Source organism: Arvicola amphibius, chromosome X, assembly GCF_903992535.2.
Source record: "Arvicola amphibius chromosome X, mArvAmp1.2, whole genome shotgun sequence".
NCBI classification, from domain to species: Eukaryota; Metazoa; Chordata; class Mammalia; order Rodentia; family Cricetidae; genus Arvicola; species Arvicola amphibius.
Window position 1 is genome coordinate 110,386,504 of NC_052065.1, and position 71,038 is coordinate 110,457,541.

A 71,038-nucleotide genomic window follows, 5' to 3' on the forward strand; every position below is an offset into this window, starting at 1 on the left:
TGGATCCCAAGGCCACTAAAATAATTGGAGTGGCAGGAAAGACAGAGGAGTGAAGTGCGTTTTAGGTTGGTTTATTGGTTTGGGAGTGCACAAGGATATGGATGCAGAGCAGACATTGGCAGTGCTAGGCTAGGCAGGACAACTCAACTGACTGAGTGAGAGTTTTGCTTAACCTGCACCATGCAGACACAAACTCATAAGTTCAGAGTCCACGCCCAGTCTCAAAGAACTCAGCAGAGTCTGGATGTCAGGCTTCTCCCCTCCGTGACCTCAAGATAGATAGCAGCAATACAGAAGAACACGATGCAGGAAAATTGGAGGAACATTCCAGTGAGTCTGAGGTGATAGACATGGCTGCTTAGACAGGGCTGTGAGGGAGAACATGGAAGTAGGACACGTCGAGAGAGAGAGGGAGAGAGAGAAAGACAGAGAGAGAGAGAGAGAGAGGAGAGAGAGAGAGAGAGAGAGAGAGAGAGAGAGAGAGAGAGAGAGGAAGCTGAGAATGTTCAGGAGTAGGGTGGAGAAAGGCCTGCACCCTGATGGAGTGAAGGGAAGTATGGAAAGGGGCACGAGGCTGGTGGGAGACAAATATCAAGACTCAAAGTGTGGTGTCAGGAGCTGAAATGAGCCAAGGAGTGGGGATTGAGGTCTGAGCACAGCCCTTGCTCAGGCCATGAGCATGGTGCTAAATGCAAAACATAAGGACTAGGAACATTAGGAATATTAGGGAAATATTCTCCCAGCTGTGCAATCACAAGGTAAAAGCATGAAGCTTCTGGACTGACCGCAGGTTACCTGTGCTCCTGGCGGCTTCCACTTTCCATTATGTTCCATTGCTACAGCTACTATGGCAGGGCTCTCTGTTCCTGACAGTGTTTGCCCTCATGGTCTCTCTGGTCATCCACGAACAGAAAATGAACACATTGCCGGGCAGTGGTGACACATGCATAATCCCAGAACTCAGGAGGCAGAGGCAGGCGGATCTCTGTGAGTTCAAGGCCAGTCTGGTCTACAAGACCTAGTTCCATGACAGGCACTAAAAGCTACATAGAAAGCCTGTCTCAAATATCCAAAAAAAAAAAGAAAAGAAAAAAAAAAGAAAATGACCACAACACATACACACACACACACACACACACACACACACACACACACACACTTGTGGGGAGAGGAATTGGAACCCGGGGTGCCAGAGTGGGTGAAGTTAAAAGCTGCAGATTCAGAACAAGAAAAGAACACTGGGCTATCCCCAGAGAAATGTAATATCCCAGAGTTCATTGGGGCACCTGCCATCATCTTGGCTCTGACCACAAAGCATCTACATGTCCTCGGTCATGCTCAGACTGACATCCAAGTGTCAGCTGTCACCTAACTGTGCTGACTCCATGGCCTGAATGTGGTGAGCAAAGCATTTGTCCCTGCCAAGCATGTCCTTTGGTCCTCAACAATTGTCATGTGGGTCTAGGGATTTTGTCCTTAATAGGATCTGCCCCTCTTGACATGTCTGTTTCTGGTGGCAGCATGTCTGCTACAGGTTCCAAATATATTTACTAGCACTAGATGAAGGGACTGCCTTTCGGGGGCGAGGAGTTGAGGCTTCCATGAGCGGGAAGAAAGCCTCTGTGAGCTAACAATGCTGTTCAGTGAAGACGGAGGGGGATCTGGTCTCTGGTCATTCCAACTGTATCAGTAATTTAATTGTAATTCTAATTTTCATATATAAAGTCAAGCCTAATAATTTATACTTCTATAAGAAATAGTTCAACAATGTGGGGTATGGTGTCACATACCTATAAATCCAGCAATAAGAAAGCAAATACAACAGTATCACCACATATCTGAAGCTCTCCTGGTCGAGGTAGTAAATTCCAGGTCAGAAAGGACTCCATAATGAGATCTTTTCTCAAACAAACAAATGAACAAACAGAATTTAAAAATCCATGTGTAATATAAATGAATACAATACAGATAAGCTAGAGTCTTGACTGCTGTGCTGGCTAGTTTTATGTCAGCTTGACACAAGCTAGAGTCATTTGGAAAAGGAAACTTGAACTAAGAGAGTACCCTCAACAGATTGGCCTATAGTACATTTTCTTTCTTTTTAACGTAATAAAATAAAATATGCTAAAAATTATCACAGTGAAGATGGACAAGGCAAACTAACAGAAGGAATAGAGCCCAAGAATCAGATACCATTTGTTCTCACACTCAGCAGTCCCATAAAAACACTAAACAGAAAGCTACAGTTTATATGTAGAGGACTAGCAGACACAAGTGTAGACCCTGAGCTGGCTGCACAGTCTCTGAAAGTTCCTATGATCTTTGCTCAGGCCACATGGAGGGACTTGTTATCCTGGAGTCCTCCATCCCCTCTGGCTCTTACACCCCTCCTACCTCCTCTTCCACGGGGTTCCCTGGGCTCTGGAGGGAGGGATTTGGTGGAGACATCCCATTTAGTGCTGTGTATAAGGCAAAATGAATTGTTAAAGTCACTTTCATTGGGCTATTTACAGTACTACAGAAGTCAGCAGCTTCCATGCTGACAAAAGCTCTGAAAGTACTATCTTAGTGCTGAGACTATCATTCAGGTAAGGTACTCTGATTCGGAGCAATGTCTCGAACTCTGAAGTGCACGTGTGGAGCCCAGCATGGTGCTGCATGCATCCAACAATACCCACACTGCATGAGATCTGTGTCCAACAGCATATGACCTGAGCTGTGTTCCAATAGGGCACTTCCTGTTGCAGGCTGACTCCCAAAGCTCTGGTGATACCTGAGCAGGGCTCCTGCAATGGAACTGGCTGAGTTTCAACTCTTCCTCTGTCTCGTCCTTCTACCTGGCTGCTCTAGGGGTGAGCACTGCCAGAAACTCTGCCAGGAAATCATCTCTTTGACACACTTGGTACAGTTGCTTTTGTGGCCTACAACATGTTTTATTATATACATGAAAATGATGACACCAAACTCAGTTGCAAATATTAAGTGCCTCTCCCGAGCACAACCAAAGGACATACATCATAAGGTGTAATAAGGTGCACCAACAGGGCTGAATCCATAGGTCCATCCTCCATCACTGTTGAATGGAAGGAGGTTCAAGGAAGAAAAGGTTCAAGCCAGAAGCTGGAAGCTAATATAAAATCTATCCTAGGTGGCGAGTTACTAGGCTTTGTGGGAGAATTCAGGAGGTTTGAGGGTTTTCTTTCCAGGCAAAGGAAACTGCAGTTGCTGGTACACTGGTTTGTGAAGATGAAGAAAAAGGATGCCAAAATTCCTCAAGTAATTAATGAACCCGGATGGTATCCCTGTCCTGCGTCATTGATGATATTCCCATTCATGGTTATGGAAGCTGTGAATGAAGCATTTCATTCAGGGTCCCAAGATATGTAGAGCTCAGGCTTTGGGATTTAGCTTCCTATTAGACAGAGCTGGCACTGCCCATCCCATTTTCTTTTTCTTAGGCTGCTTCTTTCTTTGCCGTCTACTCTATTCTTCCTCTGAAGTTATAATCCAGAGGTCTCCTAGAAAGTGCTTGGTAGTCAGTGAGACGGGGGAAACTGTTCTGAGGCCCAAGTACAAATGTCAAGTATCATCCCATGACTCCATGTCATCAGAAAGACCCCAGCTTCCTGCACTGGCATACTGCAGACTCAGGGTCTCTGTCTCTTCATCTACACTGCCAAATCCACAAAAAGTCAAGTAATCAACTTATATAAACACACAGCATAAGGCGTATGACACCTTTTCAGGAAAATAATCGGTGCCTGAGTTAACCAGCGTGGGAAATGGGAAGGGTCATTACCCCTCTTCCTGACAGATTCCCTAGGGTTTTCATGGTTCTTGAAAGTTTTGCAGCTCAGGTTTAAAGATTCAGTTCAATTTTTACATTTATTTTAGTTTTTATTTATGTATATGTGTGTTCTCATGTAAGTATTTGAACATGTGTGTGGGTGTCTTCAATGTCCAGGCGAGGACACTGGATACCCTGCAGCTGGGAATATAGGTGGCTGTCAGCGAGCTTATGTGGGCTCTGGGAGCCGAACTCTGGTCCTCTGCTAGAGCAGCAAGGGCTCTTGATCACTGAACCATCTCTCTATCCAGTCCCCCATTGTTTGTATTTAGCAAAACTTTTGTGTAAGCAATTTAAAGTGATTTAAAGACTTCCATCTTGGCACTTACTCAAAAGAAACCTCTTTTTAAATCTCATGATTCACAGAGATTCACAAGAGAAACAAAAATCAAATGATTCCAAGACATCTGCAGCCAAGCACTGGGCTGAGCTCTGGGAGTCCTCCTGAGAAAGGGAGAAGGCATTGTAGGAGTTAGGGGGTCAAGGTCATGACGGAGGAACCACAGGCACAGCTGATCTAAGCTCATGGGACCACATGGGCTCTGGACTAACAGTTAGGGAGCTTGCATGGACCCGACCTAGGCCCTCTGCATGTGTGTGACAGTTGTACAGCTAGCTCTGTTTGTAAGGTTCCTAGCTGTGAGATCAGGACCTGTCCCTGGTGCTTAGCTGAATTTTTGGAACCTATTACCCATGCTGGATTATCTTACCCAGCCTTTATACAGGGGGAAGAGCTTGGTCCTCCCTCAACTTCATGTGCCTTGTTATGTTTAAGACCAAGGGAGGCCCACCCCTTTCTGGATGGAGACCAAGGAGCAGTGGGTAGAAGGGAAGGGGGATAGATTGGAGTTGGGGAGGGGAGAGGATAAGAGGAGAGGAAGAAGGGAAAACTGTGATCAGTATGTAAAATAAAGGGAAATGTTCATTTAAAAAGAGATGGAAAGAATCAAATGAGTCCCTATTCAATAAGCAGAAACAGATTTAGCCATTCATTTTACATCTATATTGTATGTATACTGTAAAGGTATATGAATACTGATCCCAAAAATTCTCAGAGCAAGAAAACCCCTAGGGAATCTGTCAGGAAGAATAATACTGAACCTCCCCGACTTCCAACCTTGAATAATACAGACACCTATTATTTGTTGAAAATGTGTCACAAGCTATATGTCATAGGCCAAATATTATTCTAAATATTGCCTGAATATTTATGTATTTACCTTCAGTCCAACAGGAGTAAGGGACCACATGAACACAGTGATAAGAGCTGATGCAAATATTACATGTGAAATTTAACAGAAATTATTAAATATCTGAGGTAATTATTATCATCATTATTATTAGTTTGGCTTTTTGAGACATGATTTCTTTGTGTAATAGTCCTAGATGTCCTGGAACTAGCTCTTTTTTTCTTTTTTTTGTTTTTTTGAGACAGTGTTTTTCCAGAGCTTTGAAACCTGTCCTGGAACTAGCTCTTGTAGCCCAGGCTAGCCTAGAACTCTCAGAGATCTGCTTGCCTCAGCCACTATTGCCCAGCGATGTAATTACTTTCTTAAGCAGATCCTTTTTCTTTTGGGGGATCACATCGTTTGTTTGCTTTTCAACAGTGTCATAAGCTAGAATTCTATTCAAACCCAGTCCTAAAACCTTGATGTTGTACTTGAAAAGCAATGACTGGATAGCATCCAGTGTGCTAACCGGCACTCCTGAACCAGCAGCCACTAAAGCTGACCATGTCCACCCGTTAGTGCTGGGTGGCAGGTGAGGGTCACAGAAATTTTTACATGTTCATTCGAGGATCCTGGAGTCAATATGTGCCTTCCTCCCATGCTGCATTTCAACTTATCTTGTACTTCCACACAATCCACCCGTCATCTCCTCACTACATCCTAGAAGAAACAGGCAGCATGCAGACATGCATTAAAGCTCATTCTGGAAGCATGCCCTAGGAGCAAGATTTAACTCCATGCTTCATTTTCACACCCCTTTCAGTCTCCCTCAGGTCATGCTCGTTTGGGCCACACCCACCCTTGGGCGCTAAAACAGACAGCACCTACCTCAGCAAGTGGGCAGAAAGGCCAGTGCAATCAGCAAGGGCAGTGAGTGGCGGTCACAGAAGTCCTCAGCTCCTTCGTGCAAGCAAGCGCCTGGACGTCCAGCGTAAGAACCCCAGAGAATTGGGGCGCATGCGCGGACCTGCGCATTGACGCATTGACGCAATGACGTCAAGTCACTCTTTGCAACCATTTTGTTTTGTCGGTAGCGGTGCCGAGATTCTAGACCTTGAGGTCAGTCATTCCCGGGATCCTAGTTTTGTTTGTAGTCCACAGTGGTAGTCATGGTCCAGAAGCTTTATTATGAGCATAAATATTATACTCTGCAAGATTGCAAGGAGGAAATAGTTAATGAGAACGGAGTTGTGCCCTCCACCTCAGCCGCGGCCATGGAGGCAGATGGTGGCCATAGTGGAGGCTTCATAGGCCGCCTAAATTTCAAAATCTATGAGAGCAGCCAGGGCCAGGATAGCGAGAGTGTCTCTGAGGAAAGTGATGCCAACGTGAGAGAAAGCAGTAGCCACCCGGATTCTTCTTTGGAGCTTGACCCGGAAGAACTGAACACCTCAGTGGCTGGTGTGGCAAGGATTCCTCGGAGGCACCGGGGTTGTCAAAACCTCTTCCATTTCACACCTCGCCAGATCAAGAAAATGGAACGCGTCTTTAAAAAATCCCAGTATCCAGATTCGGCTGCCAGGTATGTGATTTGGACCAAGAGCACCCCAACCTCCCTGGCCTATGGCTCATTTTGAGGTGTCCTTTCGTTCTTCAAGGCCCTGTATTCCCTAACGCCCTCTTCAAGTCACAGTGGTCTTCTTCTTTAGTGGTGGGTACGGGAGGATGTCCCATGTGGGGGCCGAGCTCAGTACCAACATGTAGTGCGGGCGTGAAGCAAGTGTCCTTGGTCAACACCTCTCATTCCAAGTCACATTTTAATTCCTGTGAAATATAGAGACCAGAGTTTAGTGGCCCAAACAACTCACTAGCATCAAGTTCACGAGTGCTGGGCTTATACTTTGTTGGGTGACCTCCTCTCCAGTAGTCTCCTCTTCTTTTCAGGGACTGTGCACCTAGTCATCAACCCCTTTTGATTTCTCTTTCCCCTCCCCTAGTGTTGTTTTTAAATTAGCACTTTGCTCAGCATAGACTTTGACTTTTTTTAAATTTTTGATAGTTTGTTAAAATTATGTGTCTCTATCATTTAGAAAGTTTTGCAGGAGATGAATTCATTTCAAAAGTGGTACTGCCTCTGAGAATGAAAGTTATTGCCGAGGGTGAGGGAAGATGTTGATATTTTAGAAGGCATAGAATTCATGTAGGACATTGTATTGCATGTAAAACACTGCATGATAAACATCCGTGGTTCTCTTTACACAGGGAAGAACTTGCAAGAGCTCTGAAAGTGCCTGAAGCAAAACTGAAGGTCAGTGAATCCAAACAAAGCAATTGGACAGACAATCTATAGCCTTCTTTAGGTGTTAGCTAGCCTTGTCCTAGGCAGTTTTATTTATTTTTTTTCTCATTTTTTTATTCAAGAATTCCATCTCCTCCTTTCCTCCTCCCCCTTCCCTCCCCTCCCTTCCACCCATACTCCCACTCCACCCCTCTCCAAAGACAAAGAGCCATCAGGGTTCCCTTCACTATGTTAAGTCCAAGGTCCTCCCAGCTCCCCCTAAGTCCAGGAAGGTGAGCAACCAAACTGACAAGGCTCACGGTGAGCCCGTCCATCCTGTAGAGTTCATGTTCATTGCCTAGGCACTTTTAAATGAATGGATTTTATTTCCTTTTTTCCCTGTTTGAATGTTGGTTTTTTGGCACAGGGTTTCTCTGTGTAACCCTTGCTCTCCTAGATCTCAGGGTTCTATTGACTCCACCCCGCCAATTGCTGAGATTAAAGCACTTGACAAACTAAGCTGTCTTTAACTCTATTTAAACCTTAATTGAAACAGCTCTACTTAAAAGGGCCATTATCTCTAGGTGGACAACCTATATAACTTATGTTTTTCATTGGGATGCAATCTTTGACCCTCTGCTGGCCACACGCTTAGCCTCCTATGGAAATACTCCTTGCCCCTTTACCTCTTAAATTGCCCCGATCTTTCTATTTTGTGTCTGGAATATCAGGGTTAAAAGTGCTACACTGCATAAAGAAAAAAATGATCATATCTTGGGACGATGGTAATAGATAGTGGCATCCTTTAATGTTAATTTTTCTGGCATTCTGTGTTGTGTCTAGCCAAACATATTGCCAAATAGTTATGTTAGGGTTGAGATGAGGCAGGGACTGATAGGTATGGAAGAACAACACTTAAAACACAAAGGTTAATATTGTGCAGAGCAAGATTCTGGAAGTCTTGCTGAAACAGAGATAGTTTTCTTCATCCTGATGCTGGAGAAATTTGTATAACATGAAAGAATATGCTGGTCAGATTTACCACGGGTGGAAGTCCCCACTGAAGTGTTTATTCTATGGGAAAAAGACAAAATCATGGCCCTGTTTGCAAAGGTTAACACACAGCCGGGGCTTGCTTTTGTGAGCTGTGTAGGAAGTTCCATGTTAGGTGCCTTAAGTGAGGTCTCTCTCTTGGCTCTGGGGGTGGAATCCAATGCTAAAACAATCTTGTCTGCCTCTGATTTTAGGTGTGGTTCGCCAACCGACGAGCCAAAGAGAGGAAGAAGGCAACACTGGTACATCTAGAAAACACACCTCCTGTTCAAGACATAATTATACTTAGGGACATAAAGGAAGATTCTTCCTAGATGGCATTCATCCTTCGTTCAGGAGCCAAATGGCTAATTGGTGACCCATGTGCCCATTGCCAAGATTAACTAAAATTGAATACTCAAGAATAAAACCATAACCTCCACATGCTTTCTGGTATTTTGTAGGATATGATATAGACTTTCCAGGAAATTCCATTTAAACAGAATGACAAAGTCTAGTTTCATGGGGTAGCGTTTCTAAATCATGAGTGTTTCTTGCATAAATGAATATCCCCAATACATGGTAATTGGGAGACAGTGGGTCACATGAGCCTTCTTGATTCAGGCTCACTTGATCCTTTGAGCAAGAGATTCAGAAGTAATCCTGCAAACAAGAAATCTAAGGAGAATGTGGCACAGACAATATTGATGGTGATGAATACTTTTTATTTGGGGGATAGTAACAATTCTTTTTTTCCTTTCAATGAAAATAGATTTTTAAAAATCATATATTGCTTATGTTTTCCCTTCCCCTTACTCTTCTCAGGTCAACCCCACTTACCCTCCCATCTGGATACATTCCCCTTTCTGCCCCTCTTTGAAAACATCTCAGGTGGGTAGAAGCTGCCCACAGTCAGGCCTGGACCAGCTAAAGACATTCATGTGCAGGAAAGGGTCACTGTGATGAGCAAATGTGAGGAGGAGAAATTGGAGGGAACGAATCAGAACGGTTCATGTTCTGTAGAAAGAGGCAGAACAGAAGGAGCGAAGGTGGTGAGGAGCAGGCTGCTGTGGGCAGCCTGCTAACCACCCAGGGCCTTGGTGGTACCAGACCCTGCTGTGCTGCTACCAAGGGTTTGTGGGTTCATGGTGCTACTGCGGGCGGGAACTGTGTTGACATGCATGGGTTTTGCCATAATCAAAGACCACAGGATGCCCTGTGTCTGAGTTGTCACCTGTTGGAAGACCATGCCACTTCAGGGGCTGTACTGATCTGAATGACCTACACTGCCACCAGTGCCATTGTGACATCATGGAATAGGATGCTGCTGAAGGCCATGTCTGGGTCAGTGACCAGGGTCTCTGTGTTGATGTCCATGGCTCCTGGTACAACTGAAGGCCATGCATATGCCTGGTATCTAGGCTATCACCTGGGGCTGTGTTGGTGTCCCTGGGTCATGCTGCTGCTGGAACCATGCCAATCTGAGTACCTGTGCTACCACCTAGGGTCTTGGTTTCGTTCATGTGCAGCTGCTGCCGAAGACCTTCCTGGGTCCATGTCAGAACTGCAGCCAGGGTCTGTGTTGAAGTCCATGTCCTGTGTTGCCACCTAAGGCCACATGGATGCTCAGGTCCTGGACTGCAATAGGGACCTTGTTGGTTTCCAAGCTTCCAGAGCCATGCTGATCTGAGTAACCTGTGCTGCCACCCAGGGCCTTGGTGTCATACAGGCCCAAGTAGCTGCTGAGGGCCATGTGTGTGTCCGTGTCCCTATGGCAGGCAGGGTCTGAGTTGATGTCCATGGCTCCTGTTACCACCGAGGTCCATGAAGTTGTCTGGGGTCTGGTCTGCCATCTGAGGCCAGGCTGGTTTCCCAGAGTAAAGCCACCTCCAGCGACTGATCTGAGTGAACTGTGCCACCACGTGGGGCTCTGGTGATGTCAGGGCCTAAGCTGCAGCCTAGGGCTATCTCTGGGTCCATGGTCCCACAGCAGCCAGGGTCTGAGTCAATGCTCATGGAATCTGTTGCCACCCAGGGTCATGGAGATGCCTAGGGTCTGGTTAGCTACCTCAAACCATGTTGGTGTCTGAGAGCCATGCTGCTACTGGGACCATACTGATCTGGATGACCTGAGCTGCCACAGGTGCCATGTTGACATCTGAGCCAGAGATGATGCAGAAGGAAGGCCATGTCTGGATCTGTGGTCCTGCTGCAGCTGGGGTCTGTGTTGATGTCTGTGGTCTATGTTACCATACAAGGGCACGCATGATGAAAGCCAAGGGCCATGCTGAGCCATCCCTGCCCTTCACTAGCCCTGGCAAAGTTGTCCCTGAACCTTGCTAGACACCGTAGCAAGAAAGCTGACCCTGACACTCATAGGGGAGCTGGCCCCAGTGGCTCAGGCATGGAGGTCTGGTCCCTGCACTCAGGAGAGATGGCCCCACCCCTGCAACAGCTGACCCAGATGGAATGGGTTTAAGAGAGCTGGTTCCACTGATCACCTGAGGGAGCGGCTCCAGGATCCAGGACTGACCAGGTCCCCCACCACACAGGGCAAAATCAGGGCTTTGAGTTGCCCACCCTAGCATCTGCCCATCTAGGACCTGCTGGCACATGTGAAGGGACTGGTTCTGCAGGATCTCCACAATGTGGGGCAGCTCCAGGATATTGGAGAGGAGTTTCAATAAGGGTCCAGATACCAGAGACCTTTAACCAGACCAATGACTCATCACAATGAACGTTTTCAGGTGGGTCTGAATGGACAAAAAGGTTTACTGCATGTCACACTGTGGATCCCAAGGCCACTAAAATAATTGGAGTGGCAGGAAAGGCAGAGGAGTGAAGTGAGTTTTTAGGTCGGTTTATTGGTTTGGTATTTTTTTTATTCATTTTTTTCCTGGAGGGAAACCACATGCATAAAGGGAGAATATAGGGGGACTGGGAAATGAACAGAATTGAGATGCATGTAGTGAAGTTCCCAAAGAATAAACAATTACATATATATTATATGTATAATGTATACAAACATGCAGTCTTCTAAGGAGTAATAATAAAAGAAAATATAAAAAGTAAAATGGAAGCTACCATGTTAATATTGAAGAAAATATTGTGGGTTTGGGATCATTCAGAGATTCACCGTGACTATGAATAAATTTTAATAAGAAGAGGCTTTATCAAATAAATACTAGTGCTGTATGCTCATGACCCCAGGACTAAAACTGAGAGCACTCCCAAGATGTAGTCCCTGGACAGAGCTTATGGAGTCAAACCACAAGATTACAATGTATTCTACTGCTCATAGGCAGGGTCTCATTGTAACATATATGTCTTGCAGTTGCAGAATCATAGAGACTTAAATTAAGCCAATAGCTCAGTTTCTTGACTGTTCTGCTTTGCCTTCCTTCCCCTGTCATAAAATCAGGTGGATCACCTAATAACTGATGGAGAGGAATGTTTGTTTTTAAATCATGTTTAGATCAAGAGACATAAGCCAACCCCAGAGACAACTCATTAGTAAAGTAGGCCAGCATAAAATAATATTCCAGTATTAATAATGTCTTAACAATATTCAGATCCCTGTACAATTAAATCCAGTAACCAGGGAGGAACCTGGTTATCAAATATCAAAGCAGCCAGGGCAGGCAAGTAGGGCAGCATCAGCTGTGGCAGTAGCCTTAGTGATAGTCCTCCCTTGCTGGATCTGCCCTTCATCTCCCCCATCACCAGGTAGGCCCTGGGTTCCCCCAAAGTGCCTCACTTCTGCAGGTACCTAGAAGTCATCTACCCCTGCTGTGGACCAGTGATTTCCTATTTTGATTTCCCTACAGGCAGACATCCAATATGACAAGCACCATTTGTTGAAGAGGCTATCATTTATTTAGACTGTATTTCTGGCCTCTTTATCAAAAGTAATAGGGACAACCTTCAAAAGAGGATGTCTTGCTTTAAGGTGGAGACAGCAGGTAACAGCTGTCAGTAAGTCGTGGTCTGTCATCAATCAAGACCTGGATCTCTTCTCAGGAGGACATAATCCTACTAGGTGTGCATGATGACTCTGGGGACGAGTATTTGAAGAGAATAATTTGAAGAGATCTGCTGGAGAACTTAATGGGGTCAGACCTTCAGAACCCAAAGCTGCAGGATCTCCACAACACAGGACATTGACAGGATATCCAAAAAGGAGTCCCAGCGAGGTCCCATCATCTATGGTAGAGCAAAAACAAGAGGCCTCAAACCAGATAAATGACCCATTGCAACGAACACTTGCATGTCTACACTTTAATCAATTATAACATCTTTCTTTGTCTCTTACAATATCTGTGACTTCCATACATGCCTGATAAACCACAAAATCTTTTGTTCCACTTCAGGAACTAAATACAAAGGACATTTTATCTTCATTCTATTACAATATACTTCTCCTTTACCATGAGTCCCCTCTCTTAGGCTGAACATTGTTCTGTCCTGTTTTCTAAAATCTATTGGCCAAGTCTCTCCATGTTTAGACATAGCTCACTGCCTGGCAGTGGTAGAAACCTCGGGACCCTCTAGTGTGTTTTCTGTGCACATGTCCTGAACATGCCTATATTATTCCATTTTTCCAAGTCCTCAATTCCCAGGGAACTATCTCCTCACCTTTTTCTTTCCCAGGTTTGGAGTCTGTTTGCTATTTTCCCTATCTACTGAATTCCTGGCCAGTCTCTGGCAGGTATGGGCAACATGCGTCTGTAAAACCTCTCATAAGACGCCTGATCTAGAGAAAGTTAACACCAGCCTGGAGGGAAAGAAACAAAGCTCAGCCCTTGAGCAGATCTCCAGGAAACCATCAAAAGTCAAAATGAAGGATCCTTGATTTAGAAAACATGGCTTCTGGTAGTGGTTCCACACTTTCTCTATTCATTTCTCTGTTGGTGAAGATCTAGTCGGCTCCATTGAGCTGTCACTGGAAAACATGCCTGAGCCACCCTGAAAGATGCCATTGAGTTCCTTAGCGTACCAGTGGTCTTTTAGTCCAAGTATGAAGGAGGCAGACCAGTCTGTATTGAAGTTGTAAACAAGCATCAGATTTAAAGGACTCTTTGTGTAATGCTGCTTCTGTTGTTGATTGCATCTTCTCAAAACACTTAAAATCAGGTCTGTCAGTCCATGATACAATCTGAAACTTAAATTAAAAAATTCCCGAGAGAGAAAATGAGGTCAATGGGAAAACAGGGGAAAAATGACCTTCAAAATAGTATAAAATAATCATCATGCTCCCTCTTCTGGATGGGATGACTTTCTAACAAACAGTACCCCAAAGGAGATTGATGCACTCCTACAGGGGATGCAGATTTAATAGGTGTTCCATTGTGCATCTGCATGGTAATGCTGCCTCTGTATCACCTGGTGAGTTTGGAGATAAATTGGACTTTTATCCAGACCAGTTGGATTGCATAGATAAATGGGACACTGGGAGGAATTTGCATTTCTTGTACCATTTATATGCCACAACACAGGTGACAGATTGCTTAGAAAACACTAGGTCTTGAGTTCAATTCCCATTAAAAAACGGGGTCCTCATGAGGAGGTTAAGAAGGAAGAGGCTTAAAAACAAAAAGAAAACATAAAGAAGAAATTGAGAGGCACCAACCAGTTTCTAGAATAAACACTGCACATATATATGTTGAATTTGACCACACAACAAAACATCCTTCCCATACCCAGCAACTAAACAGTCAAAGACCTCATGTTTGGGGCTCAAAGCAGACAGGGTTCCACAGTGGGAAGAGAACACCTCCAAATGAGATGCTGAAGGATGGGGGGGTCGAACAGCTACTGAAACAAGTCACATACCTTATGATCTCATCGGGGTACATAGTTTTTTCAAAAACGTCTTCCAACTCATTCAGCTGCCTGGGTGTGAGACCAAACTGGATCCGTGGCCTTGTGCGCTGGACCTCTGACCCTCTGGCAGCAGCCACGTTTTCCTGTTCCTTCAACTGTGGTTTCCTGTACCCTTGATGGCTCCCATGGCTCTCATGCTTGATGTCATCACCAACATAGTTGAAGTTAACAACCTGGGTCACATCATCCTTGCGGTGTGGGATGCCGTGTTTCCTTGGTTTGTCTGAACCATTTAGAGAACCTTCACCAAAGATGACACTTTCTGTTGCTACAGTGGCCTCTTATTCAAAATCAAGTGGCCTCTTATTCACACCTCAATTTCATTTTCATCCAGTTTGTAGAAAGCCATGATGAGACCTAAAAGAGAGTAGTGTTATCTCCATAAATGCTTTGTGGATTGAAATGATTTTGCATCATGTGGGTTTTTAGCAAGGTTCACATCTGTCCTTTTTCCATCCTACAATCCCTACAGCAGATACATGCCCAGTGAAAGTGGCTCTAGGGAGCATGTGCAGAATGGACCCAGCTTGGATTCCAATCAAGTCCACCAAAGCCTTGAGGAATAGAGTAGAGGAACAGGAAAACTTTTGCAGGTGCACAAATAGGGATGAGAATAAACATTTACAGCAAGCACATGGCCTCTGGGTGAACCTCTGGGCTCAATGTTCAGTAACCTGAATATTAAAAATATTTTGTATTGTTTTGTTTTTTGAGACGGGTTTTCTCTGTAGTTCTTGGAGCTTGCTCAGGATCTAGCTCTTGTAGACTAGACTGGCCTTTAATTCACAGAGATTCACGTGCCTCTAACTTGCATGTGCTGGTATTAAAGGTGTGAGCCACCGTATCCTGATAAAAGTATTCTTAATGTTGTTTGATGATTTTGATCAAGCATACAATTATGGGATCCCGAGTGTACCTCACTCCTTATACATAAAAATGAAGCCATGAGGGTGGTTTTCTGCAATGATTCAGTGGTAAAAATGCTTGCTGGCAAGCCTGATTGTTGCAAGGGGGGATGCTTGTTCTTCCCAGCCACCTGGCTAGTTTAACCCTGAAATAACCACACAGAAACTATATTAACTAAATCACAGCTTGGCCCCTAGCTCTGACTTCTCATTGGCTAACACTCACATATTAATTTAACCCAATTGTATTAATCTGTGTAACACCACGATGTCATGGCCTACCAGCAATGTTCCAGCATGTTTTTCTCTGGTGGCAGATCCATGGCATCTCTCACTCTGCTTTCTTCCTCCCAGCATTCAGTTCTGTCTTCCCTGCCTACCTGAGTACTCTCCTATCAAAATGCCAAGGGAGTTTCTTTATTCATTTACCAGTGAAAGGAGCACATAAGCAGAAGGATCTCCTGCACCACCAGATGACCTGAACCTGATCCCTGGGATGCGCATGTTGGAAAGAGAGAACTGATTTTACCAAGTTGTCTTCTGACATCCAAACATGTGATGTGACATGAACAACATGGTATAAGTCCATACTCACATAACAAATAAATTCAACAATTAAAAGGAATCGTAATTTATTTTTTTACTAACTCTACGGGTATTTGACAATGTTTTTGTGTTTACAAACGTTGATTTTCACATCTATATGTCAAAATATTTGCACTACAACTTCCTTAGAAATCTATCTAGCAGCCCTGATATCACAGTGCTCTAGGATTGTACAATTAAAAGGAAGAAAGAAAATGTTTGCATTTCTGGAAGGGGACTGGAGAGACGGCTAAATGGCTAAGAGGTTTTGTTGGTTTTTTGAGAGGACCAGAGTAAAGTTCCTAGGATCCACCTCTGTAACCATCTATCTATAAGTTGATCTTCAGAAGAATCAGTGCTCCCTCTAGGACCCATAAGTACAAGCACACAAACTAATAATAAGAGGGCACCAGGTCTCATTATAGACTGTTGTGAGCCACCATATGGTTCATGGGAATTGAACTCAGGACCTCTAGAAGAACAGGCAGTGGCCTTAACGTTTAAGCCATCCCCTTAATATTAATTTTTAAAAGCAACGTTAAACTCTAGTTTTATTTTTATTAATTAATTATTTTCCCAATCATATTTCCTCTCCATTCTTTCTCTCTTCCCACACCCTGCTACTAATCTGCTTCTTCCCCCCATCAACTTCTTCTCTTTTCAGAAAAGAGCAGGTCTCCCATGCCAATCATCCATCTGTGGCATATCAAGTTGCAGTAAGACTAGGTGCCTCATCTCCTATTAAGGTTGGGTTAGGCAATCCAGTAGGAGGAAAAGGTCCCAAAAGCAGATCACTGGTCAGAGACATTTGCACTCTTAGGAGCCCCACCAAAAGACTAAGACCATAAACCACACAACTGTCAAATATGGATAGAGGGCCTAGGTCAGTCCCTTGTAAGCTCTCTTGTTGGCAGCTCAGTCTCTGTGAGTCCTATGGGCCCAGGTTAATAAATTCTGTGGTTTTTCTTTTGGTGCCCTTGGCGTCTCTGATTCCCACAATCCTTTCTCCACCTCTTCCACAGTATTCTCTGAGGTTCACCAGTGTTTGTAGGTCTGCATCTGTTTCCATCAGTGGCTGGGTGAAGGATTACATTTTCTTAACGAGATCTACTTGATATTTTCGAACATCTCAGCACCCTGAGAAAATTTCTTTGAGAATATTAATTGTTTGAATGGAAGCTAGCCCGAAATTATTTCATTTTTGTTTACTTACTGTATATATGGTGCTTTCTCAGCTCAAGTACACTTCCAGAGCTCTTTCAAGCTTAAGGAGTTTACTGACACTGTGAAAAGGGCAGAGACCCATGCAGTGTCAGTGTTGTCAGACGTGAGAAGCATTGGGCAGGACATTGTACAATGACTCTGATGGAGATACCCTATCAACCATCTGAAGCATTTTCAGTTTTTCAATGGTGACATCAAGTGTCATATCCACTTCATTCCCAGCTCTTGCAGTGTGCACCCAGTGAGATACAGAAGCTAGAGATCTCCATAGGTTCACCCAGAGGCCATGTGCTTGCTGTAAATGCTTATCCTCATCCCTACTAGCACCTGTAACAGCTTGCTTTTTCCTCTACTGCCTCCCTCAAGGCTTATGTGAACTTGGTTGGAATCCAAGTTGGATCCATTCTGCACATGCTCCCTAGAATCACATTCACTGGGCATGTATCTCCTATAGGGATTGTGTGATGGAAAGAGGACAGATGTGAAACTTGCTAAAAAAAACCCACATGATGCAAAATCATTTCAATCCACAAAGCATTTATGGAGATGACACTACTCTCTTTTTTGTCTCATCATGGCTTTCTACAAACTGGATGAAAATGAGATTGAGGTGAGCCTTGATTTTGAAGAAGAGGCCAGTACAGCAACAGAAATTATCAACTTTGGTGAAGATTCTCTAAATGGTTCAGACAAACCAAAAAACCAGGGCATCCCACACCACAAGGATGATGTGACCCAGGTTGTTAACTTCAACTATGTTGGTGATGACATCAAGCATAAGAGCCATGGGAGCCACCAAGGGTACAGGAACCCACAGTTGAAGGAACAGGAAAACGTGGCTGCTGCCAGAGGGCCACAGGTTAGGCGCACAAGGCCACGGATCCAGTTTGGTCTCACACCCAGGCAGCTGAATGTGTTGGAAGATGTTTTTGAAGGAACTAAGTACTCCTATGAGCTCATAAGGTATGTGACTTCTTTCTGTAGCCATTCCAGCTCCCCTCCTTCAGCTTCTCATTTGGAGCTGGAGGTGTGTTCTTTAGACTGTGGCGCCTGTCTGCTTTGAACCACAAGCATGAGGTCTTTGACTGTTTAATTTCTGGGTATGGGAAGGATGTTTTGTGTGGTCAAATATATGCAGTTTTGATTCTAGAAACTGGTTGGTGCCTCTCAATTTCTTCTTTAAGTTTTCTTTTTTTTTCCTCCTCCTATTTATGCTCTTCTTCTTCATGGACTGTGTTTTATAATGGTAATTGAACTCAAGACCTAGTAGTTTCTAAGCAATCCCTCTACTAGTATAGCATATCTACCTTGTGTCAATTAATATGGTTATTTTTGCAATTCAATAGAGATCAATGAAAAGCCACTTCCATACTTTAGAACTCACCTTCTCTACATAGTTTTGTGTTGGACTGTTGTCCATCTCCAGACGTCTCTTCATCTTGCCAAGCTGAAATGCTGTATTTCACAACAGCTCCACTTTCCATCTTCTTCCCACAGGAAGGACCTTGCAAAGCTCTTGTTCCTGGGAGAATCCAGAATGCGGGTAAATAAATCTGAAAAGGCTTTGGGCAGGGCACTCTGCTTCAGGACATGGGCCATTTTCTCGTACCCATTATGAATAGTAACCGAGCTCTGAGTCTTGAAGTTTTCCAGAGGTACAAATGGAACAGTCACCCATTACATATCCTTTCCCATTATTTGAGACACCATAGTCTCTTTTTTCACTCTTATTCTTATTATTATTATTATTATTATTATTATTATTATGACTAAAAACCACATAAGAGTGAGTACATATTTTATTTGTCTTTCTGGGTCTGAGTTACATCACCCAATAAGGTGATTTCTAGACCCATACATTTGCATGCGAATTTCAAGATGTCATTATTTTTTTTACTGTTGTGCAAATGTACATTTTCTTTTTTTCCATTCTTTCTTTGAGGGCCATTTACATATTTTTCCAGGTTCTGCCTCTTATGAATAACGCTGTTATGAACATATTTGAGGTGATGTTCTTGTGGTATGATTGTTTTGGGGTATATAAACAACAGTGGTATTGCTGGGTCTAGAGATGGATTGTTTCCTAATTTTCTGAGAAATCTCCATAATTATTTCTAAAGCAGCTGTAGAAGTTTACACTCCCACCAGCAGTGTAGGAGTGTTCCCATTACCACAGATCCTCTCCAGCATAAGTTGTCATCAGTGTTTTGATCATGGTCATTCTTACAGGTGTAAGATAGAATCTCAGAGTTGTTTTGATTTGCATTTCTCTGATGACTAAGGATGTTGAACATTTCCTCAAGTGTCCTTCAGCTATTTGAGATTCACAGACGACTTATAATCAGTATGTAAACATCATATATATAGACAGCATTGAATATTATAAGGTCATGCATATAAGAAAACATAAATGTTTACTTGTATGTGTACAATGATTAATACTGAAGTCCTGACACTAAAGACATTTCAGGGTACTTATATGTAGGATTGTAGTAGGACTCTAAGTGACCTTGAGAACATTCTAATTGATGTAGCAAGCAGTAGGAGAAAAAGAGGGCTCAGTTTTAACAAATAAACACTTAGTTATAAGCGTGGATTAAGTGAGGCCAGAGAGAAACTCAGTGTTTCATAACTAACCTCTGTTTAATTTATCCAAGATTCATGTGGGAAGACACTCACAAGTGCACATGGTTGGCCCTCTACCTTTGTAATTTTGTGCAAAGGTGATGTAGACAGCAGCAAGGTTGAACATTCATGTTCCCCCCACGCTGTGTTTAGAGTATTCAAAATAATGCCAAAATAGTCATGTTAGTGTTTGGAAAAGTCTGAGGCTGACAGCTTTAAAGATTTAATTTTGATACACTTCAACAGAACGAATAACATTGAGTTCATTTCAGTTAATTGAGTAAAGAGAACATGATGAGCGGAAGTTATAGAAAGTCAAAATGCAGGTTGGGACCAAAAAAAAGGCCCGAAGGATAAAACGCTTGCCACATGAGTCTGAGGATCTGAGTTGGGACCCTCAGCATAAAGTTTAGCAGGTGTCAGCACACCTGTAGTCAGAATCTCTTATGCAGGAGGGAGAGACTACTGATCCTTGGGGAAACCTGGATTAGCTTAGTTGCTGAACTGAGGTTCAGGGAAGACCCTGCCAATGTAAATCATGTGGGGAGCAAGCTAGGAAGATGCTTGTCTGTGACATTGGTCCTCAGCAAGCACGAGTGAGTATGTGCACATAGATAGACATGCACATCACACACCTTTGCAAGCGTTCATGTGTTTGCACATCCATAAAAAGCAAAGGTTCCAAACCACGGTCAAGTGTGTCTTCTGTTGACTAACTTGAAAACTGAAAGTATCCTTTTCCTTTAAAGGAGACTATGTTGAAGATGTGGGGTTTTTGAAATTGGGAAAAGATAGAGCTCACTTGAAGGAAGAGTTGTAGCTATCTCATTTTATAACAAATTTCTTTCCTTCAGACAGTAAAGACTAATGTTTAGATCATGGGATAAGAACTGAGGTCATGAGCCCAGAGAAACTGACTGCTGCTACATAGCAAAGAGAAAGTGCACAGTGCTATTCATGCTAACTTCCTTTTCCTTCAGAATGTATCAGGGCAGTCTTGATGTAAGCGAGCTCCCTACCTGCGGTAGTAGCCTGTGCCGAATAGCAGTCCTGCCTAGCAGCCCCTGAGTGCTGGCATCCTAACACCACGATGTATAAACTAGAGTAGGACCAGGTTCAGGTGGGAGAAACTGGGAGAGAAGACGGAGTTTCCTCAGGGTGGAGAGGAAGAGTGCATAGAAAAGAAAAGTCGAAAAAGTGAGGAATTCTCCCCCTGTCGAGCGGATAGGACCCTGTACTTCAGATCCTGAGAGACAGAGGTGCTGCAGTCCCAGAGAGTGATGTGAGGCAGCTCTGGAGACACAGATGCACTGAAGCTCCAGAGAGGCTGATGCACTGCAGCTCCAGAGAGGCTGATGCACTGAAGCTCCAGAGAGGCTGATGCACTGCAGCTCCATAGAGGCCCAAGTACTGCAGTTCTAGAGGCTGGTGCACTGCAGCTCTAGAGGCTCATGCACCTCCAGAGAGGCTGATGAATTGCAGCTCCATTGAGACTGATAATACTTCAACTCTAGAGTTGTTGATGCACTATCACTCCAGAGTCCTATTACTGCGGCTCTAGAGAAGCTGATGATGTACTGCATCTCTAGATATGCAGATGAACTGAAGCTCCACAGAGGCTGATTCACTGCTCTCCAGAGTAGCTGATGAATTGCAGCTCTAGAGGTTCATGCACTGTATCTCCATAGAGGCTGATGCACTGCAGCTTCAGAGAAGCACATGCACTGAAACACCAGAGAAGCTGATGCACTGCCGCTCCAGAGAGGCTAATAACTGCCACTCCAGAGAATTCTGCACTGCAGCTCCACAGAGGCTGATGCACTGTAGCTTCAGAGAGGCTGATGCACTGCTGCTCCAGAGAGGCTGATGAACTGTAGCTCTAGAGGCTGATTCACTGCTGCTCCAGAGAAGCTGATTTACTGCAGCTCTAGGGGTTGAAGCACTGTAGCTCTAGAGGCTGATACAATGCAGCTCTATAGAGGCTGATGCACTGCATCGACAGAGGGGCTGATGTACTGCAGCTCTAAAAGCTGATGCACTGCAGGTTCAGAGAGGCTGATTCACAGCACTCCAGAGAGACTGATGAATTTCAGCTCTAGAGGCTGATGCACTGTAGCTCCATAGAGGCTGATGCACTGCAGTTTCAGAGAGGCACATGCACTGCATCTGTAGATGCTGAAACTATGCATCTCTAGATGCCAAGCTCTGCTCTCTAGAGGCTGAAGCATTGCAGATCCAGAGAGGCTGACTTATTGCTGCTCAGGAGAGGCTGATGCACCACAGCTCAGGAGAGGCTGATGTACTGAAGTTAAAGAGTTTGATGCACTGTGGCTGTAGAGAGGCCAATGTACTGCAACACTAGAGGCTGATGCACTGCTGCTACATAGAGACCACTGGTGACATGGGAATCCCCTCTGTTTGTGGTGATTACCATTAATGAATAAAGAAACTGCTTTGGACATATAGCAAGGCAGAACTTATGTAGGCAGGAAAGCTATGATGAATGCAGGGAGAAAGAAAGGCAGAGTCAGAGGGAGAAGCCATGGAGCCACCACCAGAGTCAGACATGCCGAAATTTTGCTCATAAACCACTGTCACATGGAGATACACAGATTAATAGAAAGTGGTTAAATTAATATGTAAGAGTTGGCCAATAAGAGGCTAGAGCTAATATGCCAAGCAGTGACTTAATTAATATAGTTCCTGTGTGATTATTTCTGGGCTAATCTAATCAGGCAGATGGGAACCAACAAGCAGCCTCCTCCCAACACACTGGGGCTTTGGTTGAGTTCATGGAGGCATTATGTTGGCAGCTTTGAGTTCCCCTCATGGCTTCTGGTCCTTTGGTTGGTCTTCTTTAGAGTATACAAGCACATAATAGAAGGGACCAGGCAGGGAGAGAAAGGACATGGACTCAAAGACGTACATTTTGAGAACTTCCCAATATAATGGACCCTTATTCCCTAGAGCCTGAGAGGATGTTGACATCTAACATGTAACTGTGACTGCATTTCCATGGCTGGCTATGTATTAAGGAGGAGGCAGTTTTGTTAACTGTTCTCCACATTGTCACAGATCACATTCCTGAGTGGAGGTTCAGCCTAAAATCTTTGGATCTCCTGGTAGAAGAACAGAGCCCAGGATGTCCTTCATGTTGGGCAGGAAGTAGAGCATCACTATCTGTAGTGAGGAGCTGCAGGCAGGCCTGTTTTTCATCCTGCATGGTTCCCTGCCGCCTAGCTAGCTTATGACCCGAAATAACACACAAACTGTATTCATTTAAACACTGCCTGGCCCATTAGTTTCAGCCTCTTATTAACTAATTCTAACATCTTGCTTTAACCCATATTTAGTAATCTGCGTAGCACCACGAGGGCTGGCTTACCAGGAGAGATCTTAACCTGCGTCCCTCTCAGAGAGGAGAGCCAAGGTGACTGTCTGATCCATCTGCCTCCCTTCCTTCTTCCTGTTCTGTCTACTCCACCCACCTAAGGGCTTGTCAATCAAATGGGCCAGGCAGTTTCTTCATTAACCAATGAAATCAACATAAACAAACAGAAGACTCTCCCATATTATTTCCCCTTGTTTAAACAAAAAAGAAGGCTTTAACTTTAACATAGCAAAATTACAAATAACAAAACAGTTATCAAGGAAGAATTATAGTTACAATATTTATATCTACTTTTCTTTTATCATAACTAAGGAAAACTATAACTATCTATTATTCTTCAACTCCATCAAAGACTCCAGAAGGACACAATAATACTTAGGTGAACAAGAAGTAAGCTACTTCCAAAACTCTAGAAATGACTGAGACATCTCGCTGCCTTTTGCACTGTTGCTGCATCCATCTTGGGCCTTCAGTCCCATAGTATCCAGCAGACATTTCCATGAAGCAGGAAATTTCAAAGGGAGTTCAGTCACTCTTTGCTGTGTCCTGCAGAATGTCTCACAGACTCTTTCATGAATCAGGAACCCGAAATACCATCTCACATTTAGGCAAGTTCAGCAGTCCTCTTTCTGCAGGTTCTTTGTGTGCAGTTTATGCAACAGTCCAGGCAAGAGCAGTTTCTTGCCCAAATGGCTATCAAACTCAATAAGGAGACTCTTCAATGCCCATCTTTTTCTTGAAGTAGATTGGTGCTGCCACAAGCAGACATGTCTCATTGCCATGAAAAGCTCTAAGCTATTAAAACATTAAAATGCCATATTTTGTAGTCTTTGAAAGATATTAGAAATGCCTATATAACTGAAATATATCTCTAAATATCTAGAAAATCTAACTAACTTGACTATAAGATTGACTATTATCAATGATTATCCATTAACAACCTAAATACATTACATTTTTAAATGGACTACACAATCACAATAACTTAATCAGTATCAGAAATACATATACAGCTGACATTGTACAATTTCAGAAAGAGTTTCCCTCACAATTTATTTGGCAATCTTGCTTTTTTCATGTTTGATAGCTTTATTTTTTATATTATTAAAAATTTCTGCCTCCTACCAGCCTCCCATTTACCTCCCCTTCCCCCCTCCACTCTTCCTCCCTCTCCTGTCAGAAGAGCAGTAAGGGTTCCCTGCCCTGTGGGAAGTACAAGTTCCTCCCCGCCTCCATCCAGGTCTAGGAAGGTGAGCATCCAATCAGGCTAGGCCCCTCCAAAGCCAGAATGTGTAGTTGGAGCCAAATCCAGTGCCATTGTCCTTGGTTTCTCAGTAGCCCTCATTGTCCACCATGTTCAGGGAGTCCGATTTTATTCTGTGCTTTTTCAGTCCCAGTCCAGCTGGCCTTGGTAACTTCCAATTAGATCAGCCCCACCATCTCAGTGGGTGGGAGCACCCCTCGCAGTCCTGACTTCCTTGTTCATGTTCTCCCTCCTACTGCTTCTCATTTGGATCTTGGGTGTTCCATCTGGTGCACCAAAGGGTGGCTTTGTTTTTATTTCCATCTATCGCCAGATGAAGGTTCTATGGTGATATGCAAGATATTCATCAGTATGACTATAGGATCTGGCCTTTTCCGGCTCCATTTCCTCATCTGCCCAAGGAATTAGCTAGGGACATCTCCCTGAACACCTGGGAACCCCTCTAGAATCAAGTCTCTTGACAAACCAAAAATGGCTCCCTTAATTAAGATATATACTTCCCTGCTCCCATATCCACCCTTCCTGCTTCCATATCCATCCCATTCCCCAAGCTCTCCCCATCCTCCCCTTCACACTTTTCTCTCCCCATCTCCCCTTACCCCTGATGGAGGAGTGTCTATGTGTTACTTTCATTATTAATAAAGAAAACTGCCTTGGCCCTTTAAGAACAGAAAATTAGGTAGGTGGAGTAGACAGAACAGAATTGTGGGAACAAGGAAGTAGAGTTGGAGAGACGCTTCAGGCAGTCGCGATAGTGAGTCTCCATGCTGCTCCTCTCCGAGATGGACGCAGGTTAAGATCTTTCCTGGTAAGCCACACCTCGTGGTGCTACCCAGATTACTAAATATGGGTTAAAGAAAGATGTGAGAATTAACCAATAAGAGGCTGAAACTATGGGCCAAGCAGTGTTTTAAAAGAATACAGTTTCCGTGTAATTATTTCGGGTAAAGCTAGCCTGGTGGCGGGATACAGCCCCCCGCCCGTTCTTTCTACATACCCCCATCCCACCCGCCCCCACGTTCCCAATTTTTGCCCGGCAATCTTGACTACTTCCAATATCCAGGAGGATATTGCAGTTTGAGAACTTCCCAATATAATGAACCTTTCCCAATATAACGGACACTTATTCTCTAGAGCCTGAGAGGATGGTAACATCTAACATATAATGTGACTGTATTTCCATAGCTGGCTATGCATTAAGGAGGAGGCAGCTTTATTAACTGTTCTCTACATTGTTGCAGATCACATTCCTGAGTGGAGGTTCAGCCTAAAAACTTTGGATCTCCTGGTAGAAGAAAAGAGCCCAGGATGTGCTTCATGTTGGGCAGGAAGTAGGGCATCACTATCTGTAGTGAGGAGCTGCGGGCAGGCCTGTTTTTCATCCTGCATGGTTCCCTGCCGCCTAGCTAGCATATGCCCCGAAATAACAATACACAAACTGTATTCATTTAAACACTGCCTGGCCCATTAGTTTCAGCCTCTTATTAACTAATTCTAACATCTTGCTTTAACCCATATTTAGTAATCTGTGTAGAACCACGAGGGCTGGCTTACCAGGAGAGATCTTAACCTGCGTCCCTCTCAGAGAGGAGAGCCAAGGTGACTGTCTGAGCCATCTGCCTCCCTTCCTTCTTCCTGTTCTGTTTACTCAACCCACCTAAGGGCTGGCCTATCAAATTGGCCAAGGTAGTTTCTTTATTAACCAATGAAATCAACACAAACAGAAGACTCTCCCACATGAGCTATCAAGCTGCAACTCTCATTGAGAACATTGCCTTTGTCCTGATCCCAGAAAATTTAGGATGGCATGGAAGAGGGGGAGGGCAAAAGTCGATAGGTGACAGTGACCTCCTCCTATTACCTACTTCATGGAAGCAGGGAGTCTCAAGATACCTGAATGATGTGTCTGAATTGGCTCATTTCCCTAATCCTATAGATGACAAAATCACATCTCTGTGCAGGCCTCCCTTTAAATAGTGTTAGTTCTCCCAAGTCAATTTGGGAGGGATTTGATGGTTTGTTTGTTTGTTTGTTTGTTTGATCTGGGGCTAGGATGTGACTTTGCACACTCTTGTAGGCAAGTGTGATTCCTTGTAATCACCCCAACACCTTAAGTTCCTGGAGCAATAAGAAGATGCCCAGCAAAAAAGGAGCCAAAATCATGGGAGTAAAGCAGTTTCCCGGAGAGAAATTGTGTGTTTTGATAAAAAAAAAAAGTATTCTAGAGGAGATCTAGAAACACTGGAACTGAAGAAGATGATGCTGGAGGGAGTGAGAGGAGAGGGGAATGAGGAGGAAGAAGAGCAGGAGGAAGAAGAGGAGACTGGCAATGAAGGAGATTGTTTTCTGACAGTTAAGGGGAAGTAGGAAGCAGGTATCACACTATCCTAAGTGGTGATTCTCACAGAACCCCTTGTCCTTCCTGACATGGGCCACTTGTGAGCAACCTCACTGGGAGTTAGGATTGAGCTGTCTGTACAAGGCAGCACAAGCAAGTGTATTGTTGAAGTGCATTGATTTCATTTTGGTTTTTGACCTTTTGTACAGAAAATAGATTTTTGTTCCCTTAGAGTCATACACCACCTTTGATTCTTCCATTTTTTTCTGTTTACTCTTCTGCTTTGATCCCTGAACCTTGAGGGGAGGAGATTATGAAGACATTCCCTTGAGGATAGAGTGTTCCAGAGCTGTTAGCAGAAATGACCACTTACATGGTCTGTAGCTACTGCAAAGATTTCATTCCAGCTGATTAGGATGACACCCAGGTATCTGGGCACCTAGGCATGGCCCCGAGTGTCTAGAACACTGGGGTTTTAAGGGCATTTTAAAACCTAGATGTCCTAGCATCTAGCTCAGGAGCTGCAAATGCCTTTGCAGAAGTAAGCACTTTGAAGCAAGGTGTTTACTGAAGCTAAGATAAGCAGTTAGCTGCGGGAGGGATACATAAAAACAGGTAGTTAAACTACAGCAAAGTTAGCTAGAACATTCCTGATCTTTGGTCCCTAGAATAGACTTAATTAATTTCCTGTGGGATTCTCTTCTCCATCACAGAGATGAAATTCTATTTATAACTGAAATGCCTCAACAAGATTACAAGATGTAAGAACCTCTTTACTGGCTTGCTCTGTCACATTTCCCACTAGGTCAGAGGTCATGAGTCAAATCAGTGACTCGTCCTATTCTAGGAGGGCAAAGTTGTTTCTAAGGATCAGTAACTTAGATGAGTTGATTTTCTGTTTAAGGCAGTTGGCCAGGCAGGTGAAGAGGGAGGGTTCCACCGTTAGTCTGATCAGGACAAGAAGCAATGGTCCAGCTGATGCTGACAGTAATCTATAGGGACCCAGTCACCAGAGACTGATAACAATGTCCTGATCTATGTCTTCTTTCTTTACTTCCTTTGAGCTTTTCTCTCTCCCTTTCTATTCCTCTTTGCCTTCTGTTCTCTTCTGCTTGCTCTCTTCTTTCTATCGACTGTTCTTGTCCCCTCACTTACCCTTCCACCTTCTTTTCCTCATCATACCCAGTCCTTTCTCCTCTCCTTATTTAAAAAGCAGTTACTCGTGCATGCACTCCAGGGCACTGGTAGCCCGTTCCCACCACCTCATCTTCACTCTCCTCTCCTTCCTTAGAGCAATAGGCTTCAGAATTTCCAGGAAGCCTGCTGAAAACCAGACTTGGACCAGGCATTGGCCCATCACTTCCCAGCAGCTTCCTTTCCTGTGCATAGGAGATAAGAGGCCTCTGTGGGAGGCCATAGAACCCTCCACAGTCACCCAGAAAGGACCCTGCGTTTTTGTAGATCTTTCATGGATAAAACAGGAGAGGGTAATACAGAAAAAGAAATTAGTAATATATTCATCTTTCTTGCTCTTCAACTTAGGTCAGAAGTCTCAGGATCATCTCCAACAATCCAAGTTGAGGAATCTATGGCAGTTGCTTCAGCTGTTCCTGAGCCTATTTAATCAGAACCAGAATTGGGACCCGTTTGGCCTTTGTTATCATTGATTCAAGGACAAATGTGAGCTCTCCCTTCTGCTCTATTATAGGCATATATCATGAGGACTACATAGACAAGAATACATGCAGTGGGGTGTGACTTTCCAGGGAGTCAGAGGAGGTACATGTAGTCTAAGCAGTAGTCCACGTAAGCCTTATAATTCAAGGGCATGATGCAGGTACCTTGTCCTTGGCAGAGAATGTGTAGATTGTAATCCCTGAAGACCTTTTCCTATCCGGTCTTCTCCATATTTTGATTTACTGATCCCTGGTCTCTTTCTTAGAGCCATATTTTCTCATTCCCTAGACAGGACATAAGAGAGGAAAGGTATACCCTAAAGAATTTCCCGTTTCCTGTTGTTCTGAAATCTGATTTCCAGGGTTGGGGTTCCTAAGGATTTTGTGTGTCCTTGGTTAGAAAACTCTGGACAATCTAAAGCCTCACTGGCACTTACTGTTACACAGAGTTGTTTTTTCCACTTGTGATATTGACTGTTGAATACACCAAAGCCATCTCTTTCACCATGTTATTGCAGCGCTGGTTTAAGCAAAGAAGAGCCAAATACAGAAAACACCAGCAGTCTCAGGAGCTCCAGTGTGCATCTGCTGATGGCCAGGACACCTTGCAGTAAAGCTTTTAGGGGAATCCTGAAGCATCATCCTGTCCAGCATCCAGATGAAGAAATGATCTTCAGGTGTCACTGAAACCTACTAATGGCTGTGAAACCTTATCCCTTCAGCAATAAAGAGCTGAGTATTCAAAATATTTCATGTCCTTTTTAGGGTCAGTAATGTGTGGATGTCCATTATTGAGAACATATTTAACAGAAGAAAAAAGAAAGGGAACAAACACTGAGACATCTTTACTACTCCACAAGTCACGAAAGGTTCTCAAGACCCACAGCAATCCTCTCTCAGACGTATATTCTTCTCTGTTGTGACATTGTACCATCCTCACCTTAACACGACCCTGTGGGAACAAACAAATAAAATCAGGAACAGGACAAGTCCCCAGTGAGAAGATTGTTCATGACGAAATCTGTTTTCCCCAAGCCTACAAGTTCGCTGAATTTTGCATGCAAATGGATGGAAATAGAAAACACCATCCTGAGTGAGGCAACCCAGGCCCAAAAAGAGGAACATGGGATGTACTCACTCATAATTGGTTTCTAGCCATAAATAAAGGACATCGAGCCTATAATTCGTAAAAAATCCTAGAGAAGCTAAATAAGAAGGTGAACCCAAAGAAAAACATATAGTTATCCTCCTGGATACTGGAAGTAGACAAGATTGCCAGACAAAAAATGGGAACATGGGGGTGGGGTGGGATGGGGGAGGGGGGGATGGGGAGAGAAAAGTGTGAAGTGGAGGATGGGAAGAGCTTGGGGGAATAGGATGGTTGGGATATAGGAAGGGTGGATATGGGAACAAGGAATTATATATCTTACTTAAGGGAGCCATTCTAGGGTTGGCAGAGACTTGACTCTAGAGGGGTTCCCAGGTGTCCAGGAAGACGCCCCTAGCTAGGTCCTTGGGCAGCTGAGGAGAGGGTGCCAGAAATGTCCAGATCCTATTGCCATAATCATGAATATCTTGTATATCACCATAGAACCTTCACGTGGCATTGGATGGAGAAAATGACAGAGCCCCACATAGGAGCACCGGACTGAGCTCCCAAGGTCCTGATGAGGAGTAAAAGGAGGGAGATCATGAGCAAGGAAGTCAGGACCGTGAGGAGTGCGTTTACTCATTGAGACGGTGGGACAGATCTAACCAGAGACCACCAAGTCCAGTTGGAATGGGACTGATGGATTAGGGGACCAAACCAGACTCTCTGAATGTGGCTGACGGTGGAGGAGGACTGAGAAACCAAGGACAATGGCAATGAACATGAACTCTACAGCATGGACAGGTTCACTGTGAGCCTTGTCAGTTTGGTTGCTCATCTTCCTGGACTTAGGGGGAGATGGGAGGACCTTGGACTTAACATAGTGAAGGGAACCCTGATGGCTCTTAATCTTGGAGAGGGGTGGTGTGGGGGTATGGGTGGAAGGGAGGGGAGGGAAGGGAGAGGAGGAGGGGAGGAGATGTAAATCTTTAATAAAAAAATGAGAAAAAAAGATTTTAAATATGAACAAGCTGTATTTTCACTAAATGTATCTAAACTTCAAAAAATAGTATACTCTTAATTTTAAAGCATTTATATATTTGAGAGAGAAAAACGTGCATTAATAACATAAAAATCATTGCTATTAAAAAAAACAAATACAAAAAGACTACTTTCTGAGCCTTCATCAGAGGGGAGTGTGACCAGTCACCTAGGCTGCCTTCAGGTCTGTTCACTGTCCCTCCTATCAATGGCACAGTTATGGTACTAGGAGTCCTCCTGCCACAGGTCCTACTGTTTCAAAGGAAACACAAAAGTCCATCCCATGCCCAATAGAAAGAGGCTTCCTCTCTTCCTCCCCACCTATGCCCGAGATGCACAAGAGGCATATCGATCAATTCCTCCAAGGTCAGGCAGGAGAGGCGAAGGATTCTCAGCAGATGAACCAGCCCAGGTTACTGGTAGACATAGGTTGCAGGGAGCATACAGGGAGCAATGGGCTGTGTTTCCCCAAGGGTGATTAGAGGAGAGGCAGTGTTGAAAGCCTATAGAGAGGGTTATGCCGGAGTTCCAGCAGGGAGGACACATCAGAGTGGCATTAGCATGGTGGTGTATGTCGTGGGGTTAGAGCACATGACCTGTGAGAACGTGGCCAAGGCATGAGCTGCTTTTGATGCTGTGACTACTTGTGAGATGTGGCAGACTCTAGAAAAGAGGGTGCAGCAGGATGTGTTAAAGTCTCTTTCTAAACTGAGAACAAGTAATGAGGGAATCTGGACTTTGCAGTAGAGAAGATGGGTAAACAGGGCTGTGTACTGAGGACACACATCCAGAAGTCTGGTGTGACAGAGGAGGGGCAGATAGACTGGCTGTAGTACAACCTTGTATTAGGAAAGTTTGTGGATGATAGAGGCACGACAGAGAGATGGAGAACATGAATCCCCACAGCAAGAGTGTCCAGATGCCAGATAACATGTATGATTTTGTGTGTCATCTTGACACAGGCTAGAGCCATCAGAAAAGAAGGAGCCCCAGTTGAGAAAATGCCTTCATGAGGTTTAAATCTAAGGCATTTTCTCAATTATTGATCAACGGGCAAGAGCCCGGATTTCAGAGGGAGGTGCGATTCCTGGGCTGGTGTTCCTGGGTTCTATAAGAAAGCAGCCTGAGTAAGCTATGGAAAGCAAGCCGGTAAGCAGCACTCCTCCATGGCCTCCTCATTAGATCCTGTGTCTGTGAACCTGCCCTGTTGGGGTTCCTGTCCCTACTTCCCTCAGTGATGAACAGCAATGCTGAAGTGTACGTCAAATAAAACCTTTCCTGCCCAACTTCCATTTTTCATGGTGTTTTGTCACAGTGACAGGAACCCTGAGACAACATCCTTCTACTCTAAGAGGAACTGGGAACACTGGTGCTGGGATTATAAGCACAGAGGTGGATGCTGGATTAGGGACAGGAACAGGACCTAAAAGGAAGGTAGATTCAGAACAGAGGTGGGGTGTGTGAGTTGGAGCTGGTGAGAATGACTCCCTGTGGTCTACTACCACAGAGTGCAGTCAGGCTCTTAGTATAGTCCTGAGAAATGACAGTGCCTGGCCACACAAAGTAGGCCTGCGGATCAGGGCCCTACAAATGCAGAGGAAGATTACTCTGTAGAGAACAAAGCACAGTGAGGGAGGGGCCCATTGCTCCTAATCAGATCTTGGTTTGGGGCCAGATAGAGCACCCGCATCTACTCATTCAGGAGAGGGGTACACATATGTGTCTAATATACACATGAGAAGATGACCCCATTGGGATCTGTATTCTTATCCAGTGAGTGTCAATCCCACAACAAAACATTCCAAACCAAAGCACATCTCTTGGGGCCATACAAATCCCAGAATAATGGCATAGAAAAATGGTATAGCGATTATGTGATGTGGGATTCCCCTCTGTATGTTGTGAATATCATTGGTTAATAAAGGAACTGCTTTGGGAATATAGCAAGTTATATGGGAACAGAGCTAGTTGGGGGAAACTAAACTGAATGCTAGGAGAAAGAAGAGCAGAGCCAGAGAGAATCTATGTAGCTCCTCCAGAGATGGATGACATAAATTTAGCTGTTAATCCAAAGCCAATTAGCGATACACAGATTAATAAATGATGGGGAACTTCAGCCAAGCACATTATGTTTAGGGTGTGTCCCCCTGGAACCACTGAAAACCAGATAAAATATCCAAGTGCTCTTGCCTCTGCCTTTTTTATCCTGTGCTCCTGGATCACTGGAACCCTGGTTTTATAAGTTTTTCTTTCCTCTGTTTTTTTTGTTTTTTTTTTTTTTGGTTTTTTGAGACAGTCCTCTGTGTATTAAAGCTAAATATTTAAAATTAAGCTACTCTGTTTAATTCTAATTACAAATCAACTATGCCCCTTCAAATAGAGATGGGATAGATAAGGATATGAGTTAGCCAGAAATACGCTTAGGCTATTGGCCAAACAGCATTGCAAATAATATGGGTTCTGTGTGATTATTTCAGGCCTGAGCGGTCAGGAGACACACAAATGGCCTTATTGCAACAGTTATGCACCAGTCATGCTCTTTCATGGTTCATTTCCCAGAACCTACGCTGTCTCGCATCCTCCTGTAACTACACCTCCAGGAAATAGGACACCTTCCTATAGCCTATACAGGCCCCTGCAGGCATACATGTACAGACTCATGCACATTATTAAAAATAACGTAAGATTTCAAAAAGAAAGTCCAGATTGAGAATTCTAGACAACAGATTTTCATCCATTGGTCTTTGTGTACCAGGATCCTTCCAGCTCCTGCTGCCATCAGCACGTGTCCAATGCATCAAGGCTTTGATGTATGTATCTGGATAGGGACACGGCTACTGAGGAAGATCTGCAGCTGGTTCAATTATTTTGTATTATTTCATGTCATAATTTCACATCACAGATCATTCTATTGACGAAGCCAAGGCAACAGGATTGTAAATATCTGGACAAATTACTTTCACATTCAGGAGTGTGGAGAAGAAAATGCATTCGTGCTTACTACTTGGTTTCACTGATGGAAATTTATTCAGTTGTATACAGTTCAAGATCCCCTAGCTAGGGAATGGTGTCTCCAAAGGTGGGTCAGAATCTCCTATAATGTCTAACTCATGACAATCTTCCACAGGCCAGCCAGTAGAGATAATCTCTCATTGAGACTCCCTTCCCAGGCGATTATACCTTGTGTCAAGCTAACCATTAAAGCAAATTATCCCAGAAGGTCAAGGTGCCTGTCACCAAGACAGTGGGCCTAAAATTCATCCCCAGGATTTCCACGGTGGAGGGAAATATCAGGCCCTGCAAACTGTCCTCTTCTGGCCACAATGGGAAAGGTTGCCCCCAATAAATCAGCGACAAACATAAAATAGTAATGACTAATATTGCAACTCCAAACTATCATTCATGTGCTGCATGACAGAGCTTGCCTTGCTTACACCAGGTCCTGATTTAATGTCTAGTCCCTCAAGAAAGTTGAAATATTGTCATTGGCAAGCACAGGTTTCAAATGTTAAAGAAGGTGTCAACAAAAAGTATCTATATTTCTCATGTTCATAGGGTCTGTATCTGCCTTTAGACTCAAGCTTTGTCAAGACCCACACAGCAGCAAAGCATGGGGCCTGCCTGGATTCTAGAGATCAGAGTTCCAGCAAGTTACCTTCATTCCATTTTGATCTTTGCCAGCTCAAAGCCACTTCAAACAGTGCCTCACTATCCTTCCCTACGTGCTGGGCTCAGAGCTGTGACTCTCACAGATTTGGTGAGATGAAATCTTTTCTCTGTTCACCTAGCTAGATGCGATCTCCTGACCATTGAGCACAGCTAACACAGGGGTCTAAGATGGGAGACCTTCCAGTGAGAGTCACTGTGGTTTCAGGTCAATGCTGGCCTGAACCTTCTTTCTGGCCCAACCTACCCTAAATTTGCAGCTGTTACCCCTCAGATTGAAACAGTCCACCATGAAGCTTTGGGAGCTCCTTAAGCAGGGTGATAACGCAGAATAACTTCAAGAACTTCCACAAACTGACCAGATTCACTAGCATCATCCCTGCTAGAGCAAATAATGAAAGCTGAAAGTCCTTCTCAGAGGAAAAAAAAAGCCAAATTGCAAAGAAGACGCTCAGAGAGCTGGGCACGATGGCACATGCCTTTCTTAGATTCCAGTACTCGGCAGGCAGAGGCAGGTGGATCTCAGAGTTCGAGGACAGCCTGGTCTTCAAGAGCAAGTTCCAGGACAGAATTGAAAGCTACAGAGTAACCCTGTCTGGAACACAACAAAAACAACAAAAAGACTCTCAGAAAACAAAAGGTAAAAAATCACTAAGACCAGGCCAGTTTTCTGGAAGAAGCCAAAGCCAGCCTAGCTGACTGAAGGGGTTTAGACCAACTAATCAACTGAGTCACACTGAGAGGACAAGTTCCAACCTGTAGAGCTGCCTGTAAGTTATGCAGCTTGCTTCAGGTTTCCCAGCTCCTGTGAGCTGTCTTTCACCTGTGCTGGTGTGGGCTTTGGAAATATACTTGTTTTTGAGTCACGTCTGCTCCTGTAATTAACCCCTCCTTCATATCCCTGCAACCCAGTAAAACCCATTAGCCCACCAAGTTGGTCTTTGGTGGCATCCATTCTTTGTTCTATGATGGGCTCTTTATCCGGGGTGAGGAGTTGAGTGTGTTTCATCTCCCCAGGAGAAGACTTGACATACAGCACATACAGGTACCTTGAGGGAACCTCAAGAAAACATCTCCTCAGATAACTGGTGAGATCAGGGCTGCCCAGAGCAGAGATGAGTCCTGTGATTAAGTACTTGTTTGTGCAATTCTGCATTCCCTCTGTATTCCCATTTTTAGATTTTCTTTAGTTAAGATTGGACCTGCAGTTTCAATGATATGGGGTCCTTCTGTATTATTGGTTTCCCTCTCCGCATGCATGCACCCCATTAACTCCGAGCTGTGGAATTCACAAAGAAGATGATGGTGGGAACATATATTACTTCTTCCCTGCCCATTTTTTTTCCAGAATGATGGTGTTGCTTTTGTCTTTCTGCTTTGGATTTTAGTGAACACCTTTCTATTTCTTAAACATTGACAGTTGATACTTTGTGTGCCTACAACTGCAGAGAGATTGGGAATAATCTAGTTGACAGAAAAAATGCATTTTTCCATTCCTGAAATGTTGAATTGTAAAAAGAAGAAGTCATCGCAAGGACATCTAGATAGTGAGGCATATTTTAGTTGTAAAAAATTCTTTAAATGTTGCTTTCATGTTTATTTTATTTTATGAGTATGAATGCTTTGCCTGTCCAAATGCATGTATGCTGTGTATGTGCTTCCCTCAGGAAGTGGGGTTACAGAATGATATTAGCCATTATGTGAGTGCTGACCCCAGCTCTTCTTGAAGGACAGCCAATACTCTTTTAACTTAAATCACTTTTCCATCCCCCTACATAATTCTTTTAGCATAAATATGTCTCCAATAATGTATGGAGAATACATTTCAGACAGGAACCTGTGTCTACACTGGCACATGTCAGCTGAAACCAGCATTGGGGAAGCTGAGGCACTTGGCCTTGAGTACAAGGTCACCATGGGCTAAATCCTGAGGCTCAGAATAAACACCATGCAGTTAGTGTTTACCTCTATTTTAAATATACCTAAATGGTTCTCTAGTGGAGAAACAATTGAAAAAATGTATAATTATTAGATTTCCAATGAGCTTGAACAATTGTCCCTCTTGGAATTAGTGCATGAATATTTACCTGTGATTCAAGAGGGTTTCAGAAGAAAAACACACATCGAGCTCTTTTGATACATATATGCATGCACCAAGGTAGCACCCAAAATCAGGCAGAAACACTTGTGCTGTCCACAGCCTTTTGTGCCCTGTGTCCATTTCCCTTTCAGGGACATCAGGTGTTGTGCTGAGGGTGATGTGATCTATTTCTCAGCAAGGACCTCAGGAGATGCATGAAGAATAGATGGATCGAGGACAAAGGTTTCCCACCACTTAACTACACCCTGACCAGGAAACTGCCCCAGGCCCCAAGCCCTGTGGAAAAACCTGCTGGATTTTCATGGTTTTATTTACAGAAGTTTTCTGCTTTGGGCACATGGTAAGTTCTGGAGTGAAGAGAAAACTTACTTTCTCACACTGGACAGAACGTCCATGTTTTTTTACCTCAGGACAGGCTCTTGTACTGGGCTTAGCAGCCTGGAAAAGATGTCTTGCTCTCGACACAGAAACCAGAACTTTCAGTAGCATCAAACTGAACCCATAGGAAAATCTCTCCTTCTGTAGCTCAAGGTTGCACATGGAATTCTCCTGAGGAGTGTGCATTTCAGGGTAGGGAAGAGTAGAGAGGGTATGGAGAGATGTCTGGGCTACAGAACCACACAGACCTGACCCTTCAGGACCATTAGCCTGTACCAGTTTGTCCAAAGAACACCCCAGGGACCCCCTCAGACATAGAAACACAGGAATGTTTTGATCTTGGAAATGCAGAAGCCTGTGTGAGTTAGTCACCTGTATAACAACTGGATCCTGCACACAGTTGCCCCATTATTACTAGGGAGGTGTTTTTTCCCTCTGGGTACTGGATGATGTAAGTCTCTACCTGTTCATTGCATGGTTGTTTAGGAAATGGACTGCAGGAGTATAAAACGGGCCCCCAAGCACCCATCAGCTTAAGGAAGAGCATGGAGTGTGTAATTTAAAAATTAATTTTCCTTCTGAGTGCTGTTCACTCAATCCACGTTTACAAGCATTTGCATGTAGTTTGGGTCTGGCTGAGTCCATCCCACTAACATCTCTGGACTGACTCCATTATGTAATGTTCACAGCATACAATCACTGTGTGGGGGAGGCTGTGACGAGATGAGTTCTGTGCAGGTGGCCGTAGCAATCATGTCCAATAATGGAACGGACAGTTCTGGTTCAGGAAGGAGTCCTTGGTGTTCCCCCTCTCACAGCTTCTATGAGAGGGGTGGAGTACTAAAGTTTCCAGGAAGTTCAAGATCACATCCTAACCCAGACTAGAAACCGCCTCTCAAGGAAGCATGCAACTTAAACAACTAGGAAATTCAATCTCTGACATTTATGTATATGAGCCCATGAAATGTGCTTTTGCAAAAATAGCTTAAATGAAATGTCTAGAAGCACAAGGTTCAGGTACCAGCAGCCTTGGAGCAAACGTGGCCTTCAGGGCCCTTTGTTGGAGGGATCAAGTACCAGCAGTTCCTCTCTCGTCTGTGGAAGTTTCTCCAATTCCCTCTGCCCAGCTCCAAGACCTTCCCTTCATGTTCGTTTGATTTCCCCAACTTAAGGGGAAACATCTCCTGAAGCAGTTGTCCCCAAGTGTGAGCTATTAACCAAAGGAAACCTAAACTACTACCTGATTTCCGTCGATGGCTGCTTTCAGGCCCGTGCATCCTGATGCATCTATACAGAAGTTCCAAGAAGACCCGGCCCCATGAAGTGCCAAAGCCTGGAGAAAATCTGCAGGAGGCTCTGATCCAGACAGCTGACTGCAGGGCACCCACAAAAGCAGGCCTGAGAGCTGAAGCCAGCGGCATTAGTCTCCCCCTGGAGGACTAGATGTGCTACAACAAGACCAAGAGGGGCAAAGACAAATCTCCTGCTTGGAGCCCAGACAGCCTCAGGAGGTTTCCTGTTTTCGTCATGCCCTTCCTCCCCAGTCATATGACACATTACCTGAGCCACACTGTAGACAGTGACTTCCTCAGGTAGAGCATCAGAGAACAGATGCCTCTCTGCATTATTCCTTCCGCAGCCCCAATTGCAGCCTGCCAGCGTGAGACTGTACTTACAGATGGGTGGAACTAAATGGAGATGCTGTACCTGGGCTGGGCCGGGTTCCGAATGTCCAGCGCCTTTTCCCACTTCTGGTGATCTGAGCCCTTGGCGTCCCCTCTGACTTCGTGGATGGGAAGCCTGAACAGGAAGAGAAGCTGGCAGTGTTGCTGAACTCCAAAGCCTACCTTTCCTATCTTCGTCCTGATGCAGTTCAGGGGTGTGACCACGGGAGGGTGTGCCCCATACTTTCCCATGGGTACCTCTTCTCTCGGTGTCCTTACTCCATCTCCTTAGGGAGAAGCGAGAACAGCGCTGAGGGGTCAGGAAGAAGGTGGAGAGGGTCGTAAGTGTTTACATCCTTTCTCATCGCGCTTTTAGAAAAGCCCCCTCCCCCAAGTTCCAGGGGTTCAGACAGAAATAGAAGCCAAGGCAGAGGGGCTGAGACAGCTGAGGCAGAAATGCAGCAAATATACTGTGTCTCCATCATCATCGTAGGTGGGACGGGAGCTCTGTGCACTAGTGTTGTACTGCAGTGCAGAGAAACCTGTTTTATAAGGAGAAACAGCTTGGAGATGGTAGTGGGGACTGCCAATACTGATACACAGGTCCTTGTCCCAACAGCTTCAGTTAGAGGTCACTGTCATCCGCTAAGTTTCCTTCTGCCTTGTGTATTGTCACATGGCATTGGGCTTCCAGGGCAGCAGATCACTCTGCCCGAGTTTCCCTGGATTGTCAGTGTTCTCAGTCCCTCACTGTGACTTTCTCAGGTCTGAACGTGGCCTGGGACATGATTTTAGGGAATCGTGTTCTCTTCCTTCTGCATCCCATTGTTCCCATAGTTTCCTTGTCACCTGCCTGTCCCTGCTTTTTCTCTTGATTAACAGAAATGAATCTTCTAAACCTTTATTGAAGCTTCAGGGCAATAAGAGAGACCAAACAGAAAAAACCTTCCAGGACAGAGTCCACCACGGAGATTCGGCAAGTGCAGAAGAAAGGATACACAGAAAATTCCTCGGAGGCCTTTACCAAGGAGCTTGTCTCTGCTGTTTAATCCTTGATCTCCATGAAATTTTCCTCGTGCAGAAGAATCCAGTAGATCATTCAGGCAGGTTGTACATTAGAGAAGCAGATTCCAATATAAATACTACAAAGAAAATCATGGAAATTGGAAGGCATCTGAAAGTAAACTGAACTTGAAAATATGAATACATTATTGTATGTGAGACATCATTTTTATGTGTAGCCACATGGTCGGGTGCACGGATGCACATTGCTGTTGTGAGTTCCTGTATGTGTATGCTTCGTGGATGTGGAGAGGACAGGGTAGATTTTAGTGTCATTCTTCAGGTGCAATCCACATTTAAAATGTTTTATTGAAAATAGATTCTTCTCTCATACAATACATCCTGACCACAGATTCTCCTTCCTCCACTCCCTAATTCGTCGACCTCCCATCTCCCCCAGATCCCCTCTCCTCCATTTCCTCTTCAGAGAATAGCAGGCCTCTAAGATAGAACAGCCAAACAGGATAAAATGAGATATAATAAGTCTAGGCAAAAGCCGTCATACAAATGATGGACAAGACAACCCAAGAGGAGGAAAACATTCACAAAAGCAGGTCAAAGAGTCTTCCACTCTTAGGAGGACCTCATGAACACCAAGCTAACAGCCACAACATTCACACAGAGCACCTAGTACAGAGCCTTGCAGGTCCTATGCTTGCTGTTTCAGTCTCTGTGAGCCCATGTGAGCTATTCTTAGTTGATTCAGTGGACCATGTTCTCCTGGTGTCGTCTATTTTCTCTGAGAGTCCACATTCTTTTCAGACAGGGTTTCTGACAGGCCTGCCGAGGTGTTTCCTTCTCAGCTTGCTGTGTGATTTTGGAGACGTAGCTTTACCTCTCTGTTTTATTCTCCTCATGCATAAGATGAGGGGATGAAGGCATCATTCTCATGCCTGGCTACATGATACTAGTCAGGGCTTCACCCTGGCTTGGTGCTCAATCCCCTAATAAGCCTTGGCAATCTGAGAAGGCTGGCCTTTACCCGTTCACTGGATATACCCTTATAGCTCTCAAGTACAGCTACCCGTACAGACTGAGTCTTCTTTGTGAGCTTTCTGTGTTTTTCACTTCTGGAAATACCATATTCAGGTGCCAGCAAATATGTCTATACACATCTGTCCACCATAATCATGACCCTGCCCCTGCTGACCACTCACCTGCCTTTGGGGATCAAGTGCTGTCTCTTGGTTTTAGTTACTCTAAAATCCAAGTAGATTCATCACCTTTGACTTATTCTCTTGAGACCCCTGACTTCTACTGGGAAGTGTGACACGTGGGCAAGAGCCATGTTGATACTCTTCAGTCATGCTATTCGCAAGTCTGCTTTCTGCAGTATTCCAGATGAACGATCTTCTGGGTCTTCCCTGCATGCAGATGTCTGTCATAGGACAGACGGTTGCCAGTATTCCAATCTCCGTCCACCGTTGATTCCCTTTATCAACATGGAGTAAGTCATGTTCATTCACAGTGTCCATCTCCTTACACTTGTTCCTAAATCAATAAAATAAACACCAGTGCCTTCTTTTAAGGATTTGCTTCTTTTCATGTGTATGAGTGTTTTGCTTGCATGTAGGTGTGTGTCGTATATCTGCCATGTGTCTCTGGAGATCAGAAGAGGGTGTCAAATCCCTTGGGCCTGGAACTTAACTGAAGCTATAGATCTCTCTAAATTGCCATGTGGGTGGTGGGAATGAGCCTTTGTCCTCTGCAAGACCAGTAAGTGCCATTAACCACTGAGCCATCTCTCCAGTCCATACTAACATTTAAAAAGATGTCAAACTGTGACATGAAATCCAGGACAATTGCTCAAGGAACCATTGATGATTCCTTTGCTTTGATGTAGTTTTTTGTTCTCCTCCAAATTATTCCCTCCCATCAAAGAATGTGGGCGTGTTCTCTGCTACCACGCATGAGGAAACTTCAGGATTCGACACCTGCCTGTTGTGGAACATTCCTTTACACTGTGGACATGTGTTACTCTCATAGGTTTAATAGAAAGCTAAGCGACCAGTCACTAGGCAGGATATTCAGGGTAGAGAGAATGCTAGAAGAAGAAGGGCAGAGACATTGTGAGTCACCAGTCAGGTGCATAGGAGGCATCATGGGCACCACAATGTATAAGCAATTGACCCACATAAAAGAATGTAGATCAAAAGGAGTGGGTTAATTTAAGTTGTAAGCGCTAGTTAGAAACAAGCCTAAGCTATTGGCTGAGCTTTCACAATGAATAGTAATTCTCAGTTTTGTGATACGGGAGCTGGCAGGAGAGACAGAAAAATCTTCCTACACCTACCTGCCTTTTCTGTTTCTCCTCAGTACTGTCATAGTGGACCAGAGCAGTGTGGATGAGGATGTAGATATTAGAGATGACCTACAGCTGCTGTTCTCAAACTGTGAGTACAACTCCTTTTGGGACCAAAGAGCCTTTTCACAGAGGTTGACTGTGTAAGACCATTGATAAATAGAGGTATTTCCATAATGACTCATAATAGTAAAAAATGACAGTTATACAGTAGAAATGGAGTAATTTTATGGTTGGGGGTCACAACATGAGGAACTGTATTAAAGGGTCATAGTCTTAGGAAGGTTGAGAACCCCTGGTCGGATACATATATGGTCAATTCCCAGCCTTTTCTCAGCTCCAGTTCCTTATTAGAACCGTGCTCACTTTAACTATGTGTGAGCATGACACACGTGAACATGTGGATGAAGAGGGAAATCTGAGAGTCTGTTCTCTCCTTCCCTCATGTGAGGACCAGGGGTTGGAATCTCATCTTCAGGAGTGCCATCGGGTCCTTCTAAGCACTACGCGATCTCCCCTGGCTGCACTAGGGGTTCTTTTTCTCTTTGAACTATTAATTATTTTTCCCAGCCTGACCACATTTTCCTCTCCTTCCCTGCTCTCCTCCCAGTCCCTCTCCTCAATCTTTCCCCTCCTTTCCCTTCAGAAAAGGGCAGGCCTCCCATGTGTATCACCAGTCATGGCATAACAGCACTAGGGGGTCCTTAAAACAACCTTTAATGTTTTGACAAGATGAGGTCACTTCTAAACAGTTTTCTCTGAAAAATGACAAAATGAGAATTTTCTGGATGAGGGTCAGAATAGCAAATAAAAATGTGGAGGGTTGTACTGTGTACTCTTTGTACTTGCCTCCCCCACAGGGGTGGGCAAAGGTAGTAACCACCAACTAGCCCTTCCCATGCCCCGAGTTTCTGGTTCCTTATTTTGTCCTGGACAGATCCGTTCTGTGTGGAATATTAGTTCCTTAGGCACATACAGCTGCTGCTGCCAGTGCCAGTGCTCATGTCCATGGCTTCCTGATGCTCCTCACTTCCCCTTCCCCCAAGACCCTCTCCACAGACACCATGTACATAATCAGTAGGCTAGTTTGCTGATCACACAAGTCCCAGGAGAGTTCTTGACAGGCACCTAGGAGGCTGCAGCAGAATGTGAAGCTAGGGAAGTACTGCCCATGAATGCTGGTGAGGGAGAATATTCCCTTGTTCTGTCAGGGAGATGTGACAGCTATGTGTTCCAATGACCGGTTTGTGTTCCAGTTAACGGTATGTGGTATGTGTTCCAGTGACCACTATGTGTTCCATTGACAGGCATGTGTTCCAGTGGCTACTAGATATTCCAGTAACCACTATGTATTCTGGTGACTGCTATGTGTTCCAGTGACTGCTATATGTTCCAGTGACCACTATGTTTTCCAGTGAGCACTGTGTGTTCCAGTGACCTCCTGTGTTTTCCAGTGACCACTATGTGTTCCAGTGACCACTATGTGTTTTGCTGGCTGCTATGTGCTCTGGTGACTGCTATGTGTTCCAGCGACTGTTATATGTTCCAGTGACCCGTTTGTGTTCCAGTGGCTGCTATGTGTTCCAGTGACCACTATGTGTTCCATGACCACTATGTGTTTTGCTGGCTGCTATGTGTTCTGGTGACTGGTATATGTTCCAGTGACCAGTTTGTGTTCCAGTGGCTGCTATGTGTTCCAGTGGCTGCCATGTGTTCCAGTGACTGCCATATGTTCCAGTGGCCGCTATGTGTTCCAGCCCCTAACCTGCTCTGAGCTGCCTTCTGTACAAATTTTAATAAAACACATCCTTTTCTGTGGAGGGCACACACAAGTTGTAAATGGATAAACTGTGCTTTATTGCTAATATAAGGGGAGAGAGATAGGGATGTCCTGGCCAGTATGGGCAAGAAACTTCTGGCGACACCAGAAGAACCCATCCCCCACTTGCTCTTGGAGAATGAAGATGTTCTTGACCTCCACCAGAGTCTTCATATCAAGGTTGTCCTTGTTAGGAGGGGGACGCTTTTTTGTCAGTATTGCCCTCTGGTTCTTCCTAAGTTTAGCTCTCTTGTTATTAAACCAGTCCTGAAATCAGAGGGAGAGAAGGGTTAGATTAACATATTAAGCAGTTGCTGCTCTCATGGTGTATCATTTGCCCCTATGATTTGAACCCACAATGCAGTTTTTAAGTGCTCACATGCTTTATATGGCTGCAGCTACTAACCATTCATGGTCAATGACTTGCCTACAGTTTTTAGTTCCTGGTTTGTATGCCACTACCAAAAAAGCAAAGAAAAAATTCATTACCCACAATACCACACCCATTATTCTTCACACCTTTACCCAATTAGAGTCATGTACCAAGCTCTCTGTGCATAGGCTTACAGTTATTCTTTTCAAAATTGTCCTTAGAGCCGGGCGGTGGTGGCGCACGCCTTTAATACCAGCACTCGGGAGGTAGAGGCAGGCAGATCTCTGTGAGTTCGAGACCAGCCTGGTCTACAAGAGCTAGTTCCAGGACAGGCTCCAAAGCTACAGAGAAACTCTGTCTCGAAAAAACCAAAAAAAAAAAAAATTGTCCTTAGAAACAGTTTCCTGTATTCTGGGTCGTCGTGAACTCCCTTTGTATTCAAGAACTGACTGTTCTGCCTTAGTGGGAACTTGAGGCAATGTTTTTCCTGGCTATGAGATATAATAACACCAGAAACAAAATTTAGAACCACCACTGTCTGGATCACCTTGTCAAAACCTTCTAAAAGAAACAAAGAAATTTACCCTCTTGACTTTAAGTTCTCTTTCTACATTTGTCTCCACAATAGGAAAATGCCTTAGTTTATGAAAGTACAATTCATGTCTCATTTATCCCATTTCCCCTTTAGTTTGTCATTCATTCATTCTTTTACCAAGTGCATATGTTATCTTTTACAACCAGATACTCCCTGCAGCCACATGATCATTTCTAAGTCACCCTGAGTTTCAAAATGATTTCAACAGAAGACCCCTGTGAAGCATTCTTGTGTGTCACACGGAATCAAATGTTAATTATACAACATACATACTACACACAGACACACACACACACACACACACACACACACACACACACACATATATATACATACATGAGAGAGACAGACAGACAGAGGTGTAGATGCTATATATTTGGTTTTGCTTTTATTTTAGGAACACAAGTGACTGCCCCTCACAGAGTAAACATTAGCTAAAGTTTTCCTTTTCCATTTTTCATTTGCCAAGGTCTCATATTCTAGATTTTTTTCCCAGCATAAGACACACAAGGAAAAAATACAGCAATTTCATGTGCCTAGGACAACGTCATCCATGGTAAGAGGCAGCTCTGAGATCAGCACTCTGGTAAACTAAATATGCAAGCTGACTGACCTTCACCTTCTGTTCATCCACATTCATGAGTCCTGCCAGTTCTCTTCTGTGGAGAGAAAAAAAGAGAAAAAAAAGACAAATATTTAATATTCCATCCTAGGCATGGAATTAAATATTATTAGTGCACTCCATGTATATTTTAAAATTTAATATCTTGCTCGCTATACTTTTTCTTTTTATTTTATTTTTAAAACAATATTATTTTACATACAAATCCAAGTTACGGCTCAGTTCTGTTGCAGCCTGCCTTCAGGAGGCCCTCTGCCTAGCCCAACCCAATCCCTTAGGGACTCAGCTTCCTGGTGCAGATGCAGAATTGCTCTAGTTCTTCCCCACTGCCCCTCTCATCTCAGCTCCATTCCTTTGTGACTCCCCAATGAAGTGCAAAACAATTCTGCCAAGGACCCGCAGTCACCATACTTGCCGGGACACAGCTACCCACAGCAGCTACACTTGACTAGGACCAAAGGACCCACCCAACAAAGATGATGCCAGATGTCTACACCAAGAAACACCTCAAACATCATAGCTTCAGATGCCTAGATCCCAGTGCCAAACACAAACATGAATCAATACAGCATACTACCTCAAGAAGTCAACAACTCTATTGTGTTAGGCTATAAGAAAAGCAACTAGCTGAAGCATAAGACAAGGACTTTAAGATACCAATTATTAATATGTTCAAACACCTTAAAGAAGATTCTAATAAATGTCTGAAAGACCACAAAAACTTGCCAAAAAAAACAAGTAAAAACAATTCCAGACATGAATGTAGAATTTAACAAAGAAATAGAATCACCAAAGAAAACTCAGGATGAAATAAAAAGAGAAGTAAAAAACTCAGGCTGTCAAACAAAAACCTTATATGAAAGTCGCAACAACAAATTAAAAGACATGGAAGATAGAGTTTCAGATCTTGAAGACAAGGTAGAAGAATGAATATCTTGGTCAAAGAAAGTGTTAAATCTTAAAATGAAAAATCCAGGCATAACTAACCCAGGAAATCTGGGACAATATTAAAATACCATACCTATGAATAATAGGTATAGAGAAGAAGAAAACACAGGCCAAAGGCACAAAAAGTATTTTCAACAAAATCATGAAAGAAAACTCACCCACTCCAAAGAAAGAGATGCTTATCAAGGTACAAGAAGCATACAGAACACCAAATAGATTAGACCAGAAAAGAAAATACCTTTGCCACATAATTAAAACACTAAAGATATAGAACAAAGAAAGAATATTAAAAGCTTCAAGAGAAAAGGACTGACTCACATGTAAAGATGGGCCCATTGGAGAGTCTGAATGCCAGAAGGGATTGTTTAGATGTTGTAGAAGCCCTAAGAGACCACAGATGTCAGATCAGACTACTAGATCCAGCAAAACTACTAACCACAGTTAACAGAGAAAGAAAAAAACATTTCAAGAGAAAAACAAATTTGAGCAATTTCTGTCTACCCATACAGCTCTACAGAAGGCACTAGAAGGAAATTTCAGGCTGAAGAGAGAAAGTTAACTGTATCCAAGAGGACACAAGGAATAAATAATCTCACAATAGTTAATCAAAAGATGGAAAAATGCTACACCACAACAAAATAACAGAAATCAATAAACACCAATCATTAAAAACTATCTAATTTAATGATCTATACTCTTCCCCACACATACCAGAAAGCACAGACTAACAGATTTGGTAAGAAAATGGGATCCATCTTTGTGCTGCATTCAAGAAACAGCTCACCGCTCACCAAGGCCAGCTTGACTGGGACTGAAAAATCGTGGGATAAAACCGGACTCTCTGAACGTGGTGGTCAATGAGGGCTAACTGAGAAGCTGAGGACAATGGTACTGGGTTTTGATCCTACTGCCTGTACTGACTTTGGGGGAGCCTAGTCTGTTTAGATGCGCACCTTCCTGGACCTGGATGGAGGGGGGAGGACCTTGGACTTCCCGCAGGGCAGGGCACCCTGACTGTTCCTTGGACTGGAGAGGGAGGGGGAGGGGAGTGGAGGGAGGGGGAGAGAAATGGGAGGTGGGGAGGAGGCGGAAATTTTTAATAATAATAATAATAAAAATTAAAAAAGAAACAGCTCACCACCAAGGACAACAAGGACAGATGTTACCTTAGAGTAAAAAGATGGGAAATGGCATTCCAAGCAAACAGAATCAAGATTCAAGAAGGTGTAGCTATTTTAATATCTGAGAGACTTCAAAACAAAACTAATCAGACAAGATAAGAAAACACTATATATCCATTAAAGAAAAAAATTCACCAAGAGAAAAAATTACTATTATAGACATACACCCAGATACACTGAACCTAATAAAATAAAACAGAGAGGTCAAGTTATGTTTCCAAAATCACACAGCAAGCTGAGAAGGAAATATAGCAGACCTGTAAGAAACGCTCTGTCAAAAAAAGTAATAAATAACCTTGAACTCATTGACACAGGAAAAGACCTTCTGAACAGATCACCAGTAGAACAGGCACTAAGACTAAAAGTTAATAAATGGGACCTCATGAAACTGAGCTTCTGTATGCTTCTGTATAGCAAAGGACACGATCATCAACACAACACTCCAGGGCAGGCCCCATGTCCAGAGTAGTTGGCCAACACAAAAGATACTTTATGTTTTGTTTTGTTTTGTGTGTGTGTGTGTGTGTGTGTGTATGTGTGTGTGTGTGAACCTTTTGCTTTGTTCTGTTACTGCTTGTCTTGTCTTTTTTAAGTTTGTCTGCTTTGATTTGGGTTTTTGTTTTGTTGTTTTTTCTGTTTTTTCCCCTTTGTTTTTTGAGAAAGAAAAGTTCATGAAGTTGAATGGGTAAGGAGGATATGGGAGGAGTTGGGGGAGAGAAAGAATATGATTAAAATATATTGCATGAAAAATATTTTTAATAAAAATGTAAATAATTGCTATCCTCCCTCACACCTCTACAAGCAGACTTTTCAGCAACCTTTAGAAGGAGTTTTATGTAGAAGTGGTTTGAAGGGAAGTGTAGGGCCAGTGGATCTAGCAGAAAAGGGAAGTCTTGGGGGCTGAGAGTAGTGGAGGGAAGGGAAACTGTGGTAGGGATGTAATGTATGAGAGAGAGAAAGAGTGGTGGCGCATGCCTTTAATCCCAGCACTCGGGAGACAGTTGCAGGTGAATCTCTGTGAGTTTGAGACCAGCCTAGTCTATTGAGAGAGTTCCAGGACAGACAGGGCTATTACACAGAGAAACCCTGTCTCGAAAATATATATTAAAAAATAAAAAAGAAATGCCTAGATCTGCCACATACAAATTATACATATTTTGTGACATCAGGAATTGAACCTACAATCCCAGATATGCTAGGCAAGGGGTTTACCACTGAGCTGTATATGGTTTTACATTTATATTTGTATGTATTTATGTGTTTTTCAGTCTTATTTTGAAACAGAGTCTCACAAGCTGCTTCTGCTGGCCTTGAGCATCCTCCTGAGCCCTGCTAAATCTGGAAGTGTCCCTCTTTCTGGATCTCCCTCCCTTGTGGCTGAGCTTATAGATCTATGCTAGGTACAGATAACTATGCAAACTGACTACCGAATGGTATGTTTGCAAGGGCACACAAGTCATCATTCTTCTGGATATTTGATCTCTGAAAAATTTTGCACACAAAAAGCGGGCCCCACAAAGGCAATACAAATGAAATGATAAATGTGGGTGTTAAACAAATTTTAACATTTCTGTGTATTGAAAGAAATGATTCTGAGGAGAAAACATCACATGCAATCAGACAGCAAATTTGAACATCAATAACTCACGGCAAAACACACGCTGACAGCCGGGCGGCGGTGGCGCACACCTTTAATCCCAGCACTCGGGAGGCAGAGGCAGGCGGATCTCTGTGAGTTCGAGGCCAGCCTGGTCTACAAGAGCTAGTTCCAGGACAGGCTCTAGAAACTACAGGGAAACCCTGTCTCGAAAAACCAAAAAAAAAAAAAAAAAAAAAAAAAACCACGCTGACTTAGATAGGAGAAGAAAACCTTGTTAAAGATGTATTTGACCATGAACATAGGTCACAGTATCCATAAACACAGAGAAATTGAGGCAGCAGTAATGAAAAGCAGTTCAAACCACACCCAGAAGGTCCTCACACCCAGAAGGTGGCTACTAACAACACCCACAAAATAAAGCATGGTGAGTCCCTGAAGACATTGGAAACATCATGCTCCCTCAGGGGAAATGTCAAACAGTATAGCCACAAAGGAAGGGTGAGGTGGTTCCTCAAATAGTGAGCATGGGACGATCACATGATACAAGTCTGCTTCTGGGTGTGCACCCCAAGTGACTGAGATGGAATTTTAAAAGCATTTGTCTGTTCCCCTAGATCACAGCAGTGAAGCACAAGCCACATGGGCCACAGGGAAAATCCGCCCAGATAGCTTTTCACATAACTGTGCAGAGGGGTGTTTCAGTATAACTGGCCCCTGATAAATCAGAAATTTTGTCTGATGCTAACATACTGACAAGGCTCAAAGACATGCCAATTGAGGCAGGTTAGTTCAGGAAGGACAAATCCTGCTTGATTTTCCTTATGCGAGGCGCTTTGCGCTTAGAGGAATCATATAGAGAGGACAAATAAACAGGAGAGTGGTAGCTGGGGACTAGGGGCATGGAAAGGGCACTTATTTAATGGGTTCAGGTTTTGCTTTGGCATCATAGAGAGACTCCCAGGGACCTATCCCTGAATCACTTGAGAAGACTTCAGTCTGCTGAGTTCTGACCTTCAGATTTGATTTAAGCAATGCCCTTGATGTTTCTATGTTTAATTTTAGATACTTTTTAAACAAAAAGGAACCAAAGGAGTGGTCAGTGAGCATTTTTGGAGACCTTGTTTGCACCAAGGATGCATGGAAAGTTCAACCTTAGTCACCCAAGAGGTATCCTCTTGAGGGACCAAAAGCTAGACCTGACCTGCAGACATATAAGGAAAGAGGCCTCAAACTAATAAGAGAGCAAACTTTTTGCTTCTCTCTCACCCTCTTTACCTGGGCCAAAGGCCTAGTGGGCATTTTCTCCTGCCGTTGGCTAATTTTCCAGCCTGCTCAGGTATGTTCAAGGTCTGCCCTAAACATGTTTCAGTTTATGAGAGGACTAGTCAGCTGAAAACTTCCAGTCCTCCAAATGAAAACCGTTTCGTTTTCAGATTCCCCTTTCTACTTTGTGGGGAGTCTCTCTCTTGCATGCCTCACTGTGTGTGTTTCCTACTTCACTTTTAGTACTTTTAGTACCATTGCCACCTGCTGTGTCTGGGATCTTTCCTGCCTTTGAATTCTTTAATGGATGGAGAGAACAGACTCTACTCAGGACCTCTAGACAACAACTCCCCCTAAACGTTATCAAAGGGTCAGGTGAAGACTGTGGGTTCAGGGCCATGAATGGATAGGAAGTCAAGCCTGATGACACAAACCAGTGATCTCAGCTACTGAAGAAGCTGAGGCAGAAGGATCGATCACAAGTTCAAGGATTGATTGGGCTACCAAGTTGGTTCAAGGCCAGCCTGTACAACTCAGACTCCGATTCAACAAAACTAAAAAGAGGCTGTGGACCCCTACAGGAAACACAGCTCATACAGGGAGCCTGAGACTCCTTTGCAAAAAAAGCCACCTCTGCCTGCTGCATGGGTCACCCTCAGGTTTCGCGGCTTTCTTCCTCAGAGTGAGGCCAATGCCCTTAGCTCGCCAGAGGGCGCACTCCTGTGGCTCCCACCGAGGCTCCGGTGAGCTGAAGTTCGCTGAGGAGCTTGTACCTCGGTGGCAAAGCTATGCTTAGTATGAGCCTGTATTCTGAATCTCAAACATATTAAAAACTTTTAACAAGAGTAAGGAGAGGCCAGGGGAGAGGAGAAGGAGCTCAAAGTCCTAAAGGACAGACCCGATACATACCGTCTGATGGTGTCTGGGTACTGAGTTTCTTCAAAGACTGCTCGCAGTTCCCACAGCTGTCCAGGCGTGAATATGTATGGTTTCTGGCGAATCTTGACTGATGACTGTTCACTGACTTCGACCATGTTCATGGCCATCTCCAGCTCTTCTTGCTCAATTTCTTGGCTGTTACTCATATCACAGCCCTGGTAGCTGTGGTCATATACAAAGCTCTCCTGGCCCTCACAGAACAGATTATTCAGGGCGTCTATGATTCCCTGGTCAAAGCTGCCACTATTTATTGTGTAGGCCACCGTTTTCTCAGGTTCAGTCATTACTTCTTCCTCATAGAAGTTCACCCCGTAAAAGTCGTAGTCGAAGTAGAAGTACTTGCGGGCCATGATCTGAGAGCGTCAGAAAGCGCCCCCTCGTGGGTTCTGAAGAGGCTGTGCGCCTCGAAACCCCCTGAGGAGCTATCTGGGATCTCCAGGCTAAAATTGTTACTCCAGGCTGCACACGTCCCTCTAAGTATGCACACGTACTCCTCTCCATCGCTGCTGTTGGCTTTCAACTCACAACCCTGGGTGAGGCTCTAGTTTAGGCATACAAGGGGTGGAGTGTGGGCACGAACTTGTGCATGGAATAACGACAGTTGCAATAAGTAGTGTTGGAAAAAATAAATAAAAAAGACTGCTTGAAGGAGAACACTAATTTTCTGACTCGCTGGAGAAACAGACTTGAGCTGAGGAGTTTCTTTTAGATCTAAAAGCAGATCTTGACGATGCTTGAGAATGCATTTTAAAGGTGACTTAGAGGTGGAGGAAGGATATGAATAAAAATAAGATAATTAAAAAAACTATTATATTAAGATAAGATTTCTATTTTTTGATAGGGCCCTAAATAAACCTTCATCTTTTTGTGCTACCTATTATTTGAAGCATCATTTTCATTGTTGGAAATTATGAAATCAAAATAATGATCAACTCTGAAAAATATTGCCTGATTTATTACATCCTGGAAAATCAAATTAGGCTATGACTTAATTATCTGTAAAAAGAACAAAAAAGCATATATATGTAACTCTCAAGATTTGTTTTTAATTTTAACAAATAGTATAATCATATATATGTATGTACATGTTGTAGGGTATTCACCAGAGACAACTGCTTGGACAGGAGTTTAAGTGTTTGATACCCCAAACCCCAAACCTTCATCAGGGTGACATTTTAAGCACAAAACCCATGTCTTGGGTTGACACGCTTCAGTTAATAAGAAGAGTTAGCCTGAAGCAGAACTACAGGAGTCAAAAGGAAAGGTTAGTACATTTAGAGACTTTACCAAAACTATGGACTTTGATGGATTAGGTCTTTGTTTTCATAGTGTCAGGTGCTGCCGTCTGCATGCTGAGTTTTACACCTGAATGATACATCCATCATGGAGTCTAGGGTCCTACTAAGGTCTGGGGTCCCATTATAATTTTATACACAATCATTTCAAAGTAAAAATTTCCATGATTTATTATTAGTAAGTATTCGACTTGTATACAAGTGTTTCATGCCTGTCTACCTTTGATGACATAAAATTTCAGGTTCAAGATGGGTCACAGTTCAAAATGTTTAGGGAGTTCTTGTTTATTGAGCAGCATCAGGAAGCCATGGACATGAGCACTGGGCACTGGCAACAGCAGCTGTATATGCCTAAGGAGCTAACATTCCACAAAGAAAAGATCTGTCCAGGACAAAATAAGGAACCAGAAACTCAGGGCATGGGAAGGGCTAGTTGGTGGTTACTACCTTTGCCCACCCCTGTGGGAGAGGCAAGTACACAAAAAAAAGAGTACACAGTACAACCCTCCACATTTTTATTTGCTATTCTGACCCTCATCCAGAAAATTCTCATTTTGTCATTTTTCAGAGAAAACTGTTTAGAAGTGACCTCATCTTGTCAAAACATTAAAGGTTGTTTTAAGGACCCCCTAGTGCTGTTATGCCATGACTGGTGATACACATGGGAGGCCTGCCCTTTTCTGAAGGGAAAGGAGGGGAGAGATTGAGGAGAGGGACTGGGAGGAGAGCAGGGAAGGAGAGGAAAATGTGGTCAGGCTGGGAAAAATAATTAATAGTTCAAAGAGAAAAAGAACCCCTAATGCAGCCAGGGGAGATCGCATAGTGCTTAGAAGGACCCGATGGCATTCCTGAAGATGAGATTCCAACCCCTGGTCCTCACATGAGGGAAGGAGAGAACAGACTCTCAGATTTCCCTCTTCTTCCACATGTTCACGTGTGTCATGCTCACACATAGTTAAAGTGAGCACGGTTCTAATAAGGAACTGGAGCTGAGAAAAGGCTGGGAATTGACTATATATGTATCCGACCAGGGGTTCTCAACCTTCCTAAGACTGTGACCCTTTAATACAGTTCCTCATGTTGTGACCCCCAACCATAAAATTACTCCATTTCTACTGTATAACTTTCATTTTTTTCTATTATGAGTCATTATGGAAATACCTCTATTTATCAATGGTCTTACACAGTCAACCTCTGTGAAAAGGCTCTTTGGTCCCAAAAGGAGTTGTACTCACAGTTTGAGAACAGCAGCTGTAGGTCATCTCTAATATCTGCATCCTCATCGACACTGCTCTGGTCCACTATGACAGTACTGAGGAGAAACAGAAAAGGCAGGTAGGTGTAGGAAGATTTTTCTGTCTCTCCTGCCAGCTCCCGTATCACAAAACTGAGAATTACTATTCATTGTGAAAGCTCAGCCAATAGCTTAGGCTTGTTTCTAACTAGCGCTTACAACTTAAATTAACCCACTCCTTTTGATCTACATTCTTTTATGTGGGTCAATTGCCTGTACATTGTGGTGCCCATGATGCCTCCTATGCACCTGATGGGTGACTCACAATGTCTCTGCCCTTCTTCTTTAGCATTCTCTCTACCCTGAATATCCTGCCTAGTGACTGGTCGCTTAGCTTTCTATTAAACCTATGAGAGTAACACATGTCCACAGTGTTAAAGAATGTTCCACAACAGGCAGGTGTAGAATCCTGAAGTTTCCTCATGCGTGGTAGCAGAGAACACGCCCACATTCTTTGAGGGGAGGGGATAATTTGGAGGAGAACAAAAAACTACATCAAAGCAAAGGAATCATCAATGGCCCCTTGAGCAATTTTCCTGGATTTCATGTCGCAGTTTGACATCTTTTTAAATGTTAGTATGGACTGGAGAGATGGCTCAGTGGTTAATGGCACTTACTGGTCTTGCAGAGGACAAAGGCTCATTCCCACCACCCACATGGCGATTTAGAGAGATCTATAGCTTCAGTTAAGCTCCAGGCCCAAGGGATTTGACACCCTCTTCTGATCTCCACAGACACACGGCAGACATACGACACACACACCTACATGCAAGCAAAACACTCATACACATGAAAAGAAGCAAATCCTTAAAAGAAGGCACTGGTGTTTATTTTATTGATTTAGGAACAAGTGTAAGGAGATGGACACTGTGAATGAACATGACTTACTCCATGTTGATAAAGGGAATCAACGGTGGAGGGAGATTGGAATGCTGGCAACCGTCTGTCCTATGACAGATGTCTGCATGCAGGGAAGACCCAGAAGATCGTTCATCTGGAATACTGCAGAAAGCAGACTTGCGAATAGCATGACTGAAGAGTATCAACATGGCTCTTGCCCACGTGTCACACTTCCCAGTAGAAGTCAGGGGTCTCAAGAGAATAAGTCAAAGGTGATGAATCTACTTGGATTTTAGAGTAACTAAAACCAAGAGACAGCACTTGATCCCCAAAGGCAGGTGAGTGGTCAGCAGGGGCAGGGTCATGATTATGGTGGACAGATGTGTATAGACATATTTGCTGGCACCTGAATATGGTATTTCCAGAAGTGAAAAACACAGAAAGCTCACAAAGAAGACTCAGTCTGTACGGGTAGCTGTACTTGAGAGCTATAAGGGTATATCCAGTGAACGGGTAAAGGCCAGCCTTCTCAGATTGCCAAGGCTTATTAGGGGATTGAGCACCAAGCCAGGGTGAAGCCCTGACTAGTATCATGTAGCCAGGCATGAGAATGATGCCTTCATCCCCTCATCTTATGCATGAGGAGAATAAAACAGAGAGGTAAAGCTATGTCTCCAAAATCACACAGCAAGCTGAGAAGGAAACACCTCGGCAGGCCTGTCAGAAACCCTGTCTGAAAAGAATGTGGACTCTCAGAGAAAATAGATGACACCAGGAGAACATGGTCCACTGAATCAACTAAGAATAGCTCACATGGGCTCACGGAGACTGAAACAGCAAGCATAGGACCTGCAAGGCTCTGTACTAGGTCCTCTGTGTGAATGTTGTGGCTGTTAGCTTGGTGTTCATGAGGTCCTCCTAAGAGTGGAAGACTCTTTGACCTGCTTTTGTGAATGTTTTCCTCCTGTTGGGTTGTCTTGTCCATCATTTGTATGACAGCTTTTGCCTAGACTTATTATATCTCATTTTATCCTGTTTGGCTGTTCTATCTTAGAGGCCTGCTATTCTCTGAAGAGGAAATGGAGGATAGGGGATCTGGTGGAGATGGGAGGACAAAGAGTTAGGGAGTGGAGGAAGGAAAATCTGTGGTCAGGATGTATTGTATGAGAGAAGAATCTATTTTCAATAAAACATTTTAAATGTGGATTGCACCTGAAGAATGACACTAAAATCTACCCTGTTCTCTCCACATCCACGAAGCATACACATACAGGAACTCACAACAGCAATGTGCATCCGTGCACCCGACCATGTGGCTAAAATACACATAAAAATGATGTCTCACATACAATAATGTATTCATATTTTCAAGTTCAGTTTACTTTCAGATGCCTTCCAATTTCCATGATTTTCTTTGTAGTATTTATATTGGCATCTGCTTCTCTAATGTACAACCTGCCTGAATGATCTACTGGGTTCTTCTGCACGAGGAAAATTTCATGGAGATCAAGGATTAAACAGCAGAGACAAGCTCCTTGGCAAAGGCCTCCGAGGAATTTTCTGTGTATCCTTTTTTCTGCACTTGCCCAATCTCCGTGGTGGACTCTGTCCTGGAAGGTTTTTTCTGTTTGGTCTCTCTTATTGCCCTGAAGCTTCAATAAAGGTTTAGAAGATTCATTTCTGTTAATCAAGAGAAAAAGCAGGGACAGGCAGGTGACAAGGAAACTATGGGAACAATGGGATGCAGGAGGAAGAGAACACGATTCCCTAAAATCATGTCCCGGGCCAACTTCAGACCTGAGAAAGTCACAGTGAGGGACTGAGAACACTGACAATCCAGGGAAACTCGGGCAGGGTGATCTGCTGCCCTGGAAGCCCAATGCCATGTGACAATACACAAGGCAGAAGGAAACTTAGCGGATGACGGTGACCCCTAACTGAAGCTGTTGGGACAAGGACCTGTGTATCAGTATTGGCAGTCCCCACTACCATCTCCAAGCTGTTTCTCCTTATAAAACAGGTTTCACTGCACTGCAGTACAACACTAGTGCACAGAGCTCCCGTCCCACCTACGATGATGGTGGAGACACAGTATATTTGCTGCATTTCTGCCTCAGCTGTCTCAGCCCCTCTGCCTTGGCTTCTATTTCTGTCTGAACCCCTGGAACTTGGGGGAGGGGGCTTTTCTAAAAGCGCGATGAGAAAGGATGTAAACACTTAAGACCCTCTCCACCTTCTTCCTGACCCCTCAGCGCTGTTCTCGCTTCTCCCCAAGGAGATGGAGTAAGGACACCAAGAGAAGAGGTACCCATGGGAAAGTATGGGGCACACCCTCCCGTGGTCACACCCCTGAACTGCATCAGGACAAAGATAGGAAAGCTAGGCTTTGGAGTTCAGCAACACTGCCAGCTTCTCTTCCTGTTCAGACTTCCCATCCATGGATTCAGAGGGGACGCCAAAGGGCTCAGAATCACTAGAAGTGTGAAAAGTCACTGGACATTCGGAACCCGGCCCAGCCCTGGTACAACATCTCCATTTAGTTCCACCCATCTGTAAGTGTCGCGACCACCTCAACCAGAAAGGAAGACACTACACAGACTCTTCTTTCTGCAGTTTATTCGGGAACCTTGAACAATCTTTTGACCCCCGAGAAAAGCCAGACCAAACTAAAATAGCCTCTGAATAGCCAGCACCAGCAAGCCATGTGGGAAAAGCAGATAGGTCCATGTTTGAGAAAGTAAGCCACATTCTCAATGTAAACGTAAACCCTATATGGAAAAATACATGACTGAGAGCATATACTCAACTTAAGCCATATATGGGGATAGTACATGACTGAGAGCACTCACCCACGATGGGGGTGGAGGGCGGAAACCAGCGCCAGCTTCAAAGCACAGCACAGCCCAGCTCTCTACATGTAAGTACAGTCTCATGCTGGCAGGCTGCAATGGGGGCTGCGGAAGGAATAATGCAGAGAGACATCTGTTCTCTGATGCTGTAGCTGAGGAAGTCACTGTTTGCAGTGTGGCTCAGGTAATGTGCCACATGACTGGGGAGGAAGAGCATGACGAAAACAAGAAACCTCCTGAGGCTGTCTGGGCTCCAAGCAGGAGATTGGTCTTTGCCCCTCTTGGTCTTGTTGTAGCACATCTAGTCCTCCAGGGGGAGACAAATGCTGCTGGCTTAGCTCTTAGGCCTGATTCTGTGGGTTCCCACAGGGTCGTGTTAAGGTGAGGATGGTACAATGTCACAACAGAGAAGAATATACGTCTGAGAGAGGAGTGCTATGGGTCTTGAAAAACTTTCGTGACTTGTGGAGTGGTAAAGATGTCTCAGAGTTTGTTCCCTTTCTTTTTTCTTCTGTTAAATATTTTGTCAATAATGGACATCCACACCTTACTGACCCCCAAAAAGGACATGAAATATTTGAATGCACAACTCTTTATTGCTGAAGGGATACAGTTTCACAGCCATTAGATGGTGTCAGTGACACCTGAAGATCCTGTCTTCATCTGGGGTCTGGACAGGATGATGCTTCAGGACTCCTCCAAAAGCTTTACTTCAAGGTATCCTGGCCATCAACAGATGCACACTGGAGCTCCTGAGATTGCTGGTGTTTCCTGTATTTGGCTCTTCTTTGCTTAAACCAGCGCTGCAATAACATAGTGAAAGAGATGGCTTTGGTGTATTCAACAGTCAGTATCACAAGTGGAAAAAACAACTCTGTGTCACAGTAAGTGCCAGTGAGGCTTTAGCTTGATCAGAGTTTTCTAAACAACGACACACAAAATCCTTAGGAACCCCAACCCTGCAAATCAGATTTCAGAACAACCAGAAATGGGAAATTCTTTAGGGTGTACCTTTCCTCTCTTATGTCCTCTCTAGGAAATGGGAAAATATGTCTCTAAGAAGGAGACCAGGGATCAGTAAATCAGGATATGGAGAAGACCGGATAGGAAAAGGTTTTCAGGAATTACAATCTACACATTCTCTGCCAAGGACAGGGTACCTGCATCATGCCCTTGAATTATAAGGCTTACGTGGACTACTGCTTAGACTACATGTACCTCCTCTGACTCCCTGGAAAGTCACACCCCACTGCATGTATTCTTGTCTATGTAGTCCTCATGATATATGCCTATAATAGAGCAGAAGGGAGAGCTCATATTTGGCCTTGAATCAATGATAACTAAGGCCAAATGGGTCTCAATTCTTGTTCCGATTAAATATGCTCATGAAGAGCTGAAACAACTACCATAGATTCCTCAACTTGGATTGTTGGAGATGATCCCGAGATTTCTAACCTCAGTTGAAGACCCAGAAAGCTGAAATTATTTCTATTTTTTCCTGTCTGACCATGTCCAGTTTTATCCATGAAAGATCACCTTTCTGGGTGACTGTGGAGGTTTCTGTGGCCTCCCACAGAGGCCTCTTATCTCCTATGCACAGGAAAGGAAGCTGCTGGGAAGTGATGGGCCAATGCCTGGTCCAAGTCTGGTTTTCAGCAGGCTTCCTGGAAATTCTGAAGCCTATTGCTCTAAGGAAGGAGAGGAGAGTGAAGGTGAGGTGGTGGGAACGGGCTGCCAGTGCCCTTGAGTACATGCATGAGTAACTGCTTTTCAAATAAGGAGAGGAGAAAGGACTGGGGATGATGAGGTAAAGAAGGTGGAAGGGTAAGTGAGGGGACAAGAACAGTCGATAGAAAGAAGAGAGAAAGCAGAAGAGAACAGAAGGCAAAGAGGAATAGAAAGGGAGAGAGAAAAGCTCAAAGGAAGTAAAGAAAGAAGACATAGATCAGGACATTGTTATCAGTCTCTGGTGACTGGGTCCCTATAGATTACTGTCAGCATCAGCTGGACCATTGGTTCTTGTCCTGATCAGACTAACAGTGAAACCCTCCCTCTTCACCTGCCTGGCCAACTGACTCAAACAGAAAATCAACTCATCTAAGTTACTGGTCCCTAGAAGCAACTATGCTCTCCTAGAACAGGATGAGTCAATGATTTGACTCATGCCCTCTGACCTAGTGGGAAATGTGACAGAGCAAGCCAGTGAAGAGGTTCCTCCATCTTGTATTCTTGTTGAGGCCATTTCAGGTATAAATAGAATTTGATGCCTGTGATGGAGAATCCCATGGGAAATTAATTAAGTCTATTCTAGGAACCAAAGATCATGAATGTTCTAAATAACTTAGCCGTGGCTAAACTACCTGTTTGTATGAACCCTCTCCCCCAGCTAACTGCTTATCTCAGCTTCAGCAAACAGTTTGCTTCAAAGTGCTTTCTTCTGCAAAGGCATCTGCAGCTGCTGAGCTAGATGCTAGATGCTAGGACATCTAGGTTTTAAAATGCCCTTAAAACCCCTGTGTTGTGAACACCTGGGGCCATGCTTCAGTGCCCAGATACCTGGGTGTCATCCTAGTCTGCTGTAATAAATTCTTTCCATTAGCTATAGACGGTGTGAGTGTCATTTCTGCTAACAAGTTTGGATAGCTCTATCCTCAAGGGAATGTGTTCATAACCTTCTCCCCTCAAGGCTCAGGGATCAAAGCTGAAGAGTAAGGAGAAAAACTGGAAGATCCAAAGGTGGTGGATGACTTTAAGGGAACAAAAATCTATTTTCTGGAGAGGGTAAGTGTCTGCCAGTCAGGGAGGCCTGAAGGTCCCTGCAAGAGAGTGCAGGGCACCTTTTGCTTCTGCTGCAGGGACTTCTGTGTTCTACTCGACCCTGCCCTGCCTCCATATTCACCATTTTGTCTGTGGTGTCCTTGGACTAGCAGGTATCCCTGTTTCAGTGCTGAGGAGTTCCATCCAGATGGGTGAGTGTGTGCTATCCTGGGGCAGACTGTCCTGGAAGAGGGCATAGCCCCCCACCCCAGCTCCTGCTACAGGGGCTTCTTTGTTACACAGGACCCTACTTCCCCGAAGCCTGCCCTATTTTCTGCAGGGTCCATGGCCCAGAAACATTTTCTGCTCCTGCACTAAGGCTATCTACTCAGAGGGGTGAGTGTCTGCCGACCAGGCAGGCCAGAAGTCCAGGTCCCCGCAAGGGGGTGCAGGGCACCTTCAGCTTCTACTGCAGGGTCTTCTGTGTTCCACTCGACCCTGCCCTGCCACCACTTTTGCCCTTTTGTCTGCTGTGTCCTTGGAATACCAGGAGACCCTGTGTCTGTGCTGTGCTGAAGAGTTCCATCCAGACAGAAACAGTTCCTGCTCCTGCACTGAGGAGATCCACCCAGAAACTCAGTCACAGCAAAGACTGGACCAAGACATCAAGACTCCCCTGGCTCCATTTGAAGGAAAAGATGGGCAGGCACCAATGCAAGAATTCTTCCAACAACCTGAAAGGTAACATGACATCAGCAGAATCCAGGGATCACGAAACAAGAAGAATTGAACACCCTACTCCAGAAGAAATAGAAGAAATCGACTTTAAACAGAACATTATGAAAATAATAATGGACCTTAAACAGGAGGTGAAAACTGCCATAAAGAAATGGAGAAGACAAACAAAAAGGTATAGGAAATGAATAAATCTCTCAAAGATAACAAGAAAAACAATAAAAAGCAATCAAACATGTAAGAGAAACAGTTCAAGACTTGAAAAATGAAATGGAGGTAATGAAGAAAACACAAACAGAGGGAAGGCTGGATATGGAAAATCTGGGTAAACAAACAGGAACTACAGATACAAGTATTACCGACAAAATACAGGAGATATAAGAAAGAATCTCAGGCACCAAAGATACTATAGAGGAAATAAGCTCACTGATTAAAGAACAAAACATATCCAACAAATTCTTAACACAAAACATCCAGGAAATCTGGGACACCATGAAAAGACCAAACCTAAGAATAATAGGGGTAGAAGAAGGAGAAGAATTACAGCTCAAAAGTCCAGAAAATATATTCAAAAAAATTATAGAAGAAAACTTTCCCAACCTAAAGAAGGATATTCCTATAAAGGTACAAGAAGCATACAAAGCATCAAATATACTGGATCAAAAAAGCATCCCCTCACCATATAATAAACAAAACACAAAACATACAGAATAAAGAACAAATATTAAGAGCTGCAAGGGAAAAATATCAAGTAACATATAAAGGGAAACCTATCAGAATTACACCTGACTTCTCAATGGAAACCATGAAAGTCAGAAGGTCTTGGATAGATGTGCTGCAGACACTAAGAGACCATGGATGCAAGCCCAGACTACTATACCTAGCAAAGCTTGCATTCACCATCGATGGAGAAAACAAGATATTCCAGGACAAAAACAGATTTAAATAATACGTTGCCATAAAAGGAAAATCACAAACCAAGGAAGCCAACAACACCCATAATAACACAAGCATCTGACAACCCTCCACCAGCACAACTCAGAGAAGGGGAACACACAAATTCTACCAACAGAAAAAATAACCAGAGTAAACAACCACTGGTCATTAATATCACTTAATATCAATGGACTCAATTCACCTATAAAAAGGCACAGGTAAAGAGAATGGATACGAAATCAGGATCCAACATTCTGCTGTTTACAATAAACATATCTCAAACTTAAAGTCAGACAGTACCTCAGAGTAAAGTGTTGTGAAAAGGTTTTCCTATCAAATAGTCCAAAGAAACAAGCAGGTGTGGCTATAGTAATATCTAACAAAATTGATTTCTAACTAAAATCAATCAGAAGAGATAGAGATGGTCACTTCATTCTGATAACAGGAACAATTCATCAGGAGGAAGACTCAATCCTTAATATCTATGCCCCTAATATAAAAGCACCCACATATGTGAAAGAAACATTACTAGAACTCAAAGCATGCATCAAAACCCATACCCTAATAGTAGATTTCAACACTCCGCTCTCACAAATGGACAGGTCAACCAGACAGAAACTTAACAAAGAAATAGAGAACTATCAGATGTAATGAACCAAATGGATTAAACAGACATCTATAGAACATTCCACCCAAACAGAAAAGAATATACCTTCTTCTCAGCATCACATGGAACCTTCTCAAAAATTGATCACATAGTTGGGTGCCTGTTCCATTTTATCCTCTGGAAAACTTCAAGATTCTGAGCTCGGTTACTATTATAAACCAGACAAGGACTCCTCTTACCCACGTTCGCTTTTTATAATGTGTACAAGAAAATGGCCCATGTCCTGAAGCAGAGTGCCCTGCCCAAAGCCTTTTCAGATTTACTGACCCGCACTGTGGATTCTCCTAGGAACAAGCGCTTTGCAAGGTCCTTCCTGTGGGAAGAAGATGGAAAGTGGAGCTGTTAGTGAAATACAGCATTTCAGCTTGGCAAGATGAAGAGACTTCGCCTTTAATCCCAGCACTCGGGAGGCAGAGGCAGGCGGATCTCTGTGAGTTCGAGACCAGCCTGGTCTACAAGAGCTAGTTCCAGGACAGGCTCTAGAAACTACAGGGAAACCCTGTCTCGAAAAATCAAAAAAAAAAAAAAAGATGAAGAGACTTCTGGAGATGGACGACAGGCCAACACAAAACTATGTAGAGATAGTGAGCTCTAAAGTATGGAAGTGGGTTTTCACTGATCTCTATTGTATTGCAAAAAATAACCACATTAATAAACACAAGGTGGATATGCTATACTGGTAGAGGGATTGCTTAGAATCCACTAGGTCTTGAGTTCAATTCCCATTAAAAAACGGGGTCATCAAGAAGAGGTTAAGAAGGAAGAGGCATAAAAACAAAAAGAAAACATGAAGAAAAAATTGAGAGGCACCAACCAGTTTCTAGAATAAACACTGCACATATATATATGTTGAATTTGACCACACAACAAAACATCCTTCCCATACCCAGCAACTAAACAGTCAAAGACCTCATGCTTGGGGCTCAAAGCAGACGGGGTTCCACAGTGTGAAGAACACACCTCCACCTCCAAATGAGATGCTGAAGGATGGGAGTTGGAACGGCTACTGAAACAAGTCACATACCTTATGATCTCATCGGGGTACTTAGTTTTTTCAAAAACGTCTTCCAACTCATTCAGCTGCCATGGTGTCAGACCAAACTGGATCCGTGGCCTTGTGCGCCTGACCTGTGGCCCTCTGGCAGCAGCCACGTTTTCCTGTTCCTTAAACTGTGGTTTCCTGTACCCTTGATGGCTCCCATGGCTCTCATGCTTGATGTCATCACCAACATAGTTGAAGTTAACAACCTGGGTCACATCATCCTTGCGGTGTGGGATGCCGTGTTTCCTTGGTTTGTCTGAACCATTTAGAGAACCTTCACCAAAGATGACACTTTCTGTTGCTGCAGTGGCCTCTTCTTCAAAATCAAGGCTCACCTCAATCTCATTTTCATCCAGTTTGTAGAAAGCCATGATGAGACCTAAAAGAGAGTAGTGTTATCTCCATAAATGCTTTGTGGATTGAAATGATTTTGCATCATGTGGGTTTTTAGCAAGTTTCACATCTGTCCTTTTTCCATCCTACAATCCCTATAGCAGATACATGCCCAGTGAAAGTGGCTCTAGGGAGCATGTGCAGAATGGACCCAACTTGGATTCCAACCAAGTCCACCAAAGCCTTGAGGAATAGAGTAGAGGAACAAGAAAACGTTTGCAGGTGCACAAGTAGGGATGAGAATAATCATTTACAGCAAGCACATGGCCTCTGGGTGAACCTCTGGAGAACTCTAGCTCTGTATCTCACTGGGTGCACACTGCAAGAGTTGGGAATGAAGTGGACATGGTTCTGTCAGCTAATGTTTGTCCCAAATTTCTTGAGGGGACATTGACAACACACACTGTCCTCCACCTGCAGCAGTGTCATGCTTGTAGAGTGGAGTTTATGTAGCATTCTGAGGGAACAAGTCCCTGCAAAACACTTGATGTCACCATTGAAAAACTGAAAATGCTCCAGATGGTTGATAGGGAATCTCTATCAGAGTCATTGTACAATGTCCTGCCCAGTGCTTCTCACGTCTGACAACGCTGACACTGCATGGGTCTCTGCCTTTTTCACAGTGTCAGCAAACTCCTTAAGCTTGAGAGTGCTCTGGAAGTTTACTTGAGCTAGAAAGCACCATATATAGAGTAAGCAAACAAAAGTGAAATAACTTCAGACTAACTTCCATTCAATCAATTAATATTCTCAAAGAAATTTTCTCAGGGTGCTGAGATGTTGGAAAATATCAAGAGGATCTTGTTAAGGAAATGTTATCCTACACCCAGCCACTGATGGAAACAGATGCAGACCTACAAACACTGGTGAACCTCAGAGAGTCCTGTGGAAGAGGTGGACAAAGGATTGTGGGAATCAGAGACGCCAAGGGCACCAAAAGAAAAACCACAGAATTTACTAACCTGGGCCCATAGGACTCACAGAGACTGAGCTGCCAACCAGAGAGCTTACAAGGGACTGACCTAGGCCTTCTATCCATATTTGACAGTTGTGTGATTTTTGGTCTTGATCTTCTGGTGGGGATCCTAAGAGTGCAAATGTCTCTGACCAGTGATCTGCTTTGGGGACCTTTTCCTCCTACTGGATTGCCTTACCCAACATTAATAGAAGATGGGGTGCTTAGTCTTACTGCAACTTGATATGCCACAGATGGATGATAGGCATGGGAGACCTGCTCTTTTCTGAAAAGAGAAGAAGTGGATGGGGGAAAGAGGCAGGTTAGTAGAAGAGAGAAAGAATGGAGAGGAAATGTGATTGGGAAAATAATTAATTAACAAAAAAGAATACGAGAGCTTAACATTGTTTTTAAAAATTAGTATTAAGGAGATGGCTTGAAGGCTAAGGGCACTGCCTGTTCTTCAAGAGGTCCTGATTTTAATTTCCACCAACCACGTGGTGGCTCACAACCATCCATAATGAGGTCTGGTGCCCTCTTGTGGCGTGAAGGTATGCATGCAGGTAGAACACTGTACACATGATAAATAAATCTAAAAACTAATCCTTTTTTGGTTTTTTGAGACAAGGTTTCTCTGCAGCTATAGAGCCTGTCCTGGAGATAGTTCTTGTAGACCAGGCTGGTCTCGAACTCACAGAGATCCGCCTGCCTCCGCCTCCCGAGTGCTGGGATTAAAGGCGTGCACCACCACCGCCCAGCTAAAAATTAATCATAAATTTGTAAAAGTTACAGATTAAAAAAATCTAACAAAAAGTGATTTTTAGATTAAAAAACTTTTTTAAATAAAAGATCATTAATAGATTGTGTGCTTGTACTTATGGGTGCCTACAGAGAGCACTGGATCTCCTGAAGCTCAATTTGTATATAGGTGGTTACCGAGGTGGATCCTGGGAACTGTATTCTGGTCCTCTGAAAGAACAACAAAATCTCTTAGCCATTTAGCCATCTGTCCAGTCCCCTCACACAAATGCAAACTTTTTCTTTCTTCCTTTTAACTGTAGAATCCTAGAGGGCTGTGATATCAGGGCAGCTAGTAAGATTCCTAAGGAAGTTATAGTGCAAATATTTTGACTTATAGATGTGAAAATCAACGTTCGTAAACACAAACACATTGTCAAATACCCATAGAGTTAGTAGATAAATAAATTAGGATTCCTATTAATTGTTGAATTTATTTGTTATGTGTGTATGGACCTGTACCATGTTGTGCATGTCACAGCACACGTTTCGATGTCAGAAGACACCTTGGGAAAAATCAGTTCTCTCTTTCCAACATGCGCATCCCAGGGATCAGGTTCAGGTCATCTGGTGGTGCAGGAGATCCTCCTGCTTATGTGCTCCTTTCACTGGTAAATGAATAAAGAAACTCCCTTGGCATTTTGATAGGAGAGTACTCAGGTAGGCAGGGAAGACAGAACTGAATGCTGGGAGGAAGAAAGCAGAGTGAGAAAGATGCCATGGATCTGCCACCAGAGAAAAACATGCTGGATCTTTGCTGGTAGGCCATGACATCGTGGTGTTACACAGATTAATACAATTCTGTTAAATTAATATGTGAGTGTTAGCCAATGAGAAGTCAGAGCTAGGGGCCAAGCTGTGATTTAGTTAATATAGTTTCTGTGTGGTTATTTCGGGGCTAAACTAGCTGGGTGGCCGGGAAGAACAAGCATCCCCCTTGCAACAATCAGGCTTGCCAGCAAGCATCTTTACCACTGAATCATTGCAGAAAACCACCCCCATAGCTTCATATTTATGTATAAGGAGTGAGGTACACTCTGGATCCCATAATTGTATGCTTGATCAAAATCATCAAACAACATTAAGAATACTTTTACCAGGATAGGGTGGCTCACACCTTTAATATAGGAACTTGGGAGATAAAGGAAGGTGAATCTCTGGTGAGTAAAGGCCAGTCTAGTCTGCAAGAGCTAGGTCCTGAGCAAGCTCCAAAAACTCCAGAGAAACCCTGTCTCAAAAAACAAAACCATACAAAATCTTTTGAATATTCAGCTTACTGAACACTGAGCCCTACATACACTAAAGGGGTTCATAAATCATAACAGTATCCCCCAAGAATTCTTGAATTGAATATATTCCATCAAATTCCTCCTACACACCCTATCAGGAGAAAGAGTACAATATCCACTCTGAAGATAATATTATCCTTCCTGAATTTTTATTACACCCTTTTTAATATACTGTGTGGTTTTATAAAGATGAGTTCTTTTGTAGATTTGAGCATAAAAATACAAAGGCAGAACCTCTGAGCCTGCATCCTGCTAATGCCAGAAGCTGAGGTCTTCAAGGGAGATGGATGCCTTACACAGAAAAGCCTCTAATATGTGCATCGTGTGAGCATCAGCAGAACAGGTCACACTCACCTTCCTTTTCACTCACTGCTAGGAAATCCTTGGATTCTAACCTTTGAGAAGGAAGAGAGGAGGCAAAGACGGAAGAATGGGCATAAAAGGAGTGGAAAGGGCAGAATGCTGAGAAGCAAGAGCATGATTGTCAGTGGGAGGTGGCACATGTTACCCAGCTCCAAAGCCTGAGCTTTGTGTCTCAGGACCCGAGACGACTGTCTGATTATCAGTTACACTGGCCTCCTGTATGGCTGCTTCACCTACTCCTTTTGCCTCTAGCAACATTTTACTCTTGGCTGCTGTTGCGAAACACACTTTTTCTAAGGAAACAACACACATTTACTACTGCAGAAAGGAATCCTGCCACAGACAGAAGGAACAATACCAGAGTCCACCTGGTGCACAAATCGCTTTTACCAGAGTTCCTCACAGGAATATGAGTGAGGGGTTGCTTACAGGAGTGAAATGACCCCCAGTCAGCTTTGTCACCAAAGCCTATCTCCCTATGAAGATGGCTCAGCAAATCTGGCAGCCCAAGCCACACTGTGCAGTCCACAGACAGGGCAGCAGGCTGCAGTCTTTCCAGACAGGTCAGCTCCTCTGAGCCTCTTCCAGCCAGCTCACCTGGTCTCTGCTCCTGCTGAGCAGTTCCCCTGGTCTCTTCCAGGCTGCTCTGCTGGTCTGAGACTGACTCTCAGCTGTCTTTACTATTTATCTACTCTTGGGAGGGCGGGGCCTACTGAATCCAATCAGGTTCAGGCTCTTCCTGAAGTTACTTTCAATTGGTTACTCCTTCTTAAAAAGCTGTTCTGCTGGACTGAAGGCTTTAACCCAGGAGGACACTGCTAAGGAACTGCAATAACAAGAGTCAATGACAGAAATGTGCACTTGACCCTGTCAGGCTCCTCATTACACCCTTCCTGGGAAGTCACATGAAGCTTGGGAATTCATAGGGTCTTATAACTTTCACATACCTGGGGACAGAGTAGAGCAGGCCACAAAAGAACTCCTGTCATCTTCATTAAACATTCGCGTTTCTGACACATTTTGGACATAACACAGTTTGTTGTTGTTCCAGGGCAACTAATCAGGTCATATTTACAGAGCACGACAGTTGGGGAGCAGAAGAAGGTAATGGGGTAGGGATATACTTCCCTAGGTATATTGTTGTAGAGGGTGACTGCAATGCCACTGTGTCTATCTGACCTGGCACAGAGAGAAAAGCGCTCCATAAGATTGTAGAGCAGTGGTTCTCAACCTTCCTAATGCTTCAACCCTTTATAGAGTTCCCCAAGTTGTTGTGACCTACAACAATAACACTGTTTTGTTGCTACTTCATAACCATAATTTGTTATTGTTATGAATTATAATGTAAATATCTGACATGCAGGATATCTGAGAAGCAACCCCAAGTGGGTCACAATTTGTTGAGAACCACTATTCTAAGCAAAGGTGGCTTTCTTCTGAGTTGTCGTACCTGGTTTTCCTGAAGCTAATCTCAGGGAATTTGGGTACATCTGGAATCTACGACACCACAGTCCACTTCAGAGTTCCACATCCCTAATCAAATACATATTTGATGCTGCCTATTTGTGCTCACGGCACATTCACAACAACTTTTAGGAGCCACAAGTACAATTGTTGTTTTAGAAGAGGCCAGAAATTTTCTGGGTACTGCCACCGGTCTCCAGTTCAAATGTTTTCTAACACACACCTAGTTAACTACCCTTCAGTTCTCATTGAAAGACACTGTGAAAATGTGTACTTGAGAAAAATATAGTTTCCTTTCCTTGTTTCTATGAGATGTGTGAATATTTAATTTATGTAAGGACTTACTTATTTCTAAGCCAAGGTAAGTGGAAATCCTTTAAGAAATTTGGTGCACTCAGTAAGTATTGCAACCACATATAGGAACTATCTAGTATGTATTATGTATGAGCTACTAAATAAACATGTTGGGGCAGCTGGCCCAATCCCTGCGTTCAGGGGCGTGGCTGCTCCAGCGGGGGAGCATTCCCTTTAAATAGGATTGGGGGCCGGAAGGCGGCCCCGTTCTTGGCGCTCGCCCGCGCTCTCCTTCTGCTCCGTTGGACCCTTGGTTCTGTGAGTTCCCTTATCTCCTTTTGTATTAAAATTGAGTAATTATAAAAGGACTATTTTTGGTTATTTCCAATCTTCGCCGCTTCATCTGGTGGCTGGTATAGGGTGGTCGGGTTGTGGAAGGCTTTATATGGACTCAGGGGTATAAATTATGTGTATATCTATATGTATTAAAAAAAGGGGGGGGAGGGAGGGATTAACTGGTGATCTGAAGGAATAATTGATTTTTGTGAGTTATTGTTTTTCTTCCTTTTTTTTTCTTTAAAAACCAGAAACAAAATGGATTGAGGATGACCAGATGGGGGAGAGGAACAGAAACAGAGAAGAGAACCTGGTATATCCAATGCGGTGACTTCTGTATCTCAAATACTGCAATGAATGTTCAAGTTGCCTTCAACAAATCCTGCCCGAAAGTATGTCCCCGTCAGTAGGGGCTCAAGAATAGAGTTCCATTTAGATGAGTTCACTCATACTATGTCATAGAACAAAAAGACCCCTTTGTCACCAAAAACACTTTCCAAGAACAAGGAACCTGGTACTGATGCCCACACAAGGTAAAGCTACAAGAGGAAAGAGCTTGCATTCAGGAGGAGTCTTTTGAAAGAAGCTTAGCACTCCAACCCATCCACGGAGAGCCTGCCCCTAGTAGGCTTATGTCTCTGGAGTTAAATCCACCCTGACCAGCTTCACAGAATCTGCTTGAAGCAACGTTTCTGGAATGATTCATGAGTCGTTGTCAAGTATATAGGTCAGGAGTGAAGGCTCAACGTGGAAGTGTGAGTACCTGGGGTCCCAGAGGAGAGGCCCAGGAGCTCAGGGATGGCAAAGTTACAACATCACAACTACGAAGGGAAAACATTTACTGAATCTCCAGCGGTAGAGAGAGAGTCTATTCCAGGGTAGCATAGAGACAGAAATAGAGAAAGGAGCTGAGATGAGGTTCAGGGTGGGACAAAGTCAACACAGCTTGTAGCCAGTTGTCCTCTTTGGCCTAAACACCAAGCTACCAGGGCTCTGACCTGGACTGTGGAGAAGAAAGAGAAGTTTAGCTTATTCTTCAGTTATGTCATGTATTTAGGGCTATAACTGAGGTCACTGTCACTACAATGAAGCCTGGTTGGGACTAGAGAGGTGACTCAGGGGTTAAGAGCAGTTGGTGCTCTTGGAGAGAACCCAGGTTCAGTTATGGTTACCAACATGGTGGCTCACAGCTGTCTAGAGCCCCATTTTCAGGGTATCTCATACCTTCCTCTGACCTCTGCTAGGCTAGGCAACACAGCTCAACTGACTGTGAGCTTTGCTTAACCTGCACCATGCAGACACAAACTCATAAGTTCAGAGTCCACGCCCAGTCTCAAAGAACTCAGCAGAGTCTGGATGTCAGGCTTCTCCCCTCCGTGACCTCAAGATAGATATCATTAAGAAAAAGAACACTATGCAGGAAAATTGGAAGACCATTCCAGTGAGTCTGAGGTGATAGACATGGCTGCTTAGACAGTGCTGTGAAGAATAGCAGGGGGAACAGTACACGTCGAGAGAGAGAGAGAGAGAGAGAGAGAGAGAGAGAGAGAGAGAGAGAGAGAGAGAGAGAGAGAGAGAGGAAGCAGAGAATGTTCAGGAGTAGGGTGGAGAAAGGGCTGCACCCTGATGGAGTGAAGGGAGGTATGGAAAGGGGCACGAGGCAGGTAGGAGACAAATATCAAGACTCAGAAGTGTGGTGTCAGGAGCTGAAATGCGCCAAGGTGTGGGGATTGAGGTCTGAGCACAGCCCTTGCTCAGGCCATGAGCATGCTGCTTAAGACAAAACATAAGGACTATGAACATTAGGAATATTAGGGAAATATTCTCCCAGCTGTGCAATCACAAGGTGAAAGCATGAAGCTTCTGGACT

At 43.9% G+C, this 71,038-nt stretch overlaps 4 protein-coding genes across 4 annotated transcripts; 2 read left to right on the top strand and 2 right to left on the bottom strand.

The window, feature by feature from the left end:
• Positions 1 to 6,185: 6,185 nt before the first annotated feature.
• LOC119804433 (homeobox protein Rhox13-like) lies at positions 6,186 to 8,661 on the top strand. The gene is made up of 3 exons (XM_038315849.1): positions 6,186 to 6,598; positions 7,279 to 7,324; positions 8,542 to 8,661. Exons 1-3 carry the CDS (start codon positions 6,186 to 6,188, stop codon positions 8,659 to 8,661), a joined length of 579 nt encoding a protein of 192 aa, XP_038171777.1.
• Positions 8,662 to 17,497: 8,836 nt separating this feature from the next.
• On the top strand, positions 17,498 to 28,831 carry LOC119804434 (rhox homeobox family member 1-like). Its single transcript, XM_038315850.1, has 3 exons — positions 17,498 to 17,886; positions 18,421 to 18,466; positions 28,736 to 28,831. The coding sequence occupies exons 1-3, from the start codon at positions 17,498 to 17,500 to the stop codon at positions 28,829 to 28,831; spliced, it is 531 nt and encodes a 176-aa protein (XP_038171778.1).
• A 14,551-nt stretch (positions 28,832 to 43,382) lies between these two features.
• LOC119804435 (rhox homeobox family member 1-like) lies at positions 43,383 to 51,211 on the bottom strand. The gene is made up of 3 exons (XM_038315851.1): positions 50,832 to 51,211; positions 44,922 to 44,967; positions 43,383 to 43,607 (listed from the first exon to the last, which is right to left on the bottom strand). Exons 1-3 carry the CDS (start codon positions 51,209 to 51,211, stop codon positions 43,383 to 43,385), a joined length of 651 nt encoding a protein of 216 aa, XP_038171779.1.
• A 6,635-nt stretch (positions 51,212 to 57,846) lies between these two features.
• On the bottom strand, positions 57,847 to 63,647 carry LOC119804436 (rhox homeobox family member 1-like). The gene is made up of 3 exons (XM_038315852.1): positions 63,259 to 63,647; positions 62,502 to 62,547; positions 57,847 to 57,942 (listed from the first exon to the last, which is right to left on the bottom strand). The coding sequence occupies exons 1-3, from the start codon at positions 63,645 to 63,647 to the stop codon at positions 57,847 to 57,849; spliced, it is 531 nt and encodes a 176-aa protein (XP_038171780.1).
• Positions 63,648 to 71,038: the final 7,391 nt, after the last annotated feature.

Excerpts from the sequence above, each read along its gene's own strand:
- LOC119804435 (XM_038315851.1), bottom strand. The coding sequence starts at position 51,211 with ATGGCCCGCAAGTACTTCTACTTCGACTACGACTTTTACGGGGTGAAC. Across the intron at positions 44,968-50,831 it reads TACCCAGACACCATCAGACG|AAGAGAACTGGCAGGACTCA; the intron begins GTATGTATCGGG and ends TTCTCTCCACAG. Across the intron at positions 43,608-44,921 it reads TGGATGAACAGAAGGTGAAG|GACTGGTTTAATAACAAGAG; the intron begins GTCAGTCAGCTT and ends CTCTGATTTCAG.
- LOC119804434 (XM_038315850.1), top strand. The coding sequence starts at position 17,498 with ATGGCTTTCTACAAACTGGATGAAAATGAGATTGAGGTGAGCCTTGAT. Across the intron at positions 17,887-18,420 it reads TACTCCTATGAGCTCATAAG|GAAGGACCTTGCAAAGCTCT; the intron begins GTATGTGACTTC and ends TTCTTCCCACAG. Across the intron at positions 18,467-28,735 it reads TGGGAGAATCCAGAATGCGG|CGCTGGTTTAAGCAAAGAAG; the intron begins GTAAATAAATCT and ends ATGTTATTGCAG.
- LOC119804433 (XM_038315849.1), top strand. The coding sequence starts at position 6,186 with ATGGTCCAGAAGCTTTATTATGAGCATAAATATTATACTCTGCAAGAT. Across the intron at positions 6,599-7,278 it reads TATCCAGATTCGGCTGCCAG|GGAAGAACTTGCAAGAGCTC; the intron begins GTATGTGATTTG and ends CTCTTTACACAG. Across the intron at positions 7,325-8,541 it reads TGCCTGAAGCAAAACTGAAG|GTGTGGTTCGCCAACCGACG; the intron begins GTCAGTGAATCC and ends CTCTGATTTTAG.
- LOC119804436 (XM_038315852.1), bottom strand. The coding sequence starts at position 63,647 with ATGGCTTTCTACAAACTGGATGAAAATGAGATTGAGGTGAGCCTTGAT. Across the intron at positions 62,548-63,258 it reads TACCCCGATGAGATCATAAG|GAAGGACCTTGCAAAGCGCT; the intron begins GTATGTGACTTG and ends TTCTTCCCACAG. Across the intron at positions 57,943-62,501 it reads TAGGAGAATCCACAGTGCGG|CGCTGGTTTAAGCAAAGAAG; the intron begins GTCAGTAAATCT and ends ATGTTATTGCAG.